Consider the following 72,089-nt stretch of genomic DNA (forward strand, 5'->3'; position numbering starts at 1 on the left):
TAAGAAATCATCAGCAGGATGCTCTCAGAAAAATCTGCAAAGATTTACATGAATTGATGCTGAGTGAAGCGAGTAGAACCAGGAGAACATTGTACACGGTAACAGCAACAATGTGAGAAGGTCAACTTTGAAAGACTTAGCTCTTCTCAGCAAAACAATACAATGCTCTAAGACAATTCCAAGACTCATGATGGAAAATGCTATCCATATCCAGAGAAAGAACTGTGGAGTCTGGATGCAGATCAAAGCATAATATTTTCACTTTTTTGTATTTTTTTCTTTCTCATGATTTTTCCCTTTTGTTCTGGTTCTTCTTTCCCAGCATTACTAATATGGAAATATGTTTAATATGATTGAATATATATAGCCTCTTTCAGATTGCTTGAGGTCTTGGGCAGGGGAGAAGAAAGGGAGAAATGGAGAAAAAAATTTTGGGACTCAAAATCTTATGAAAGTGAATGTTGAAAGCTATCTTTACATATAATTTGAAAAAATAAAATGCTATTAAGTGCAAACAAAATTTTAAAATTAAAAAAAAAAAAGGAAAACAATCAGGAAAACCAGCCAATGCACTGAAAAAAAAAGTTTTAAAGCATAGGCAATATTGCAACACCTTGCACCACCTACCTTACTTTGTAAAGGATAGAGGAGAGGGGAGTATGTTCTCCCATCTCCTCATTGGGTCATGCTTGCTCTTAAAGTGTGCAAAATTATCTGCAGCAAGCTTCAGAGATTAAAGAAAAATACCTGCAGGATAGGTCAGTAAGATTTCCATTCTTTGCCTGTATGTTGGGCATTGGCTCCTGTGTGTTTCTTAGGATGTTTACCCTTTACAAAGTTAATAGCCTAAACGCTTCTAAAATGATGACTTTTCTTACTTGGACTGTGCTCCTTGGATTTGATTCCAATTGAATGTTGCACCTTCATTGTTTCTGCCTTGGAACAGTTGTTGAATAAATAACTATTGTCTCCTTCAGAAATCTTTCCTGTCAGGAAAAAAATACTTCATCAGAATATATAGTTCAGTGTAGTCTCAGCTTACTAATTTCACAAGTTTGGTTTTAATTTTTTTTTACAAATATATTGCTTTCTTCCTAAAAATGTTTCTTTTCCACAGGAAAAGAAGGAAACTTCAAAAGAACAAAACATGACTGAGAATGAAAACATAATTTATGATGCTCCAACTCTAGCATATTTCCGGAGAATCAGGTATACTTATGCCCTTCTTGTGGGATTTCAGAATAGTAGAATCTCTTTGGAAATAATGTGGCAGTGTCCTGGTCAAGTTTAAAAAAGGAAAGTATAACCAACCAACCTCTCATCCTTTGGTTGGGAATATGCCAAATGGAGTGCATTATTCATACAGTAAAAAGGAAAGGTTATATTCATAGAACATCTCTAGTAGTATTCTTTTGGGACTCCAAAAAGCTGGAGATGCCTGAAATGCCTGACAAATTGAGACTGAGTGAAGTCTGAGGTACCACCTCACACTTATCAGATCTAGATGATCAATTAAAAAAGAATAATACTGGGAATTAAAATTGATCGGTAGAAAAAAAAAGAAAATTCTAGAAACATCTATATGAATTAATGTATGCATAAAAAATAAACCAGAATAAAAAAATACACAGTAATGTAGTAACCACCCACAAAGGCTCAAGTGTGCTTTAAATTAAAAGAGAAATAAATGTCATACAAATAGTGAGAAATGGACAAAATGTTAAAGAGGCCACACAAGACAATATCTGATAAGAAGTTGCCAACATTAAGAAAAAAAGTTGTCGCTATTACATAGATTTCAATGAATAGAATATGTTATACCTAATTCGCTCAACTATATAAGTGGAAGAATTGGGATAGAAGCCAAAATTCTTGATACCCAAGTCGATAACTCTCCTCACTTAAAACACATACACTGTGCTGTTGGTTTTGTATTTCCAGAGAAAATGCATTCAAAAAACTAGAGTTGGAAAGAAATACAGCCTGGGAAGAAAAAGCCCTGAAATTGATCAGTGAATTGAAAGAGATGTGTGCCATGGTGAGAGAGTCTAATTCATTAGTCCCTTTTCCATTTGTATTCCACAAGGATTGTGTGCAATGTCCAGAAAATTGGGGGATATAGTGAGGAGGATGTTGGAAAGGCATCAAAGCAATGCCTCCAGCTTTGGGGATTCTGGCAGTTTTGGTGGGCATCCTAAAACATAAAAACGAATGTTTTTGCACAAGAGCAATGCCTTTCCCCTATTTCTAGGGATTCTGAATTAGGGAAGAATTTTTTCAGCATTGTAATGTGATTCTTTGCAAGTTGCAATAGTAATTTATATTCACTGTTATTCCAAAATTACTGTTGTTTGAAAGAAATCACTCTTCTTAGCCTCATCACTTTGAAACACAATAAAAATCATGAAAGTCACTACACCAATCCTTTGAGGGGGGAATGGCTTATAAAGTTTTTTGATATATTATGTATTTATAACTTGGTCATTCCCAGATTCATGCCCACGCTTTCACCACTGAGGAGTTACCTGTAATACAAAGATATATACATACATGCAAACATATAATACATACATATGTTAGTGTGTGTATGTGTGTGTACATAATAGATATACTTTATAAATCAACTGTTCAGCAAAACCTGACAACATAACTGCATCTGACAGAATATATAGCATTTTGCATCTATTGCCCAAAGCCTTACTAACAAGTGGAGGGCTAGGATTTTTCAATATGATTAATAGGAGAATGGTGATCTTTCATGGTTGCTTTCATTTACATTAATTTTAGTTATAACTAATATCCCCCTTATCTCATTCTGCATCAGTTCATAAAGGATTACCTAGGTTGCTCTGCATTCTTTGAATTTGTCATTTCAGACACCACTGAAGTTTACTCTACTAAGTTACCAAGGATGACTTCTGCTGCTAATCTAAAGGCTTTATCTCAAATCTTCTCTGTCTTGACCTCTCCACAACTTGACACCATTGATCATCCTGTTCTCTTGGATAGTCTTTCCTCTCTGTTTTTGTGACAGTGCTCCCACCTGGGGCTTCTCCTTTTTGTTTTGTCGGTCCATCAGTCTCCTTTTGTAGGGTCTACATCCAAGACATGCCACTTAGCATGGCTGTGTAGTTCTCTTGCTTCTTAACTTCTCCCTCGATATTGTCTTGCTTGGCAGTCATATGAGCTCCCATGAGTTAAATGGATCATCACTCCATGTAAATGGTCTTTTACCATGCCCTGTCATTTCTACCCTCGCAACATTTCTCTTATAGAATTCCCTCTTCTCTGCCCCCTCGGTCATAGCATTGATTCAAGCCCTCTTCACCTAGTCCCCGGGTGATTGTGAGAGACTCTCCCTTCTTTATTCTCCCTCCACTCCAATCCATTCTACTCTCACCTACCAAGGTAATATTCTGATAACATAGATCTGACAATATTTCTTCCCTAATCAATAAAATTCAGAGGATCCTGGATCACATATCCAATTCTGTCTTTGGCTTTAAATGTCCTTTACCATCTTTTCCAACCTGTCCAGTCTTCTTCTGTTTTCTCTCCTCCAAGTACTCTTAAAATCCAAAGACCCAGGATCTTTTTCCTCTTCATCAGACACCACGCTCCATGTCCCAATTCAATGCTTTCTCAATGTCTTGTACCCTCTGTCTGGAATGTTCTCTTCACCTCCACTTCGTGGCTTTCACATCCTCCAAGACTCTAATTCTACTTTATGAAAGAACCTTTTGGTACTGACCCTTCCCCCTTCATACCCCACCCCCCTAACCTCTGGGTGATGCTTTTCTTTTGAGATTATTTTCCATTTATGTTTAATACATATATATAATTTTTGATGTGGTGTTTTCCAATTGAATATGAGTTACTTGAAGGCTGAGAATGATGTTGTTACCTTCCTTTGTATCCCCAGAGTTTAATACATTAGCTGATAATTTCTTCATAAATGCTTCTTGAGTGTCTCAACATAGTATCAACTTACATCCTCATCCCACTATTTGTTCATCTCATGTCTAAACTATGGGCATCCATTATGTTTCCCCTCCAGGAAAAAATGGATGTATATAAGGAAAATTTCTCTTGTCTTTCATGTCCTTAGAGTATATATTCTCTGTAGGAGGATCAATGATTCAAAAAGCATGGTCTTTTTGTTGGCTTTTCTTTTGTAATTCCAAAGTTTTCTCCACAACTGTAAGATGCTTTTTAGCTCCTCCAATAACATATAAATAGTTAGCCTATCTTCCCACAACTCCCTCGGAATGTCTGTTTGCATATATTATCGTTTATGTCAATTTGGTCTAGATGAAGTAAAAATCCAGTTCCCTGCCGATTTATGATGTAGTATACTTTTTCATAGGGATGTTGGTGATCTTCAGTTTTTCTTTGGAAAACCATGTGTTAATATTATAATTGGACAATTATCTACTAAAGGCAAAAAGGATGACATCAAAGACCAAAGTCTTACCAGTCCATAATAATTTTTTATGTATCTTCACTACTAAAATTGGCAATTGAGAGAATGAGTACAAAGGCTTCCCATCTGAGAATTTTTCCTCTTGTAATCTATATTGTTTCTGTTTACATCATCGTAATGTAATGTAGTTAAAATGTTAAAATTATCTTTTTTCTCTTGTGGTAGCCCAGTACTTTTGTATAGTTTATGAATTTCCTCAAAAACTATATCATGGAAACATCCTTGTATTTTACATGATGTTTGATTATTCCTTTCTTACATGAAGTCTACTTAAAATGCCAGAATTTATTCTGTTAAATTATGTATTATGCTATTTGAAACCTGCTTTGTGTCTAACTGCTTTGCGGTTTTTCCTGTAGTTTATAGCTAGGACAAGAAATCCTCCTCTCATCCTTTTCTGTTCTTATGTTGTTTGAATAATTTCTGGGTTCACTTGCTTCTAAGGTCTTGTTTATCCAACCTGTTCCTCCCATCTGCCTTTTTCTTTATCCTTGTTTAAATAGAACCAAAGAGTTTTCTTGAGGACTGCTTTATACTACAGTTTTCCATGTAGTAATAATGAGCCCTTTTCCCCTGTTTTCCAACATTTTCTAATCTTTTAAACTGTCTAATCTTACGGATTTTTTTTTCAGTCTTTGTAGTTCTTTGCCTCTCTACCACTTTTGACACAGGGGAGTTCCCCTTCTCCTTATAGATTCTCTCCTCCACTACCCTTCATGATAATGCTCTCTCCTAGTGCCCCTCCTACCCAGTTGTACACTCTTCATTTCTTTATGTTGGATCACCTTCCATCCTCCTACTCAATAAGATTGGGTATCCTCTTGCCTTCTGCCCCCTGTAATCTCTTTCTACTCCCCCTTTCTTCCTGATCTCATCAGTTCCCTCTGGGTGAATGATTATGTCTCTGCAGGAGACTCCTAAATGTGTATCTCCAAGCACAATCTGTCTCTTGAGTTCCAGACCTAATTAATCAATCAGTCAACATGCATCTCATGCTCAACACATCTAAATTATTTTCCTTTGAAACCTGTCACTCCAGTGAACTTTGCCTCTTCTATTAAGGACACTGCCTTCTGTTCAGTCACCTAGATCTTTGTGCTCAGCATCATCTCTGATTCTTCACTTTCCCCTACGTATACCTTTAAATCACCATTTCTTTTGTTGAATGATTTTTTAAGTGGTGTCCAAGTCTTCTGGACACCATTTGGGTTTTCTTGGCAAGATCCTGGAGTGGTTTGCCATTTCCTTCTCCAGCTCATTTAACAGGTGAGGAAACTGAGGCAAACAGAGTTAAGTGACTTGCCCCAGGGTCCCACAACCAGTAAATGTCTGAAGCTGAATTTGGACTCAGGAAGATGAGTCTTCCTGGCACAGTTATTAACCCTTGTCACCTCTAGCTGTGTAACATCTCTTACATTTACTCCTTTTTCTCTACTGAGGGGAACACTAGTTTCTCGGGTTTAGGGCCCCATCAGCTCTTGCCTGGACTATGGTAATATTGTTTTATAAGAAATGAAAAATGCTATTGATAGTTTTTTTAATTGACCAATTTTTTTTTAAATTGCCACACTTGGTCTTGCTGCAGCCTCCCTCCCAGAGCTGCCCACACACTTCATTTTAACACAATAAAAGGAAGAGGCAGGAAAGGGAATCAATGAGCAAAATCAGTCAATGCATTGAGAATAAGTATTAAAATACAGGTCATATGGCACCCCCTTGTACCTCCCACCTCTGCAAAGGACTGAGAGCTTGGAGTCTCATCTCACATCCCTTCTTTGGGTCATGTTTGCTATTCAGTTAGCTCTGCATTGAGCTGCAAAGATTAAAAACAAATTCCTGCAAATGTGTCAATTTCCTTTCTGAGCTTGTATATTTGGAATGTTGAGCATTGGTTCCTGTGTGTTTCTTACGATGTTTTCTCCCTATAAATCTGGTAACCTGAATGCTTTGGAACTGATGACTCTTTCTCTCTTGGATTCAAAGTTCATATTGCACTTTCAGAGGTTCTGCTTTGGAAGAGGTGTTGAGGAAATGACTGTAAGCTCTGTTAGAGATCTTTAGTACCTGAAAAAAAATCATCATAAGAACATCAGTTCAAAGTAGTCTCAGCTCAAAAATTTGACTTTGAATTGCTTTAGAAAAGTATTTTATTTCTATTTCTAATAATATTTCTTTTCTACAGAAAGAAATTGAAGCTAGGGAAGATGAAAAGGTCATTGAAAAGGACAATCTTTTTTATGATGATTTGACTCTGGCATCTCACTTGAGAACCAGGTACACTCACATACTGCTAGTGGAATTTCAGAATGGTTGAATCTCTTTAGGAACCAATGTGACAGTACCTTGATGAAGTTATAAAAATAACAGTATCACTATCCCAGCCCCCACCTATGTCCCTGTCATCCATTTACTGGGACTACACCTAATGGGGTATATCTTGCAAATTGGTAAAAAGAGAGGTTATGTTCAAATAAAAATTCTAATAATATTCCTTTATTACTCCAAAACCTGGAGATACCTGAAGTGCCTGACAAGCTGAGACTGTCTGAAGAAATTCTAGATTATCAACATAGGAAAATAATACCACGAATTGAAACTGATCAGTGGGAGGAAAAGGAAAATTCTAGAACCTTCCCCATGAACTAGCTTGAACACAAAAATAAGAATAAAAGTGTATGCCTTTATTTAGTAACCACCCACAAGGGAACATTCATGTTTAGAATTAAAAGAGAAATGTTATATGGATAGTGATGAATGGACAAAATGTTAAAGGTGACATGCAAGCAAATGACTGATAAGATGTTGTCAATATTAGAGAGATATCAATGAATGGAATCCAATATACCTAATTTACTCAACTACATGTGAAGGAAAATTTGGATAGAAGCCAAGCAGTCTTGATACCCAAGTCACAACTCTCCCCATTTAAAGTATAACTCTGTTGGTTTTGTTTTCCAGAGAAATTGAATTCGAAAAACAGAAACTGGTAATAAAGACCATCTTTGAAGAGAAAACACAGACATTTCTCAAGGAAATCAAAGAGATATGTGCTATGGTGAGAGAGTCCAATTCATGGGTACTTTTCCCATTTGAATTCGACAAGGATTTCTTCAGGGCCTGTTTGTGTGCACTCTCCTGAAAATTGGAGATATAGTGATGTCAAGACTGAAATTAAAAAGAAGAATAAACTGAAGCATTCCATGAACATAATCAAATCAATTATATTAACAGAGGCATGCTGTCTGTCAGCAAAGGAGCTGATGGCTTGCCTCCATTTTATGCCAAAAACTGTGAGCAGATAGACAGCTCTCCTTATGTAGGTTTTGGGGAGTACAGAATCCTGTCTTTGCCTTTTAGAGTCCTTTACCACCTGGACTCTGTCCAACCTGTCCAGTGTTCTTAGGCTTTACTTTTCCCCAAGTAAAATAAGATCCAGCAGCCCAGGGCTTCTTGCTCTTCTTCAAACACCACCCTCACGTGAGAACCAGGTACACTCACATACTATTAGTGGAATTTCAGAATGGTTGAATCTCTTTAGCAACCAATGTGACAGTACCTTGAGGAAGTTACAAAAATAACAGTGTCACTATCCCAGCCTCCAACTATGTTCCTGCCATCCTTCAACACTTTATGGAAAGACAATGCTGAGTACTGAGGTTGATGGTGGCCAGGAGGCTTGGCCCCTAAGTCAGAACCATAAAGTTCACCCCACTCCATGCTATCTCTGTCCTCTCTGTCTGAAATGTTCTCTCTCTTCACCTCCATCTCCTGGCTTTCACATTCTACAAGATTTAAATTCTACCTTCTGAAAGAGCCCTTTGTTGGTAACCATCCATACTCAAACCCTGGCTGATGCCTTTCTTCTGAGATTATTTTCAATTTGGGCTCTATATGTACATCTACTATGTATAATATCCAGTGTGGTGGTGTTTTCCAATTGAAAGTAAACTGCTTGAGGGCAGGTAAGTATGGTTTTGCCTTTCCATGTATCCCCAGACTGCAGCACAGTGACTGACATATGATAAATGTTGAATAAATGCTTCTTGACTCTCAACATAACATCACATTATATTCACATTCCACCATTTGTTCAGCCAGTCGCTGATCAATAGGCATCTACTTTGTTTCCCACCAGGAAAATGTGGCTGTATATAGGAAATATTTCTCTTGTCTATGATGTACTTGTAAGATCTGTGCCCAGTAGTGGAATCAGTCATTCAAAGGGCATAGTTATTTTAATAGACTTGCTTACATAATTCGAAAGATTTCCTTTGCAACTATTGGACATTTTTGGCTCCTCCAATAGCATATAAAGAGTTAGCCTATCATTCCACAGCCTTTCCAATATGCTTGTTCCCATATATCATAATTTTTACCAGTTTTGATTTGGATGAAATGAAAAGTCAATTGGTTTGACTGACATTTCCCTTCCTATTCATGATTTAGGGCATTTTTTCATAGGGCTGTCGATGATCTTTAATTCTTCTTTAGAAAACCATTGGGTAATAATGTTATTGGATGATTGCCTACTGAAGGTGAGAAGGATGATATTAAAGACCAAATTTTTATCAATTTGTATTAATTCTTTAGATGTCTACAACAATGAATTTTTCCACCTGAAAGTTTTTCCTCTTTTAAGCTGTATTGATTTTGTTCACACAACGTTTGTGGATGTAATCCAGTAAAATTATCAATTTTTTCTTTTATACTGTCCTCTAACCTTTGTTTGGTTATGAATCTCCCGAAAAAACATCACATAATCACATATCACAATCAAATAAAGGAACCTCCTTCTCTTTTACACAAAGTTTGAATATTCCTTTCTTATATTAAGGCTAGGTATCCCTCCAGAGCTTATCCTATTAAATTGTGTGTGATGCTATTCAAAACCTACTTTATGCCTAATTGCTTTGCAGTTTTTCTTTCAGTTGTCTAAAACAAGGAATCCTACTCCCATTCATTTGGGTTCTTAGGTTGCTTGAAGAATGGACTTCTGGGTTCCCTTGCTTCTATGGTCTTGGTTATATATCCTGTTCCCCTCATCTACCTTGCTTTTTTTCTTTTCTCTTTATTTTTTACCAATGACCAAAGAGTTTTGATAAGAACTGCTGTACTTTGTCATGAAATGGTGAGCCCTTTTGATCCCTATTTTTTTTTCAAATTTCCCCCATGAAAATCCTCAACAATCTTTTAACTGTCTAATCTTATGGCTTTTCTCAGCCATATTTGTATTCCCTTGCCTCTCTACCACTTTTGACACAGTTCCCTTCCATATACAAAATCTATCCCTTCCCCCCTACTTTCTTCCTGCTACCCCTCCTACCCAGTTGTACACTTCTCATTTCTCTAAGTGTCCTCTAGCCTTCTGCCTTCTGTAATCTTCTCTCTCTGCACCTTCTTTGCAGCTGACTTCTGCAGACCCTTTGAGTCAATGATTATCTCTCTACACAAGGCTCCCAAATCTGTAGATCCAAGCACAATCTTTCTCTTGAGTTCCAGACATGGTCAATCAACATGTATGTCATACTCAACGCATCCTAATTATCTGTACACAAAAGCTGTCTTTTTTTCAACTTTAAATTTAAATTTTTTAATACAAATTTAAACTTCAAATTTTTTAAACTTTCAAGTTTAAAATTTGCTTCTTCTATTGAGGACACAGCCTTCTATCCAGTCACCTAACTCTCTTCCTTCAAAATCATCTTTGACTCTTCACTGTCCCTTGCTTACACCCATATATCATCATATCACTTATCAAATCTTGTCACTTCTACTTCTATAACATCTCTGGCATTTATTCATTTCTCTCTATTGATAGAAACACTACTTTATACAGTTTGGAAGGGTCTTATCACTTTGTACCTGAACTATTAAAAAATATATTTTTTTTAAAAATTGAGATTTTATGGATAGCTTTTCTAATTGCCAGAATTAGTACTAGTGTCCTACCTCCCGGAGATCTCTATATACATCACAAGAAATAATATTTTACAACAAAACAGATATGAAAAAGAAAAGCACAATTAGCAAAACCAGTGAATGCACTGAAAAATAATAGGCAATATTGCACTCTTGGTACCTTCTACCTTGCAAAGGACTGAGTAGAGTGAGTCTCTTCTTGCATCCCCTTTTTAAAGTATGCTTGCTCTTTAAAGTTTGTAAAATTATCAGCATTGAGCTCGAGAGATTAAAGAAAAATTCCTGCAGATGTGTTGGTAGGATTTCCTTTCTATGCTTGTTAATTTGTACTGTTAGACATTGGCTCCTGTGCTTTTCTTAAGATGTTTACCCTCTATAATGTTGGTAACCTGAAAGCTTTTGACCTGATGACTCTTTCTTGCTTGGACTGAATTTTTTGGAACTTGATTCAAAGTCTATATTGCGTTTTTACAGGTTCATCCTTGGAAGGAGTGTTGAGGAAAGGATTATCTGCTACAGAAATCTTTCCTGCCTGAAAAATAACATCATCAGAACATAAGTTCAGAGTAGTCTCAGCTCATAAATTTGACTTTGAATTTTTTTAAAGTATATTTTATTTTGCTCTTTCTAAAAATCTTTTTTCTCCCTACAGGAAGTAAATTATGTTACAGAAATGGAGAACTTGAATAGGAAGGAAAACACAACCAAAAAGGAGAAGATTATTTATCGTTCTTCCATCCTGGCATCTCTCTGGAAAATCGGGTGCATACATATACTACTAGTGGGATTTCAGAAGAATATAATTTACTTAGGGGAAAAAGTGGCAATATCCTGGTGAAGTTACAAAAATAACAGTGTACCCCACCTATGTCACTGTCAGCCCTTTATAGGGAATATACCAAATAGAGTGCATATGCAGAATAGGCAAAAAGTGAGGTTATGTTCAAATGACATTTCTAATAATATTCTTTTGTTATTCCAAAACCTTGAGATGCTTGAAAGGTCTGACCAGTTGAGACTATCTGAAGAAATTGTAGATTATCAACATAGAAGAATACCAGGAGTTGAAATCAATCAGTATAAGTAACAGACAAATTCTGGAAATATCTTTGTGAATTCTTATGAGCATAGAAAATAAAACCAGAATAAAAGAGTATACATTAATTTAGGAATCACCCACAAGGAAACATTTATGTTTAGAATTACAAGAGAAATGTCATACAGATGGTGATGAATGGATAAGATGTTAAAGGGGACACACAAGTGATTGACTGTTAAGTTGGCAATATTATATAGATGTCAATGAATGGAATCCAGTATACCTAATTCACTCAGTTGTATCAGTGGAAGAATTGGGATAGAAGCCAAGACTCTTGATACCCAAATTAGCATTTTGCCCACTTAAAACACACATGTTTATTTTGTTTTTCTAGAGAAACTGATTTCAAAAAACAAGAACTGGCTAAAACAGCAATTTTAGAAGAACAAACACAAACGTTCCTCATGGATATTAAAGAGATATGTGCCACGGTGAGAGAGTCCTATTAGTGGATACTTTTCCCATTTAAATTCCACAAGGATTTATTCAGGGCCTGTTTGTGTGCACTCTCCTGCAAACTGTGTGATAGAGTGAGGAGGATATAGAAAGGAAGTAAAAGCAATGTCCCCAACTTGGAGTTGCTAGCAGTTTGGGTGGGCATCTCAAAACATAAAAACCAATGCTTTTGCAGAGAGAAAATGTCAAACCCTTATTCCTATGAATTCTGAATTAGGGGAAATTTTTTTTTAAATCATTATAATATTCTTTTCAAGTAGCAGTAGTAATATATAAATTCACTATTGTTTCCAAAAGAACTATTACTTAAAACAAATCCCTCTTCCTAGTTTCAACAATTTAAAATACTAGCAAACTTTGTGAAACTCATCACATCAATTATATTGTGGGAAAGGGGTTTATAAAGTTTATTTCTATATTATGTATTTATAAGGTAGTAATTCTGAGATTCATACATACTTTCACCATTGAACAGTTCTCTGTAAACAAACATACGTGAATGAACATACACACATACATACACATATACATACATAAATACTTCATGAACAAACAGTTCAGTAAAACTTACAAACATAACTGAATCTGAAAGAATATATATTTTGGATTTGGAGCCTACAGCCTCTCACCAATTGGAGAGAACCATATTTGATTTTCTGTTTTCTAGGCTTAGGCTAGAATTTTTCAATACAATTAATAAAAGAATGGAAAACTTTCAGTGTTGTTCTCAATTTTATTAATTTTAGTTATGCCAAATATTTTCCTTAACTCGTTATACATCAGTTCATAAATATTTACCTACACTGCTCTGAATTCTTCAAATTTGTTTTTTCCTCCTGCACTAAAATCCTGAAAAGTTAGATAGGTTGGAAAGGGGCAAGGTGGTGAAGATCTTTAAAAGCCAAAGACAGGATTGTACACTTGATCCAGGAGACTCAAGATTTCAATGAATAGGAAGAAATAGGGTCAGACCAGTGTTTTTAGAAGATCACTATGGTAGGTGAGGGTAGGATGAATTTGAGTAAAGAAAGATGTGAGGAATGGAGAGGCTCTTGCAATCATCTGGGGATGAGGTGAAGAGTACCTACATCAACTGATTGGAGTGGGTAGAGAAAAGGGGATATAAAAGACAAATGTTATATAGCTAGAAATGTCAAGGCTTGACAAAAAATTGTTTATGCAGAGTGAGGATTTATTGAAGTCATGGGAGATGATATGATTACCAAGCAAGATACTATGGAGGGAAAAGTTAAGAAGGAAGAGGACAAAATTTTGGAAGACATACCCACTTTGAGTGGTATTGCCTGAATATGTATATAAAAATTATAAATTCATACTTATATACATGCATACAGACATGCATACATACATACAAATGTATGTGTATATATGTATGTGTGTGTATATATGTGTGTGTATATACATGCACACACAAAAGGAAACTCAAATAGACTGAAAAAACAAATGGGAGAAGCTCCAAGTGGGGGACAAAAACTTAGAGAGGAAAGCCTGTCCAAGAGAATAAGACCATCTTCATTGTTGTCAAAATTTGCAGAGAGGTCAAGAAAGATAAGAACTGAGAAAAAGTCTTTAGATTTGGAACAACACTGAGAGTTTTCCATTCTCTTATTAATTGTATTGAAAAATTCTAGCCTAAGCCTAGAAAACAAATTCAAATATGGTTCTCTCCAAGTGGTGAGAGGCTGTAGGCTCCAAATCCAAAATATATATTCTGGTATGTATGTATGTATGCATGCCTGAGATTATTTCCCATTTATGCTCTACCCATCCACTATGTGTCAGTTTTGATGTGTAGTTTTTCAACTGATTGGGAGTTCCTTGAGGACAGGGTATTATGTTTTTGCCTTTCTTTTGTTGAACCCCAATAAATTGCAGAGTCTGTTCTAAGAAAGAGATAAACACAATTAGGGTGCGTGTGTCCACAGTTTAATTTCTCTCAAGGTAGCTTGACATGCATTTCATGAGAGTTCAGTCCAAAACTGGGCCCCCATAAGGGGGCCAGTTTTTGTCCCCCACTTGGAGTTTCTCCCATTTGTTTTTTCAGTCTATTTGAGTTTCCTTTTGTGTGTGCATGTATATACACACACATATATACACACACATACATATATACACATACATTTGTATGCATGTCTGTATGCATGTATATAAGTATGAATTTATAATTTTTATATACATATTCAGGCAATACTGGCTTGATTTGGGGGGACAGGGTTATATGTAGGTGTTCCCAGGGGTGCCAATCAACTCTGATTGGTCACAACACTGGGAGGTGGGTTATATTAAAATGAGGTCTTAAACACCTGACTTAGGTCACTTAATCTTGGTCAACAGGGCTGTTATCACCTGCCATCCTGACAGAGGAAATATTACCCCCAGTCTTGGGAATCTGTCTCCACCCAAACCTGAGTAGGATAAAATCAATTCAGGGCTGGGTCAGATTTGACCATGATAAGAAGATTCAAAGCAATTTCATTATCAGCAATGTCCTCCTGAAAAACTTTGGAACAGAAGGCTGAGGGGGCTGGCGCCCTGAGTCTCCGAGACATAGAGAAACCATTTTTCACAGTTTGTATCCCCAGAATTGAGCACAGTTACTTACACATGATAAATGCTTAGTAACTGCTTCTTGACTGCTTGAATATAATACCACCTTATATCCATGTCCCAGTATTTGTTCAACCAATCTTGGATCAATAGGCATCCATTTTATTTCTCTCCAGGAGTATGTGGGTGTCTGTATGAAACCTTTCTCTTGTCTTTGATATCCTTTGAGTATAGGTGCCTAGGAGTGGGATCAAATGATTCAAAGGGCATGGTCATTTGAATGACCTTGCTTACTTAATTCCAAATGTTTTCTCCACAGCTCCTCCATTTTAGCTCCTCTAGTAACATAAAAAGCTATTAACTTATCTCCCCACAGTTCCCTCAGTATCTATATTTCCATATAGTATCATTTCTACCAATTTTGATCTAGATGAGAGAGAGAGAGAAAGGAAAGAAAGAGAGAGAAAGAAAAGAAAGAAAGAAAAAGAAAGAAAGAAAGAAAGAAAGAAAGAAAGAAAGAAAGAAAGAAAGAAAGAAAGAGAAAGAAAGAAAGAAAGGAAAGTGTTGTCCAACTTGGTCCCTAGTGGGCAGCTCCTTCTCAACTCACAGAAGTAGCCATAAAGAGAATGAATGCAAAGACTTTTTCCAGCTACATTTTTTGTCTTATAAGCTGGATTTATTCTGTTCGTGCAAAAGTTTGTTGATGTAATATAGTTAAAATTATCTATTTTTTCTTTACATTGACCTATACCCTTCTTTGTTTGTGAATTTACCCTGAAACTATGTCACAGAAAGGAACTTCCTTCTATTTTACCTGATATTTCAATATTCCTTTCTTATATTAAGGCTAGGTATCCCTCCAGAGCTTCTCCTGTTCAATTGTGCATGATACTATTCAAAACCTACTTTGTGCCTAACCGCTTTGCAGTTTTTCTTGCAGTTTGTCTAGGACAAGCCATCCTTCTCCCACTCATTTGTATTCTTAAGCTTTTTACATAATGGACCTCTGGGTTCACTTTCTTCTAAGTACTTGGTTATCAGACCTGTTAACCTCCTCTTCCTTTCTTTTTCTTTTCCATTTTTAACTTTGACCAAAGAATTTTGATGAGGACTGCTTTGTGATATAGTTTGCTATGTAGTAATAGTGGGCCCTTTGTATCCCTATTTTTTCTTCAAATTTTTCCATCAAAAATACCCAACAATCTTTCAGTTGTAGAATCTTATGGCTTTTTTTCAGTCTTTTTAGCTCTTTACCACTCTACCATTTTGGATACAGTGGAATTTCTTTCCATGTACAGATTCTCTCCTCCCCCACATTTCATGAATACTGATTTCTCTAGGTGGGATTATCCTCCTTCTCCCACTCAATAAGATTGGTTGTCCTCTAACCTTGTGCTCTTGTAATCTCTTTCTGTACCCTCTTTACTGCTGATCTTATCAGCTCCCTTTGTGTGAATGATCATATCTCTACAGAAGACTCCCAAATCTATAGATCCAAGCACAACATTTCTTCCGAGTTCCAGGTCCAATCAATCAGTCAATCAACATGCATCTCATCCTCAACACATCCAAAATGACTTCCCCAAAACTTATCACTCCACCAAACTTTGCTTAATTTTTTGGGGAACATTACCTTCTGTCCAGTTCTCTGCACTCAGAATGATCTCTGACTCATCACCCTTCCTCAATTATATCTATATATCATTATAATAGGTTTTCAAATCTTGGCACTTCTACTTCTATCATATCTCTGGCATTTATTCCCTTCTCTCTACTCACAGGAACACTACTTACCCTGCAGTATTCAGAGTAGTTTCACCTCTTGCTTGGACTACTGAAATAACACTTTTTAAAATTAAAAAATTTTATTAATAGCTTTTGTTTTTAAGATCTCCACAATTTCTCCTAGTGTCCCTTCTCTCTGTCAGAGACCCCCATACACTTTACAAAAAAATATTTTTAAACAATTAAAAGAGGAGAAGAAGAAAAGGAAAGCAATGAACCGGACCAGTCAATGCATTGAACAAAGTAGGAAAATATAGGCAATATTGCTTTGCCAATCCTGGAGGACATCTCTTCTCATTTGTCCTCATTGGATCATGCTTCCTCTTTAAAGGGGGAAATACCTGTATTGAACTGAAGAAATTAAAGAAAAATTGCTTCGGATACATCAGTAGGATTTTCTTTCTGTGTCTGTATGTTGGGCACTGGCTCCTGTGTGTTTCTTAGAATGTTTACGCTTTATAAAGTTGGTAGCCTGAATGCTTTGGAACTGATGACTCTTTCTGGCTTGGACTAGGCTCTTTGAAAGTCAGTTCAAAGTCCATATTTCACTTTTACACATTCCATGATGAAAGGAGTATTAAGGAAAAGACTGTCACTTCCTTCATAAATCATTTTGGCAAAAAAAAAATTCATCTGAACATAAGTTCAGAATAGGCTTAGCTTATTATAGATTTCCCAAATTTGTTTTTTATTTTTTTAGACACATATTTTACTTCTCTCTTTCTAAAAATTGTTTCTTTTCCACAGGAAAACAATGAAGTTCCTACAGTGGACAGCATCATTGAAATGGAAGCCATCACAAAAAAAGAATATGTTAATTTTGATGTTTCAACTCTGGCATCTACCTGGAAAACCAGGTAAACTCATGTACAACTAGTGGGGGTTTAAGAATGATAGAATCTCAAGAAAACAATATTGCAGCATCCTGGTAAAGTTAAAAAAATAACTGTATCCTATGTCTGTCCCTGTCGTCCCTTTACTTGGAATATACCTAATGGAGACTATTATACAAATGGGTAAAAAGAGGGGTGATTTTCAAATAATTTCCTCCAATAACCTGGAGATTCCTGAAAAGCCTGACAACTTAAGACTATCTGAATAAATTTTAGATAATAACTATAAAAGTATAATAGCAGGAATTTAAAATTGATTAGTATAAGGGACAAGAAAATTCTGGAAAAACTGTGAATTAATGGAGTCTACAATACTTTAATAGTCACCCACAAGGAAACATATATGCTTTGAAGTAAGAGGAATGTTTTACAGAGAGTGATGAATAGATAAAATGATAAAGGGGACACATAAGAGAGTAACTGATAGGTAAAATTCAATGAATGGAATCAAATATACCTAAATTCACCCAACTAGATCAGTGGAAGAATTGGGAGAGAAACCAAGAATCTTAATATACAAGTCCACACTCTCCCCATTTAAAACACATAAAATGTTTATTTTATTTTTCAGAGAAATTGAATTGAAAAAACAGGAGTTGATCATAAGAACAGCCTGTCAAGAGAGAGCACAGAAATTTTACAATGAAGTAAAAAAGATACGGGCCATGGTGAGAGAGTTCAATTCATTAGTACTTTTCCCATTTGAATTCCATTAGGATTTACTCAGAGTCTATTTGTGTGCAGCGTCCTGAAAATTTTGACATGTAACGAGGAGGCTGTAGGAAAAGCATTAAAGGAATACCCCCAACTTGGGTGGTGCTGGTAGTTGGAATCCCAAAAAAAGAAAACAAAGGTTTCTACATAGAGGAAATGCTACTCCCTTGTTTCCATAGAATTCTGAATTAGGCAAAAATTTTATTTTTCACCTTTGTAATTTTATTCTTTTCAAGTGGCAATAGTTTTTTAATTAATTAATTTTTAATTTTCAGCATTCACTTCCATAAACTTTTTTCTTTTTTTAAAAAAGTAGTTATTTTATTCTGAACTTAAGAAATAAAACAAGCATTTCTGTGATGTAGTAGAATAAAAAAAAGATGATTATACCTGAAACTGCAAATCTATTATCTAGAACTTGCTGTTCCTGTTAAATATATATATGAAGTTATCATGTAACTTTTTTCTTTTTTTATTCCCTCCCCCTCACCCCCACAGAACTTCCCTCTTTTTATTTTTTAAAAATTAATTTATTTATTTTTAGTTTTCAACACTCACTTCCACAAGCTTTTGAGTTTTAAATTTTCTCTCCTTCTCCTCTCCCCCCTCCTCAAGACAGCATGCAGTCTAATATAAGCTCTACATATACATTCTTATTAAACATATTTTCACATTAGTCATGTTGTAAAGAAGCATTAGAACAAATGTGAGGAACTACAGAAAGAAGAAATGAAACAAAATTTTTAAAAAATAGAAAAAGCAAATAGTATGCTTCGATCTGCATCCAGACTCCATGGTTCTTTCTCAGGATATGGATAGCATTTTCCATCATGAGTTTCTTGGAGTTGTCTTACATCCTTTTATTGCTGAGAAGAGCTAAGTCTATCAGACTCAATCATCACACAATGTGGCTGTTACTGTGTACAACGTTCTCCTGGTTCTGCTCATTTCGCTCAGCATCAGTTCATATAAGTCTTTCCAAGTTTTTCTGAAGTCCATCTGCTCACAACTTCTTTAAGCACAATAGTATTCCATAACATTCATATACCACAACTTGTTCAGCCATTCCCCAATTGATGGGCATCCCCTCAATTGCCAGTTTTTGGCCACCACAAAAAAAAGCTGCTATAAATATTTTTGCACATGTGGGTCCTTTTCCTATTTTTATGATCTCTTTGGGATACAGCCCTAGAAGTGCTGTTGCTGGGTCAAAGAGTATGCACATTTTTGTAGCTCTTTGGGCATAGTTCCAAATTGCTCTACAGAATCATTGGATCAGTTCACAACTCCACCAACAATGCATCAGTGTTCCAGTTTTCCCACATCTTCTCCAGTATTTATTATGTTCCTGTTTTGTCATGTTAGCCAATCTGATAGGTGTGATGCAGCACCTAAGAGTTGTTTTGATTTGCATTTCTCTAATCAATAGTGATTTAGAGCATTTTTTCATATGATTATAGGTAGCTTTAATTTCTTCATCTGAAAAATGCTTGTTCCTATCCTTTGACCATTTATCAATTGGTAAACCATAGATTGAAACCCCAAAGGGCTGTTCTAGTTTGTCTAGAACAACGATCCCCACTTTTTTGTGTTCTAAGGTTCCTTGCACAATGGGTCTCTGGGTTCACTTGCTTCTATCCAGCCTATTCTCCTCAATCTGTCTTACTTTTTTCTTTTCCTTGTTTAACCAAGACCAAAGAGTTTAGATAAGGACTGCTTTAGGATAGAGTTTGCCATGTTGTAATAGTGGCCCCTGCGTGTTTGTTTGTGGCCCCTCCCTATGTTTGTTTGTTTTTTTCAAAGTTTTCCACTGAAAATCTCCAACAATCTTTTAATTGTCTAATCTTACACTTTTTCTCAACTTTTGGAGTTTCTTACCTTTCCACCACTTTTGACACAGTGGAGTTTTTCTTCCATGTACAGATACTCTCCTCCCCCTCCTTTCATGATACTGCCTTCTCCTGTTACCCCTCCTACCCAATTGTATACTTTTCATTTCTCTATGTTGACTCACCTTTTATCTCCCACTCAATAAAATAAGACTGAGTGTTCTCTTGCCTTCTCTCCCCTGTAATCTCTCTCTGCCTCTTTCTTCCTGATCTCATCAGTTTCCTCTGGGTGAATGATTATCTCTCTACAGAAAGCTCCCAAATGTATATATGCAAGCGCAATCTGTTTCTTGAGTACCAGTCCTTGTCTGATCCTCTCCTGACTCTGGGCCTTGTACGAAACCAGGGGGATCCCTGGTCTGGCCTGAGAATGTGGGGCCCGGTGTTCTTCCCTGCTTGTACAGCATCCCTCCAAGACAGTCAGTGTTACCTGCCTCAATCTCTTGCATGTGATGGAAGCCAGGTAGATATACCCTTGCCTCTCCTTCCACCTAGGCTCTTTGCACTGATCCCCCTCTGGCAGGGATGGGGGATGTGGGGGCCCTCACTGTCCCGAGGCCCCTGAAGAATATTATAAATTATGGAAACCCCAGTGTCTCTACCTACCCCACCCATGCCCTTCAACCTCTTATTTATACTAAAAGCTGCTTGATTTTACTGAAAAAAGATCAATCCACATGCCTCTCATGCTCAACACATCCATATTATCTTCCCACAAAACCTGACACTTCCTCTATGGAGGGTACTGCCTTCTGTTCAGTCTTAGCTCACTGTGCTCAGAATCATCTTTAACTCTTCACACTCCCTCACTTAGGCCTATGTATCATCCTATCAGTTTTTAGTTCTTGTCACTTCTGCCTCTGTAACCTCTCTTGTATTTATTCCTTCCTCTCTACTCACAGGAAAACTACTTTTCCTGATTGAGGTTCCTATCATCTCTTGCCTGGACTTATTTATCATTGTATTTTAAGAAATTAAAATTTTTATTGATAGCTTTTTTAAAAAAAATGACACAATTTCTCCTAGTGTTCTACCACTTTCTCAGAGATTCTCACACACTTTATTTTAAAAACAATAAAATAGAAGAGGAAGAAAAAGAATACAATTGCAGAGGCGGCCAATACATTGAAAAACGTTTTCGACTATATATAATATTGCACCCCCTTGTATTTAGCACTTCTGTAAAAGAGTGAGGGTTAGGAGTCTCTTCTCATATCTTCTCTTTGGGTCGGGCTTGCTCTTTAAAGTTTGCAACATTATCGGCGTTGTTGTACAGAGAATAATTAAAAATTCCTGCGAATGTGTCATTAGGATTTACTCTGTTCTTGTGAATTTGGACTGTTAAGCATTGACTTCTGTGGGTTTCTGAGGATGTTTACAAAGTTGGTATTCTGAATGCCTTAGAAATGATAATTTTCTTGCTTGGACTACACTTTTTGGAAGTTTGTTCAAAATCCATATTGTGCTTTCACATGTTTTGCCTTGGAAGGGGTATTGAGAAAATGGTTCTAATCTCCTTCAGACATCTTTGCTGCCTAAAAAATTATCAGAACAAAAGTTCAAAGTAGTCTCAGTTTAAAAATTTGACTTTGAATTTCTTTAAAAATTTTTTTCTTTCTCTCTAACAATGTTTCTTTTCTACAGGAAAAAATTGAAGTGGAAAATGGAACTGAGGAGGAAAATGGTTTTGATGATTATTCAATTCTATTATCTCTCTGGAGAACCAGGTACACTCAAGTACTACTAGTCAGTTTTCAGAATGGTAGAATCTCTTTAGGAAAAAAAATGCGGCAGTATTTTTAGACAAGTTAAAAAAATAAGTGTATCCCACCTCTGTCTCTGTCATTCTTTTATTGGGAATATACCAAATGGAGTATATTATGTGAACAGGTAAAAGGACGTTATGTTCAAATAACATTTCTAGTAGTATTCTTTAGTTACTCCAAAAACCTGGTGGTGTCTGAAATGTCTGGCAGGTGGAGACTGAAGAAATTCTAGATGACCAACAGAGAAGAATAATGCCAGGAACTGAAATCGATCAGTTTAAGGAAAAGGAAAATTGTAGAAACATCTGTATAATTTAGTGTGAGCACAAAAAATAAAACCAGAATAAAAGGGCATGCATTAATTTAACAACCACTCCTAAGTGATCTATAAGCTTTGAATTTAAAAAGCAATGTTATACAGAGAGGGAGGAATGAACAAAATGGTAAAGAAGACATACAAAAAATCACTGATAAGAAGTTGTCAATATTATATAGGTTTCAATGAATGCAATCCAATAGGCCTAATTCACTCCACTATCAGTAAAAGCATTGGGATAAATGCCAATATCTTTATACCCAAGTTAGAACTCCTCCCCACTTAAAACACATACACTGTTTTGTTTTCCAGAGAAACTATATATAAGAAACAAAGACTGCAATTCCAAATGGTTTTAGAAGAAAGAAGTCAAGCATTCTTCAAAGAAGTCAAAGAGTTATGTGCTACTATGAGAGAATTCAATTCTTGGGTACTTTTTCTTTGCCAATAACTAGGTCATGTGGTAAAAACTAGCTCAAACTGTATGACTTCTCATAAGAACATTAAATTAACTCCTATACTAGAGAATTCACATTTTTCCACACTCCTTGTTGCTCCTGTCTTTATCTAAACCAGATACTTGATTTAGACCCTACTACAAACAACAGGATAAAGGGAGAACCTCAAAGAATCTATGAGGATCTGACTTATAAATTGAGTCCTTAGGGTTAAAAAGTTGATATTTACCAATGTAGATGTAAGCTAAGGTTAAGAGCACTTCTTAAGTTGGCATTAACACCATCATTTAACTTCTTTGTTACTGTTCAGTCACTTTCAGTTGTGTTCAACTCTTTGTGACCTGTTTGGGGTTTTCTTGGCAAAGGTACTGGAGTAGTTTGCCATTTCCTTCTCCAGCTCATTTTACAGATGAGGAAACTTGGGCAAACAAGGTTAAGTGACTTGCCAAAAGTCACACAGCTGGTCAGTATGTGAAGCCAGATTGCAACTCAGGAAGATGAGTCTTTCTGACACCAGGCCTGCCATTGTGTCCACTGTGCCTCCTAGTGACCCCATTTGAATTCTGGGATTCTTCACCTTGGATTTCATTCTTCACCTTGGATTCAAGCTCCCCAAAGGGATGAAGCATCGGTTTTATTACCTATAACTGTCTTGTGATGTGAAGATAGCAGATTGTTATGTATATATATTTAGGCAGGCTTTTTAAATATTTGACATATATAATCATCTTCTCATCTTGTTATTTTCTCAAAAAAAATTCCAAAATTTTCAATCTAGCTATTTACTTTAGTTATTTACTCTAGTTATTCACTCTAGTTGTACATTCCCTGCTCAGCATTAGATGCTGCTAAGGATCTAATCCTATACATAAGTGTGTGGATAACGACACTTTTTTTTTAAAGTAGTGTTTTTCCCCAGTTACATGTCATGAAAATTTTTAGTATTCATTTTTACAAGATTTTGAGTTCCAATTTTGTCTCCCTCCCCTCTCCTCTTCTGAAAATGATAGGCAATTTGATTAGTTTATACATGTGCTGTCATGTAAAAATATTTCTGTTACTAGTCACAGTTATGAAAGAAGGAACAGATCAAAAGGGAAAAAAAATGAGAAAAAATCAAGTAAGGGAAAAAATATGTTTTCTTCAGTGGATTTTTTTATCTCCTTTTCCATTTGGTCAATTCTGCTTTTTAAGCTATTGTCCAAGCTATTAACTCTTTTTTCATAATTCTCTTGCATCAATCTCATTTTTTCCCCATTTTTTCTTCTACTTCTCTTACATTATTTTTAAACTCCGTTTTGAGCTCTTCCATGAGTTCTTTCTAGGCTTGAGGTGACTTCCCATTTTCCTTTGGGGCTTTGCCCATAGGTATTTTGACATTGTTGTCTTTTGAGTTTGTGTCTTGGTCTTTGCTGTAACCATAATAACTTTCTACGGCTAGATTCTTTTTTGTTGTTTTTTGCTCATCTTTTTTGGGGGGGGCGGGGGAACAGCGGCTTTTTACTATCTTGTAAACTTGAGCTCTGCATCCTGGGTAGAAGGGGCACTATCTCAGGCTTCTTATGCCAGTGACTGCAGGTCCTTACTTTTTATCTGCCGCTGTGCCAATGATATTCTAAGGCTCCCAGGGGACCCTCCTATCTGGTACTGTGCTGAGGGAGTGAGGTGTTGATTGGATAGCACTGCTGGAGGCCATAGGGGTCTGGCAGCTTATTTGGTGTTTGTCTGTGTTGTAGTGGTGGTTTCTGATGTGTGCTGAGGCCTGGTGGGGGTATTTCTGCATTTCCCCAGGCCTGCACTGGAGCATGCGGAGGTCTGGTCCCTGGAGGATGCCTGTTTACCCTGGGCTGTGCTGAAGCACATGGAGGTCTGGCTGCTGCAGGGTGCCTTTTTGCCCTGGACTGTGCTGAAGCTTGTGGAGGGCTGGCTTCTAGAGTATGCCTGTTTGCTTGGGGTTATGCTGAAGCACCCGTGGTAGTTCTTGGGGCTGAAGTCTGCTAGTTCTCCTGGGTCTGCTAAGGCACATGGGGGGGTGTCCTGGTATTGACCTTTGCCTGCTCTACCATAATGGGGTTCAGGATCTCCCACTGCCTTGCTGAGGTAGGGCTTGTTTCAGGCTTGCTGGGATGCTTCATGTCCTAGAATACACTCCCCTTTTAACATGAGAGAGATGGATCTTTCTTGCTGATCTTACAAGCGTCTTGGGCTAAAAGACTGGTTCACCCCTCCTATTTGCTGGTTCTACTCTTCCATGATTTGTTTGGGGCACTGTTTTATGGTTGTTTGAGGTGAATATGAGAGAGTTACAGCAATTTACTGCTTACTTCACCATCTAACCACACTTTTTATAAGTAGACTTCTATGCCTCAATTTGATGGCCACACAAATGAATTTACCCAAGAGATGCTTATTTTCCTCTAATTGTAAATCAATGGAGGACCACTGGGGATTCTATTTTCTAAGTGGAGCAATGCACAAACTCCTTCATAGAGGTGACCCTGCTACTCAGACAACCCACCTTACTGGTTTACAAATAAGGAGATAGATACAAGTTCTGTCTGCTTTCACATTCTCTTATTGATAAAGTAAGCAAGGCTTATTCTTCCCTTTGAAAATAGACAGGATTTGGAATTCAAAACTTTACAAAGAAGATTTCAAACTGTTTTAACATGTAATTGAGGAAAATATCCTTAAAATATATGTATATATTAACATCACACAAACTTTTAAAGTTTTGTTCTCTTGTATGGGTCCCAAGCTTGCTTGTTAATTAGAGAAATACCAATAGCATTTCATATAATACAGTGTGGGTAGGAATATTATCCTCAACTCCCAAACCAGTGACAAAATATTGGGGAACACCGTTGGCCACAAAAAAAAAATTATGTTTACATTCCAGTGAGAAAATGGAATTTTCCTCAATTTACCTAGTTAATAAGAAGTCCTTGCTCTGTTGCAAGTTTAAAAATTAGTAACTTTCACCTTCTTATACTATTCTCAAGAGTCTTCTCCAATGGAAGATTATCTCCACAAAGTCCACTCATAAGGAGTGAATTTAAATTTTATTTATCTCTCCCTATTTAGTTCCAGATTCAAAAGTTGCAGCTTATTTCATGTCATTATTTTTGCTCAGGGAAAGTTTTTTCTCTGCTCTTGGTCTCCAGAAAAAAACTAATTTGACTTTAACATAGATAATATAACAAAAGAGAACACAGATTACTGATCAATTTCCAGTCAGGAAAATGTGGCTGTATATATGGAGCCTTTCTCTTGACTTTGAAGTCCTTGAAGTATATGTGCCTAGTAGTGTGATCAATAGGCATGGTCATTTTATTGACCTTTCTTATGGAATTTCAAATGTTTTCTCCATAACTATTAGACCCTTTTTAGCTCCTCCAAAAACATATGAACAATTAGCCTGTCACCCACAGAATCCCTTGCATGGGTGTTCCCCTCTATTATCATTATTGCCAATTTGATCTTGATGAAGGGAAACCCATTTGGCATTTGGCATTCATTGGCATTTCCCTTCCTTGATGTAGGGCTGTTTTTCATACGGCTGTTGATGGCCTGCAATTCTTCTTTGCAAAACCATTTGTTAATAATGGTATTGGACAATTACCTATAAAAGGGGAGAAGGATGTGTGTGTGTATGTCTATGTGTATATATATGTATATATACACACACATGTATATATATACATATTACATACACACATTTGTACATATAACCCAAGTCTTATTAGTTTGTATTAATTCTTACGGTAACTGAGAATGAATACAAAGACTTTTCCTATCTGAGGGCTTTTCCTCTTGTAACCTATATTGATTCTGGTCATACAAAAGGTTGCTGATATAATGTCACTAAGATAATCTATATTTTTCTTTTGTGATAGCCTGTATGATGGCCTACATTGCTTATTTGGTTGTGCATTTCCCCACAATCATATCACATAAAGGAACTTCCTTCTATTTTACATGATGTTTGAATATTCCTTTTTCATATTAAGGCTAGTGAGGCCTCTAGAGCTTTTCGTGTTAAGTTCTGTCTGATATTATTAGAACCTAATTGCTTTGCAGTTTTTCTTGCACTTTGTCTAGAACGAAGAATCTTCCTCTCACTGATTTATATTTTTAGGTTGCTTTCATGGTGGACTTCTAGGTTCACTTGCTTCTAAGGTCTTGGTTATACAGCTAGTTCACCTCATCTGACTTTTCCCCCCTTTCGTAACAACAGCCAAAGAGTTTTGATGAGGACTGACTACTTTCTGATATAAATTGCCATGTAGTAATGGTGCACCCTATTGTTCCATAATTTATTTTCAATTTTTTTCCATTAAAAATCTTAAAGTTGTCATCCTGTCCTTTCAGTCATGTGTGACTCTTTGTGAACCCATTTTGGCTTTTTTTTTGGCAAAAATACTGTAGTGGTTTGCCATTTCCTTCTCCAGCTGTTTTGACAAATGAGGAAACTGAGAAGCAAACAGAGTTAAGTGAATTGCCCAGGATCACACAGCTAGGATGTACAGTGGATATGCACTGAGCCTGGAGTCAGGAAGACCTGCCTTCAGATCTGACCCCAGATATTTACTAGCTGTGTGAAGCCTGGGCAAGTCACTGAACCCTCTTTGCCTCAGTTTCCTCATCTGTGAAATGAACTGTAGAAGGAAATGACAAGCCACCGTAGTATCTTTGCCAAGAAAACCACAAATGAGGTCACAAACAATTGGACATGACTGAGATGACTGAACAACAAGAACAATAGTGACCCTTTTTCATCTCTATTATTTTTTCAAATTTTTCCAGCAAAAACCTCAACAATCTTTTAACTGTTAAATCTTATGGCTTCTCAATTTTTGTAGTTCTTTGCCTCTCTACCACTTTTGAAGCAGAGGAGTTGCCCCTTCTCTTTACAGATTCTCTCCTCAACTACCCTTCATGAAACTACTCTCTCCTGGTGCCTCTCCTATCCTTTACTTCTCATTTCTCTATGTTGGATCACTGTCCATTTGCCACTCAATAAGATTTATGTGTCCTCTAGCATTCTGTCTCATGTAATCTCTGTCTCTTCCCTTTTTCTTCTTGATCTCATGAACTCTGTTTGGATGAATGATTATCTCTCTACAAAAGACTCCCAGATCTGTAGATCTAAGTCCAACATTTCTCTTGAGTCCCAGACACAATCAATCAATCAGTCATTCAGTCAATCAATTAGCATGCATCTCATGCTAACACATTCAAATTATCTTTCTCCAAAACCTGTTACTCCACAAAACTTTGCTGCTTCTATTAAGGCCATTGTGTCTTCTATCCAATCACCCAGCTCTTCTCTGCACTCGGAGTCATCTCTGTCTCTTAAGTCTTCCATATATACATTATATATGTGTGTATGTGTGTGCATGTGTGTGGTCTGTGTGTGTATATATACATACATATATACATATATATAAAAATCAGTCAATGCATTGAAAAAAGTTTTAAAATATCAGCAATATTGCACCCCCTTTTACTTCCCACCACTACGAAGGAGTGAGGGTTGGGATTCTCATCTCATATCTCTTCTTTGGGTCATGTTTGCTCTTTAAAGTTTGGAAAATTGTTTTAATTGAGCTGCAGAGGCTAAAGAAAAAATCCTGTAGATGTATCAGTAGGATATCCTTTCTGTGCTTGTAAATTTGACTTGTGTTTCTTAGGATCTTAGCCTGACTGCTTTGGAACTGATGACTCTTTCTTGATTGTACTACACTCTTTCAGAGTTGGCCCACAATCCCTGTTACATGTTGACAGGTTCTTCCTTAGAACGGGTGCTGAGAAAAGAACGGTTTTTTCCTCAGAAATCTTTCCTGCTTGAAAAAACATTATCGTCAAAGCATAAGTTAGAGTAGTCTCAGCTCAAATATTTGGATGTGAATTTCTTTAGAATTACATTTTATATCTCTCTAAAAATGTTTCTTTTTGAAAGGAAAACATTAATGAGGAGGAAAATATCGCCATAAAGGAAAACATGACTAAAAAGGAAAATATTTATGATGCTTCAACTCTGCTATCTTCCTGGACAAACAGGTACATTCATGTACTGCTGGTGGAATTTCAGAATGGGTGAATGTTCTAGGAAACAATGTGATGGTATCCTGGTGAAGTTACAAAAATAACAGTAGACCCTGCCTTCGTCACCCATCCCTTTATTGGAAAAATCCTAAATGGAGTGTATTTCACAAACAAGTAAAAAGAGAGGTTATGTTCAAAGAACATTTCTTGTACTATTCTTTTTTACTCCCAAAACCTGGAGATTCCTGAAAGGCATGACAAGTTGAAGAAATTCTGTCAATTCTTCTGTTTGAAGATCTAGATCATTAACATAAATGAATAATAAGAGGAATTAAATTGATCCATAGAAGGAGAAGGAAAATTCTAGAAACATCTCTATGAATTAGTGTGAGCACAAAAATTTAGAGTAAAAGAGTATAGATTAATTTATATACTTTGAATTAAAAGGGAAATGCTACACAGATGGTGATTAACGGACAAAATATTAAAGGGGAAGCACAAGAGAATAAGTGGTAAGAAGTTGTCACTGTTTGAAGAGGTCAATGAAGGGAATCCAATATACCTAATTCACTCAACTAGACCATTGGAAGAATTGGGATAGAAGCCAAGACTCTTGATACCCAAGTCAGCACTCTCCCAACTTAAAACACACATACACATACTTTGTTTTTGTTTTCCAGAGAAACTGAATTCAGAAAACAAGAACTGACAAGAAAAATAATTTTGAAAGAGCAAACGCAAGCATTCCTCACAGACATCAAAGAGATGTGTGCCATGGTGAGAGAGTCTAATTCGTGGGTACTTTTCCCATTTGTATTCCATAAGTATTTCTTCAGGGACTGTTTGTATGTACTCTCCTGAAAATTGTGAGTGAGAAGAATGTAGAAAAGGAATAAAAGTGATGCCTCAAAATGCAGGTTACTGGTAATTTTGGGGAAAACCCAAAACATAAAAATAAATGTTTCTGCAGAGAGGCAATGCCACTCCCCTGTTCCTAGGAATTCTGAATTAGGGAAGATTTTTTTCAGCATTGTCATATTTTTTCTTTCAAGGGGCAATAATAATATGTATTGACTGTTGTTTCCAAAATGACTATTACTTAAAACAAATAACTCTTCCAAGCTTCCACAATTAGAAACACATATATCATGAAACTCATCACATCAATTATTTGGTGGGTGAGATGGAGTGGTTTATTAAGTTTATGGATTTATTATGATTCTGTTAACTAGTCATTCTCAAATTCCTCCCCATACTTTCACCATTGAGCAGTTCCCTGTAATACAAAGATACATGCATACATATACACATACATACATATGAACAAATCATATATATATAGTTCATAAATAAATAGTTCAGCAAAACCTGCCACCATAACTGCATTTGACAGAATATACAACATTCTGCATCTGTAGCCCAGAGTGTCCTTACCAAATAGAGGGAACTGTATTACATTTTCTGTTTTCTAGGCTAGGGATAGGATTTTCCGATATAGTTAATAAGAGAATAGCAAACTTTCAATGTTGTGCTGATTTGCAGTTATTTTAGTTATAGCTAATATTCTCCTTACCTCATTCTGTATCAGTTTTTAAATGTTTACCTAGGCTATTCTAAATTCTTTGAATTGGTCATTTCCTATAGCACTAAATTGTACTCTCCAAAGTTACTTTTATTCTACATCCAAAGGTATTCTCTCAGTACTCATCTTTCTTGATCTCTCTACAGCCTTGGACACCATTCATCAACCTATTCTCTTGGATAGGCTTTCCTCTCTAGGTTTTTTGTGACACTGCTCCCACGTGGGGCTTCTGCTATGTGTTTTGTCTGTCCACTTGAGTCTCCTTTTGTAGAATCGACATCCCTGGTCACAAATCATAGGTTTGTCTCCCACGGCTTTGTGCTCTTCCCTCTTCACTTCTCCTGTAACATCTTGCTTGGCTTGCTGAGATCCTGTGAGATCAATGAATCATTCTAAGTAATCAGTCTCCCACCAAGCTTTGTCATTTCTTCCTTCACAACATTTCTTTTCTATATCCCATTTTCTCTACCCGCTCAACCATCACATAGATACAGGCCCTGTTTACCTCATGCCCAGATGATTGCAAGAGCCTCTTCCTTCCCCAAGTCTCCATCCACTCCAATCTATTCTACCCTTACCTACCAAGGTGAAATTCTGAAAACATCAGTGTGATCATATTTCTTCCTTATTTGATAAAATCCAGAGTCTTTTGGATCAAGTATACAATCCTGCCTTTGGCTTTTAAAGTCTTCCACCACCTGGCCTCTTTCCAACCCTTCCAATCTGCTTTTACTTTACTCTCTTCTAATTATTATTATTTAGATCCAGAGACCCAGGGAGTTTCTTGTTCTTCAGACATCACTCTCCATATCCCAACCCATGTTTTTTTCGATATCTGTTCCTTCTGTCTAGAACGTTCTCTCTTTTCACCTCCACAGAATGGCTTTCACATCCTCCAAGATTCAAATTCAACCTTAGAGCTTGGTTAGATATCATGGATGCCTAGGTCTTCTACTGTATCCCAAGCCATTCTCAGTCATCTTGACTTTGTCTTGCTCCAATGACTCTGGAAGAGAAAGGCTGACAACTTTGTGCAACTCTGCCTCACATATCCAATTTATACGTGAATCAAAAAACATCACCCATGCCATTTTATCATTTTTATCTACCTCAAAGTCTGTGCAGATAAGGAAGTGATGAAGCAGCAGGTGTGGATACATTGGGAGTTCTAGTCACAATCCTGCACACAGGTACCATAGCATCACCTTTTCATTAGACTGAGGCAGCAGTGAAATTCGTCAGTCTCCTTGGTGTCTGAGCAGCCTTTGTTAAGGAACCCACTGCTCCCCTCCTGGCATGAGAAAAGGGCTAGAAAAGGTACCCTAAAAATTGTCTGTTTCATGATAGGTAGGGATTCCACCCTGTGGTCAAAACACACACACAAAAAAATGACCTTTCTCAAACATAGAGAACTGAGACAAATTTACAAAAATAAGAGCCATTCCCCAATTGATAAATGATCAAAGGATATAATCAGTTTTCAGTTGAAGTAATCAAAGTTATCTATAGCCATATGAAAAAATTCTAATTCCCTATTGATTGGAGAAATGCAAAATGAAACAATTCTGAGGTACTACCTCATACCTATTAGATTGGCTCATAGGACAGAAAAGGTAAATGACAAATGTTGGAGGGCTTGTGTGAAAAATGAAACATTAATGCACTGTTGGTGGTGTTGTGAATTGATTCAGCCATTCTGTTGAGCAATTTGGAACTATGAACAAAGGGCTATAAAACCACACATATCCTTTGACCTAGCAATACTGCTACTAGGTCAGTATCCCAAAAGACATTAAAAAAACAAAAAGGAAAGGACCTATGTGTACAAAAATATTTATAGTAGCTCTTTTCTGGGGGTAAAGAATTAGAAATCAAAGGGATGCCCATCAACTGGTAAATGGCTGAACAAGTTGTGGTATGTGATTTTGATGGAATACTAAAGTACTATAAGAAATGATGAACAAGCAGATTTCAGAAGAACCTGGAAAGACACAAATGAACTGATACCGAGTGAAGTGAGCAGAACCAAGAGAACATTGTACACAGTAACAGCATCATTGCATGATGACTAACTTTCATAGACTTGGCTTTTCTCAGCAATGCAAACATCTAATATAACTCCCAAGGACTCATGATAGAAAATGCTGTCCACATCCAGAAAAAGAACTATAGAGTCTGACTGCCGATTGAAGCATACATTTGATCTCTTTTTTTCTTTTGTTATTTTGTTTTGTTTCTTCTTTCTCATGGTTCCTCCCATTGGATCTAATACTTCTTTACAACATAACTAATGTGAAAATGTGTTTAATATGAATGTATATCTAGAGTCTATATCAGATTGCATGCCATCTTTGGGGGGGGCGCAGAAAACTGAAAACACAAAAGCTCATGGAAGTGAACACTGAAAACTAAAAATAATTAAATACAAGAAATGAAAAGTGGATAAATAGCAGAGAACATATCAAGATGTCTACATCCTGATTTCTTACTGGATGGAAAACTTTTATAAAAAGAAATACTGATTATAGGTTGAAAAATAATTGCAAGTAGGTATATCAGCAAAAACAAAATATTTTGAGAAATTTTGCATCAAAAATATGAACTAACCCATCATATTAATATTCTTTCTTATTCTTATTTATTGGTTATAAGTGTAATATTATAAAGGACTTTATCAACAGATATTTGTGTATGATAAGTTACATTATTTTATTGTACATTTATGATGTTTCTGTGTTGTTATCCACAATACCATCCACAAAAATTCTTAGTATTATAAAATAAAATAAAATAAAATGAAGAATTGGATGAAAAAGGAAAAAAAAAGAAATGATGAGCAGGATACTGTCACAAAAACCTGGAAATACTTGAATGGGCTGAAGCAAAGTGAAATGTACTGTGTACAAAGTAACAGCAATATTGTAAAATGATCAGCTGTGAATGACCTAGCTATTCTCAGCAATACAACAATCCAAAACAACTCTGAAGGACTTATGATGAAAAATGCTATCCATCTCCAAAGAAAGAACTGATGGTATCTGAATACAGATTGAAGCATACTTTTTTTAACCTCATTTTTCTTTTCTTTATTTTTTTTTCGCTATATTTTCTCTATCTTTTCTTTTACAACATGACTATTGTGGATGTTTTGCATGACTACATGATTATGGATGTTTTGCAACCAATAAGACCTATATCGAATTGCTTGCATTCTCAATGAAGGGGGGTGGGGAGGAAGGAAGGGAGAGAATTTGGAACTCAATGTTTTAAAAACGAATGTTAAAAATTCCCCTGTAACTGAGGAAAAATAAACTAGTAAAAAACATAAATAAATAAAAAATAAAATTTGCAGAATTATCTGCATTGAGCAGCAGAGAGTAAAGAAAAACTGCAGATATCTCGGTAGGATTTCCCTTTTGTGCTTGTGAATTTAGACTGTTGGATATTACCTCCTGTGTGTTTCTTTGGTTTTTTACCCTATACAAAGTTGATAACCTGAATGCTTTTGAATGGATAACTCTTTCTTGCTTGAGCTACACTCTTTGGAAGTTGGTCCAAAGTCCACATTGCATTTTCCAAAGTTCTTTCTTAGAAGTGATGGTTGGGAAATGACTCTTACCCGCTTCAGAAATGTTTCCTGACTGAAAAAAAATCATCATCACAAGTTCAGAATGATCTTAGCTCAAAAATTGGGATTTAAATTTATTTAGAAATATATTTTGTGTCTTTCTAAAAATTTTACTTTGCTTCAGGAAAGTGATGAACATTCGGAAGAGGAAAACAGCCTTGAAATGGAAAGAATGATTGAAAATGAAACCACTCTTAATGAGGAAAACATCATAGAAACAAAAAATACCACTGGGAAGAAATCCATTCGTTATACTGGTTGGACTCTGGCACGTCTCTGGACAATCAGGTACACTCATGTACAACTAGTGGAATTTCAGAATGGTAGAATTTCTTTAGGAAACAATATGGCAGTATCCAGGTGAAGTTACAGTGTATAACAGTGTACCCCACCTGTGTCCCTATCATCCCTTTCTTGGGAATATACCAGGTGGAGTATAATATGCAAAGAAGTAAAAGGAGCGATTATGTTCAAATAAAATTTCTACTAGTATTCTTTTGTTAATCCAAAAATCTGGAGATGCCTGAAATGCCTGACAAGTTGAGACTATCTGAAGAAATTCTAAATCATATAGCAGGAATTAAAATTGATCAACATAAAGAAAAGGGAAAGTCTATAGAAATATCTCTGTGCATTGGTGCGAGCATAAAAAAGAAACCAGAATAAGAGATTATTGATTAATTTAGAAACCACCCACAAGGGATGTATAAAAGAGAAATATAATACAGATCATCATCAGTGGACAAAATGTCAAAAGGGACACACAAAAGAATAACTGATAAGAAGTGGTCGATATTATATAGACTTCAATGAATGTAATGCAATAGACCTTATTTGTTCAACTATTATTAGTAGAATACTTGAGATAAAAGCCAAAATTCTTGGTACCCAAGTCAGAACTATCACCATTTAAAAGACATGCTTTTGTTTTTGTTATCCAGACAAAATGAAGTAAAAAAACAAGAAATGGCAAGAAAAGCAGTTCTGGAAGAGAAAGTTGAGAATTACATCAAAGTAATCAAAGAGATATATGCAATGGTGAGAGGGTTCAACTTATGAGTTCTTTCCTTTTTTATGAATATTTATTCTTCCCAATTAAATGTGAAAATAATTTTTAACATTCATATGTTATTTTTTAATTTTGAGTTTCAAATTCTCTCCCTCCCTTTCTCACCTCCCCCCCTCCCTGAGACACTAGGCAATTTGATATTGGTTATACATATGCAGCCATGCAAAACATAATTCCATATTATTCATATTGTGAAAGAAAACATGTACCCAAAAAAATCAACCATGAAAAAATAAAGAGAAAAATGGTATGCTTTGATCTGCATTCAGAGTCCATCAGTTCTTTCTCTGGAAGTGGATAGTATTTTTCATTCTGAATCCTTTGGAATTGTCTTGAGTCACTGTATTGCTGAGAATTCCTAAGTTATTCACAGCTGATCATCATATAATATTGCTACCACTGGATACAATGGTCTCCTGGTTTTGCTCACTTCACTTTGCATCAGTTCATGTAACTCTTTCCAGGTTTTTTTGAAATCATTTCTTAAAGCACAATAGTAATCCATTACAATTTTATACCACAACTTGTTCAGCTATTCCCCAGTTGATGGTCAATTCCTCAATTTCCAAATCTATGCCTCTACAAGAAGATCAGCTATAAATATTTTTGTGCAAATATCCTTTTACCTTTTTTTAAAAAATCTCTTGAGGATATATACCTAGTAGTGGTATTGCTGGAACAAAAGATAGGTATAGTTTTATATAGCTTTGGGCATTGTTCCAAATTGACCTCCAGCATGGTTGGATCAGTTCATACCTCTACCAACAGTGTGTTAATGTCACAGTTTTCCCACATCCCCTCCACAGTTTATCAGAATTGTTTCATCATTGGTGATTTAAAACATTTTTCACATTGAATTCTTCATCTGAAAACTGCCTGTTCATATCCTTTGACTATTTATCAATTGGAGAATAATTTGCATTCCTATAAATCTGACTCAGTTCTCTGTATATTTGAGAAATGAGGCCTTTATCAGAGACACTTTGAGAAAAAAATTCAAAGCTTTCTACTTTCTGATTTTGGTTGCATTGGTTTTGTTTGTGCAAACCCTTTTGAATTTGTTATAATCAAAATTATCCATTTTACATCTTGTAATGCTTTCGTTCCCTTGTTTGGTCATAAATTTTTCCCTTATCCATACAGCTGACTAATAAACTATTCTTTGCTCCTCTATGTTGTTTAAAGCATCACTCCAACTATCCAACTATGTCTCCAACTATTCATTTCGACCTTATCTTGGTATATGGTGTGAGATGTTGGTCTATACCTGATTTCTGCTACCCTTTTTTCAGTTTTACTACCAGTTCTCATTAAAGACTGAGTTCTTGTCCAAAAAGCTTGGCTCATTGAGTTTATCAAACACTAGATTACTGTGGCCATTTACTGCTGTGAATTATGTTCCTAATCTATTCCAGTGATCCACGAGTCTATTTCTTAGCCAGTACCAGATTGTTTTGATGATTACCACTTTAAAAGAGAGTATGAGATCTGGTACATCTAGGCCACCTTCCTTCAAATTTTATTTTCATTAATTCCCTTGATCTTCTTGAACTTTTGTTCTTCCAGATGAATTTTGTTATTATTTTTTCTAGCTGTATAAAATAAAATTTTGGCAGTTTGATTCTTATGCTACTGAACAAGTAAATCAGTTGAAGTAGAATTGTCATTTTTATTCTGTTAGCTCAGCCTACCCATGACCAATCAATCTTTTTCCTGTTGTTTAGATCTGACTTTATTTGTTTGAAAAATGTTTTGTAATTGTGTTCATATAGTTCCTGGGTTTGTCTTAGCAGATAGACTCTAAAGTATTTTATGTTGTCTACAGTTATTTTAAATGGATTTTCTCTATCCCTTGCTGCAGAGCTTTGATGATTCTATATAGAAATGCTGATGATTGATGTGGGTTTGTTTTATATCCTTGACTTTGCAGAAGCTGTTAATTATGTCAACTGGTTTTTTAGTTGATTTTCTAGGATTTTTTATACCATCCTATCTGCAGAGTGATAGTTTGTTTCCTCATTGCCTATTCTAATTCCTTCAATTTCGTGTTCTTCTCTTATTACTATAGCTACCATTTCTAGTACAATATTGAATAATAGTGGTGATAATGGGCATCCTTTCTTCACCCCTGACCATACTGGGAAAGCTTCTAGCTAATTCCCATTACAGATAATGCTTAATGATGGTTTTAGATAGACACTACTTATCATTTTAAGGAAAGCTCTACTGACTCCTATGTTCTCTAGTTTTAAATAGGAATACATGTGGTATTTTTTCAAAAGTTTTTTCTGTATCTGTTAAAATACAGATGCTTTTGTCATGTATATGGTCAATTATGCTGATAGGCTTCCTCATATTGAACAAGCCCTGCATTTCTGGTATAAGTCATAGTCATAGATCCTTGGGATATATTGCTATAATCTCCTTGCTAGTATTTTATTTTATTTAGAAATTTTGTATCAATAGCCATTAGGGAAACTTTTATCATTTTCTTTCTCTGTTTTCAGTCTTTTTGGTTTAGATATCATTACCATATTTTTGTCATAAGAGAGATTTGGTAGGGCTCTTTCTTTGCCTATTTTTCCGAATACTTTATATAGACTTGTTCTTTAAATCCTAGGTAGAATTTACTTGTGAATCCTTCTGGTGCTGAGGGGTTTTTCCTCAGGCAGTTCATTGAGGCCTTTTTAGATTTCTTTTTTAAATATGGTGTTCCCATCTATTTCCTTTTCTCTTAATCTGGGAAAGTTATATTTTTGTAAATGTTCATGCATTTCACTTAGATTATCAAATTGCCTTCTCCCGGTGCTTCTCCTACTGAGCTGTACACTTCTCATTTCCCTGTGGTGGATCACCTTCCATCTCCCACTGAATAAGATTGAGTCTCCTTTAGCCATCTGACCTCTATAATCTTCCCTCTCTCCACCTTCTTTCCTGCTGATCTTCTCAGCTCCCTTTGGATGAATGAATATCTCTCTCCAGAAGACTCCCAAGTCAAAACATCCAACCAAAAGAGGTCTCTTGAGCTCCAGACCCAAGCAATCAATTACTCAACATGCATCTCATCCTCAACATATCCAAATTCTCTTCCCTTAAAATGTCTCTCTCCATTCAACTTTGCTACTTCAATTGAAGGCACTACCTTCAGTTCAGTCACCCAGTTCTCTGAGCTCAGTCATTTCTGACCCTTCTTTGTCCCTCATTTTATATATCATCATATCACTTATGAAATCTTGTCACTTCTATCTCTGTAACATTTCTGGCATTTACCCCTTTCTTTCCCCTCACAGGAACTCTTCTTATCCTGATTCACGGTCCTGTCACCTTTTGCTTGGACTATTGAAATAGCATTGCTTTTTCTCAAAATTAAAGATTCTCATTGATGGATTTCTTAAATTGTCACTCTTTCTCCTAGTGTCCCTCCTCCCTCGCAGAGATACACACACACTTTATAAGAAATAATATTTTGAAACACTGAAAAAAGAAGAAAAAGAATTATTACATAATTATATATACAATTCTTTCGCCAAAACAGTCAATCATTGGGAAAAAGTTTGAAATTATAGGCAATACTCCAACTCCTTGTACATCACTCATCTGCAAAGGAGTCAGGGAAGGGAGTCTCTTCTCACATCTCCGCCTTGGGTCATTCTTGCTCTTGAAAGTTTGCTACATCATCCACATTGAATTGCAGAGGTTGAAGAAAAATTCCTGCTCATGTGTCATTTGTGCTTGTCAACTTGGACTAGCTGGCACTGACACCTGTGTTCCTTTCAATGTTTACCCTCTACAAAGTAGGCAGCCTGAAAACTTTTATACCAATGACTCTTGCTGGGACTGCATTCTTTGGAAGTTGGTTCAAAGTCCATATTGCACTTTCACAGGTTCTGCTTTGGAAGGGGTATTAAGGTCAACACTATTATCTCTTCAGAAATCTTTCCCTCAAGAAAATTTTTTAAAAAATCATCAGAACAAAAATTTAGAGTAGTCTTAGCTTACTGATGTCAGCAATTTGGCTTTAATTTTCCTTAGAAATGTATTTCATTTCTCTCTTTCAAAAATGTTTCTTTTCTACAGGAAATCAATGATGACAAGGAGAAGAACGAATTGAGTGCAAGGGAATACACAAACACTTCTGAAAAGGTAAACATTCCTGAGAAGGAAAACATTATTTATGTTTTAATATCATTATTTATTCTTTTCAAGTGGCTTTAGAAATAGGTATTCACTTTTGATTCTAAGATGTGCTGCCAAAAAATCAAGGTCCAGGTAAACTGACTCCCATCTATTAAGTAAGTATATCTAGCTTTGTCAAGGTCATAATTGCATGGGAGATGTCTGGTGCCCAGTGCTTTTCAACCACTAAACTTAAGGACAAAGAATTTCCTTCACTCTTTGGTACTACTACTACTTTGTTTACTAGGGCTGCTTTCCTAGGTCATGAAATGACCTGACCACATAGAACTGAAAATTTCAGAGGTGGAAATCACCTTAGAAATCATCTATTCCAATTCCCAGGACTAAGGTATCTACTTTTCTAGACATGGATTCCTATTGTGACTCAGAGTATTGCATACCAAAGGCCACATAGCTAATTTATGTAGTATTCATTTTGAATTCCTCATTGGAGATAAAAAAATTAGATGATAACTATCAAGATAATTCATCCTGTAAAGCTTTTGTTGTTTTTTAACTCATGTATGGTTTTGACAGAGTTGAGGAATTCATATTGGTAGAGAAACTGGGAGAAAAAGCATTTCAGATGGGAGAAAGGCAATGGGTGGAGGTATAGAGGTGGACTTTCAGAGGTATGCCATGTACAAAAATGGATGAATGTAGTTGAATGAACTGGGAGTCCTTTTGTTGCAAGAACTTGACCTAATAAAATCAGAGGAGGCAAGATATGAAGAGCATGAAGACATTGACAACCATGAAAGTTTGCACCAGGGAGTTAATGGTATAAATGAAAGTATTAAGGAAGGAGAAAAAGTGGTAACTATATGAGGTTAGGAATGATGATTTTGAGGTTTTGGATATGATATGTTCAGAGAACTCATGTTGGTTCTTGGTGATCATGGCTTTCCTTCTAGCCATCCATTTCATGATATTTTTCAAAAATTTATGATGTTTTCAATTTTTAGAACTGAAAATAACATGACTCCTTTGGCAAGTGGGAACACCTATTTGTCCAGGGAAATAAAATAACAATTCTGGGCCTGCCACAGACTGTCCCCAAAAGGTACTTACCATAATGCTACTCTGCATACCAAATACTGCCATCACTCTCCCTTACTTGCTTTTTCTAAAGATCCCCTTTCACTGTCTCACTATCACATCTACACATACAGTTCTCCCCCTGGAATGCCAGAACTCTCTTTTCTCCTTCTGCAAATCTCATCCTTCCTTCAAGGGTAATTTCAATCTCTCCGTGAAGGCTCCCTGGTAGATCCTCCTAGCTAGAAGCCATATAGTTATGTTCATTCCTATTTGTAAATGTACACAATTCTAAGACAATTAAAATGTTTTCTTCTAATTGTTTGTATTCATCTCTTCTACTTCATGATTGGGTTATATGTTCCTGAAAGGCAGAGTTACCATGTCTTTGCAGTTTTCTCAAGCTCATAGCAGCTACAGAGACAACATGCAAGTAAATGGATCTTGACTGACTGAATTGTAATATGGTAGTCATTGAGGAGCAGAGTACAGAGATGAGTGGTAAATTGCAGACTCAAGAATCTAAGTTCTAAAAGTGAATAGAAAAAGATAAATTGGAATAATTGGAAAAGGAAGGAACAAACTGGTTTTTTGTTTGTTTTTTTTTTAAAAATTTTAGGTACCAGAAGTGGAACAAAAAATAAGAGAAAAGGAAAAAAACAAAGAAATATCAGGACTCCTGCTGAACAAAAACCTAGAAGATCCACCCATAATAATTTTAGAAACAGAAGACTCCAATAATTCTGGTAAGACTAGATGATCATGGACTCAGCTAATATGGAAATTCAGGAATACGTGGGTTCCTCAAGAACAGCTTAAGAGTATAAAACAGAGACGTCAGAGACGTTAGAACTGATGACAGAGTCAATTTAGAGTTAACATTTATGTGGGTAGTGTCTAGCAATGGGTAAATATACATTCACCAACAATTTTAATGACCAACTGTTGAAAATAGAATAACTGATATGAAATTTATTGAAGGAAATACTTTTTTTTAGTTACTCCCTTCAGATCCCACAGTGATTTTCAAACTAACAAATAAATAAAGGTCTTCTTTAAGGAAGATTTTTTTGTTATTAATCTCTTATAAGTGCATTCTATTAATTTCTTACTTTCTTTTCTTCTCCTTTCACTTTTCCTTTCTCCTCCTCCTTTCTTCTTTCATGTTCCTCTTGCCATTTCTCTTTCTTCATCTATCTTTTTTTTCTTTTTTTATCTGCTGAAACAACGCAGGAGAAACGAATAGGTCCATAGAAGAGTCGAATATTAAGATGAAAGGTAAAATTTAGTCAAGGATTTAATAAGATATTAAGAATATGGAACTGTACTTCCACCCATATAAGACCATCAGAACGTAGGGGATCATTTGAAAGAAGTTAGGAAGTTGGAGCCAGAACATGCTTTTTTTAATTATGTAAATTTACATATACATATATATGTGTGTATGTGTATATACATATATATATATATATATACACACACACATATGTGTTTATGTATATGGTCCATGCTGCTTTCTCCTCTTTCCATGATGACATGAGACTCATTGCTTATCACACTTTTCTATAGTTTTCCTGTCCTTGGTCATTGGCTACATCAAATCTTAGCATTGGAGAGACCTTCAAAGCATGATCGCCTCCTGACAAATACAAAAATCTCTTTCCCAATGCCTCTAAGAGAGTGTTCTTCAATGGACAATCATATCGAGGACCCCATTGCCTCATAAAATCACCCATTCTATTACTGAAAGGCTCTAAATTTTAGGCCAATTTCTGTTCAAAATGAGAAAAATAGAACAATATGTTCTCCATACCATTTACTCATATCTCCTAGTTTCATCCTCTGGAGAGATACAGAAAAAACACCTTATCTCTTGTCCCCCAAGATACTTTCCAGATATTTCCAAACAGCTGGTTACCCATCTTATACTTTCTTTCATCATAGTCATAATCTTCTCCATCCTGGCCTTGCACTTTTAATCACTTTCATTCCAGGTTGTTAGGATGTTCTTGCCTCATAGTTCTGTTACTCATTGTGTTTAGTGGTCTCTGTTTTAGGTCACTTACTCTGAGGTGCATTCTTTCTATCTCCATTCAAAATATTAATTAAAAATGTGGGAGAGGTCTTGTCCAAGGACAGAGTCAGGCAGTTTCAAACCAAATATAAAGGAGCAACTTGTAAAATGACTCTAAAATTTCTAAAGTTCTTGCAGAAAGGACTTTTCAGTAAACATGATTCAATTTGCAAAGCCTAAACAAAAATAACCTGGGTTATTCAGGCTACAAGCTTCTATATGTAAATTGCTATGCAGTTTTTCACAGAGTAAAACAGTCTCTACAGGACAGAACAGTGTTGGGCACCTAAGAAAATTAAATGTAGTAAGTTTCACTGATAAAGGTATATACTGTGATTTTTTAAAAAATCCAGTAACAGAAATGTAGGAATTCTCCCAATTTTCCATCATTGAGAGAATTCATTTTTTATTTTACCCTGATTTTCAATGTATAGTTCTTTGTATAAGTTTAGCCTCCTCAGTTGAGAGAAAACTAACAAATTTAGACTTGGCTTTCTCCTTAAATTAGCATTTATCAATTGTTTGAATATCCTCTCTGCTCTTTGAAAAGGTCAGTGGGGATTAGCTTAACTAAGGTTGGACTCCTGGAGCTGCAAGGTGGCACCGTGGATAGAGCTCCAGCCTTGGAGTCAGGAGGACCTGAGTTCAAATATGACCTCAAACATATGATATTCACTAGCTGTGTGACCCTAAGCAAGTCACTTAACCCTAATTGCCTCGCCAAAAAAAAAAAAAAAAAAAAGTTTGGTCTCCTGAAGGATGTTGTCTTCATAAAATGTGTATGTGTAAATTCATTTTTCAAAGAAAGGAACCCATGGAAATGTTTGCACATTTGTCATTGATTTCTATGGGATGAGCTTTGTGGATACTATAAATGTTTTAGAGGCTAGAGAAGAGGGCCTAGCTCAAAGATGTTTCTAACATTGTAAAAAATGTGTTTATGAATTGTGGGACTAAGGTTTTTTTTTTAACATTATTCATCTTGATGATTTGTAATTTCTTAATTATAAGGCATGGCTGTAAACAGCTGAGGTGTGGTAGGACAGAGAGAAGACAGATCTCCATTTCCAGTAAATAAATATAGACCACACATACCTGTGTCTATATGTATGTATGCATATGTGTGTGTGTATTAGTAGAAATGCAAATCTGTGTTCTCTTTGTCCCACCACATCCCAGCTACTTACTGGAGCTACTTGCAACTATATTTACATCCAAGACAAATCTCCATTTCGATTAAATAAATATACACACCCATAAACATACATACACACACATATATGTGTGTTTATTTAATGGAAATGGAAATCTGTCAACACCACATCCTTCCTTAATTCTGTTGATACAGAAAGAAAAACCAAATCCCTGTTACAAACATGTATTGTCAATCTAAACAAATTCCTCCTTACACCATGACCAAAGAAAATTATGTCTCAATCTATATCAATCTCAGTCTATACCGATCAACTCTTCTTATCCTGAGTATGTTTAATCATGAGACCTCTAAAATTATGGCTGATCATTGTGTTGATCAAAGTTGCTAAGTCATTCAAAATTTTTTGGCTTCATTCCAAATTACTTCCCAGAATGGCATACCAGTTCAAGCTCTACCACCTGTGCTTTAGGATACATGTTTTTCCATATGTCCTCCAGTATTTGGCAGCTATTTCTTGTCAGCTTTGCCAATCTGATGGATATGATATGGAACTTTAGATGTTTTTTTATTTACTTTTCTCTGATTATTGATGTAGACCATTTTTGCTTATTACTTTTCATGTTTACTTTTTTATCTATCTCTTGACTCTCCTAAATTTGCACTTAAGAATTTCTTTGTACTCCTGGTCTTTTCATTGGGTATGATGGGAAGTCCTCTGTCTCATTAAAAATCCATGTTTTCCCTTTTTGGGACTCAGTTATACTCAGTTTTGCTGAATAAGTTATTCTTCACTATAAGCCTATTACTTTATCTTCTATACTAGAGCATTCTAAGCACTTTACTCTTTTATAGAGCAAGCTGCTAAATCACATGTGAGCCTGATTGCTGCATTTTCATATTTGAATCTATCCTTGGAGGCTGTTTACAGCATTATTTGATTTTAACCTATGGGTTCTGAGTATTGGCTAAAATGTTCCTAAGAATTTCCATGTTTTTGGTGACTTTCAAGGTGTTGACAAGTGAATTCTTTCTATTTCCACTTTCCCCACCTGTTCTGAGAGACCTAGGCAATTGTTTAATTGCTTGAAATGTCAAGGCTCTTTTTCTTGTTGTTGTTCATGGCTTTCTGGTAGTCCAGTGATTCTTAAATTATCTCTCCTCAATCTGTTTTTCAGGTCGGTGGTTTTTACTCTTTGGAGATACATCATATTTTCTTCTATATCTTTAAACTATGTTTTTTAATTGTCTTATGGACCCAGGTACTTCACTTTAGGCCATTCTAATTTTCATGACATTAGTTTCTTGCATAGCATTGTATACCTTTTGATCCAAGCTTTTTAATTCTTTTTCTCAATCTTTCTTTCATAGCTCTCCTTTCTTTTCTCATTTTTTCCTCCCACACACTGACAATTTTTAAAGTAATTCTGTATTTTCAAAAAGAAAAAAAACTCTAGTGTCATTTATTCCAGAAAGTTATATTTTTCTTTGAATCTTTATAGACATTTTGCAGTCCTTTTTTTCTACATTTGTTTCTTAAGCATTCCTGTCACTACAATAGACCTTTAGAGTGGCATTCATCCAGACTTATATTCTTCTATCCTGATTTCAGATAATACGTTGGGGCCATACTGTGTATACTTTTGGGTGCAATGTCTGGCCCAAACTTTTGGTCTCTTGAATCTTTTTTTCTACTTTCTTGCAGGTATTAAGTTTTGTGATATTCATAGATCTCAGGAATAGCACAGGCTAGAAAGCTGTAAACTTTCAGGGCTCCCAAGTGTTCTGACTCAGGACAAGGTATGAACACTGAACTTCTGGTCTGAATTCTACAAGTTCCTGACCTGAGTTTGGGTATGTGCCACATACCTGCATGCTTGCCCCTCTTTAGTGTTCCAGTAGACTATTGCTGAACTTGCCACTTAGAACACTCTATATGCGTTCTAACCCCTTGGTCTGGTCATTCTATTACCAACCTCAGGCTGTATTGGAGGCAGAAACCAAGACCCCATTAAACTCCTAGGGCCAGAGCCCAAAAGCTACTGCTTGCTTCTGAACTTCCTGCTTGGTCAGTATGCAGCTAAAAGTCTGCAACCAAAAAACCCCTAGGAATGCCACATGTGGCATCAGGTGACATCAGTCACCTCTACCTCTGTGACCTTGAACTTGAGTCAGTGAGGGAGCTCCCAGCTGGCACCTGTTATTGCCCAGATTCACAGCCTCATTCACCTTTTAGCTCCTTTGACCTTGAATGCATTCAATGTGGCATGTTCCCCTGGCTATGCCCCACACTCAGCTGTCTGTTGAGCATAAATTAACTGTCTCCCTGTACTAACTTGGGCTTGGATTTTCTGACTAAGCTTAAGTCTATGGTGTTTTCTGCAGCTTTCTGAGGAGTTAGGTTAGAAGCTCCCAGCTATTCCACCATCTTGGTTCTGCCCTAGCAGCTGTCTTCTGAAGATATACCTGTTCTATTTTAGGACTCAATCTTTCCAGGAATAGCTCTAGAGAAGAATATTTTTTAATGTGAATGGTATTAAGCCAACTTCATTTGAGATACATAATTGTTAGTATATCAAATGAAGGAAGAGATGTAGAATACCTATCCTAGCTATTTGACAGACAATTTTCCCACAGGATTAACACTAAAATGAAGTTTCTATCCTGTGTGATCCTGTTTACCTGCACCCTTGCTTTTTATCAGGAAGCCTAAGACTTTGCTAGTTAGTATAGGCTTGTTAGGCTAAACCTAGAAGAAAGAATGAATGTGGATAAGGAATTACCTAAATATCAATAATTACCCCCTTTGTTTGGCCTTGATTCATGCTGCTTGTGGAAAGTACCACAAGCAGGATCTTACTAAGTTAGGTGGGGTTGGGCTGATAGAATTACTTTTATGGACTAATCAGTGTTTAGTTTTCCTCAATCCTCTATTATTGGGAAGAAGAGGTGGCAAATATTTCTTTTTTTAAAACTTAATTTATTTATTTTTAGTTTTCAACAATCACTTCCATAAGATTTTGAGTTTTAATTTTTCTCCCTCTCCCACTCCTTTCCCCTCCACCCCTGAGAGGGTGTACAATATAATACAGGCTCTACGTGTACATTCACGTTAAGCATATTTTCCCATTAGTCATGATATAAAGAACAATTAGAACTGATAGGAGGAACCACAAGAATGAAGCTATAAAACAAAACAACAAAGGAAAAGGAGAGCAAATAGTATGCTTCCATCTGCATTCAGACCCCATATTTCTTTCTCTGGGTGTGGATAGCAGTTTCCATCATGAATCTTTTGGACTTGTCTTAGATTCTTACATGACTGTGAAGAGCCAAGTCTATCAAAGTTAGTCATCCCATCATGTGGCTGTTACTGTGTAAGATGTTCTCCTGGTTCTGCTCATTTCACTCTGCATCAATTCACATAAGTCTTTCAAAGGTTTTTTTTAAGTCTACCTACTCATCATTTCTTATAGCACAATGTTATTCCATTATATTCATACACCACAACTTGTTCAGCCATTCCCCAACTGATGGGCAGCCCTACAATTTCCAATTCTTTGCCACCACAGAAAGAGCTGCTATAAACATTTTAGTATATGTGGGTCCTGTTCCTGTTTTTATGATGTCTTTGGGATACAGACCTAGAAGTGGGATTGCTGGGTCAAAGAGTATGCACAATTTTATGGCCCTTTGGGCATAGTTCCAAATTGCTCTCCAGAATGGTAGGATCAGTTCACGACTCCACCAACAATGCATTAGTATTCCAATTTTCCCACATCTTCTCCAACATTTATCATGTTCCTGTTTTGTCATATTAGCCAATCTGATAGGTGTGATGTGGTACCTCGGAGTTGTTTTGATTTACATTTCTCTAATCAATAGTGATTTAGAACATCTTTTCATATGACTATAGATAGCTTTAGTTTCTTCCTCTGAGAACTGCCTGCTCATATCCTTTGACCATTTATCAATTGGGGAATGACTTATATTTTTATAAATGTGACTCTATATATTTTAGAAATGAGTCCTTTATCAGAGACATTGGTTGTAAAAATTCTTCTCCAGTTTTCTGCTTCCCTCCTAATCTTGTTGCATTGGCTTTATTTGTGCAAAAACTTTTCAATTTAATGTAATCAAAATTGTCCATTTTGCATTTCATAATGTTGTCTATCTTGTTTGGTTATAAATTCTTCCCCTTTCCATAGATCTGAAAGGTAAACTATTCCTTGCTTTTCTAGTTTATTTATAGTATCAGTCTTTATATCTAAATCGTGTATGCATTTTCACTTTATCTTGGTATGGCAAATATTTCCTTGAAAGTGATCAGAGGGTTAGTACTAGAAGGAACTTGGGAGATCATCTTTCTCAAACCTGCTGTCATTTTGGAAGTGGAATGAATGATATGCAGAAAGATTAATTACACAGCTAGCTAGGCATGGAGTGGAGACTCCAGGGCTCCGGGGGCTCCTAATTCAGTGCTCTTGATACTACGCTCTACATACTGCTACTATAAACATGAGTTTATACTATTGACGACTCAAGGGTAGGTTGCTGTGGTCCTTTGCTAATAAATGGGGTAATTTTCAGAGTCTTACTCACTGAATTCTTCTTATTTCTAGACAATGGGAGCAAGAACATGGAAACTTTGGAAACCTCTCCAGGGACGAGGTCTGCATCATGGATTCCCAGGTGTTTTCAGTAAGACCTGTTTTGCATACTGATAACAAAAAAAAAGAACTGAATAAACTGGTTTGTCCCTGCTTGGTTTTAACTGTTCAGCTATCATCTTTTCTTCTCTCTTTTTCTTAGAGCCCTTTTAGCATGTCCAAAGATTCTGTTGTACTCAGATTATCCTCAGCTAGGTCACAGAGTAGTAGAAAGAGTTCTGCATATGGGCAGAGGACCTGGGTTCAAATCCTTATTCTCTCACTTTTACCAGTTTGCCCATAGTCAAGGGGATTTGATCCTCTCCTGGACTCAATTTCCACATCCCAAATATCAGGCAATAGGTCTAGAATAACATTCAATGTCTCAAACTATGGTCTTACTATCTTCTGGCAAGTCATAGAGTAAGGGCAAGTAGACACACTCCTGAGGTGGTGTTTGGACTGAATCATCAAAAAAGGATTGGGACATTTTAGAGTGCTATCCAACTGTAGGATCAATATCTAAGAATTCACTATGGGGGAGAAGGAATCTTCTACTAATGTCCAAAAAGTAAAAGAACTTCTTAACAATTACTCACACATGCACGCATGCACATACACACACCCACACACACACACATTTTTAATGTACAGGATTCCCTGTCTTGTGGGACATACAGGACTTACAGCAGGTAAAGTTATTTGGTTCAATGATATAATCTGTCTCAATTTTTACCCTGTGTCCTTAACTGTTTATTAAAGTGGGTCCTCTTTCTTCAACTTGGATTTCAGAACCCTCCGGAAAAAATTCAGAAAGGGATCAAAAGAGAGAAAAAATCAACAGAAGGTAAACTTTTATCTTGGTGACTTTGTCTTGTAGCTTTAAGTATGTCTGTTTTCCCATTCTAATCACCATATGTTGAGTCTCTTTGTAACCTGGATTGGGAGGAAGCAAAATAGACACACAAGGTTATCTGGTGGGTTGGTGGGTTGACTTATGTGTCCTAATTACCAATGAGTGGGAGCAGGACAGCAGTGAAATAATTCAATTACTTAAAAAGTGAAGAGGAGAGTACTAGAGAGACTACAAATTGACCAAATTTGAATTCCCATCCCTGCCTCATAAAGATCCTCAGGACCCTTTCTTGGTAAAAATAAAATAAAATAAAATAAAATGAGAGAGAGAGAGAGAGAGAGAGAGAGAGATCGAGACCTTTGACAGCTTTTTGGATTGTGTAACTTTTCTTACTCTTTTTCTTTTTTTATTAATTTATTTTGATTTATCAACAATCACTTCCATAAGCTTTTGAGTTTTAAATTTTTCTCCCTCTCCCTTCACCCCTTCCCTCCCCAAGACGGCTCCCAATCTGATGTAGACTATACATATACATATTTTCACATTAGTGATGTTGTAAGGAAGAATTAGAACCAATAGGAGGAACCATCAGAAAGAGGAAATAAAACAAAACAGAAGAAAAAAATAGCAAATAGTATGCTTCGATCCACATTCAAACTCCATAGTTCTTTCTTTGGATGTGGATAGCATTTTCCATCATGAGACTTTTGGAGATGTCTTAAATCTTTGTATTGCTGAGAAGGTTAAGTCTATCAATATTAGGCATCGCACAACATGGCTGTTACTGTGTACAACATAATCCTGGTTCTGCTCACTTTACTCAGCATCAGTCCATACAAGTCTTTCCAGGTTTTTCTGAAGTCCACTGCTCATCATTTCTTATAGCACAATAGTATTCCATTACATTCATATACCACAACTTGTTCAGTCATTCCCCAATTGATGGGCATTCCCTCAATTTCCAATTCTTTGCCACCACAAAAAGAGCTGTACTCTTTTTCGTTCCAAGATTGAGGCAACAGCCCAGTTATTCAACTACATCCTTTGAAAAACCATTACATCCAGTCAATAGGCTAGCTGGATTTCAGTTCCCCAAGAGGAGGGCAGAACATGCCCTGCTTTATCCGTGAAGGATGTTGAAATGCTCCTATGATTCTTCCATGATAGCAGAAGTTAGTGTTCCTCATACAAGACACAGAAAGAAGCATTTTTTTTTGGTAAGAAGTAATAGGAAGTGAAGACTGTAAGAAGTATAATGAGAAATGCCTCTGTCTTTCAAGTATTTTCAGATTCCCCTTTTGCAGCCCATACACACATGTGTGTTTGTGTGTGTATATAGAAGTGTCTCTAGACTTGTCTTGGAGAACAAGAGAACACATGTTTCTGTTGAGAGATATATTTCAAATGTATGCATGTATGCATATATGTGTGTATATATGTTTTATATATATATAGATATGTTTTCATATATTCTCACATCTGAGGTTTACTTAGGCAAGAAGGATGACTTTGGAAAGTCAAAAGAGTATAGGCTTGAAGCACACACTGTGAGCCAACAGGCCTGCATTTCTCTGACTCCTTGATACAGTAATGTTTAACATTCTGAAGAGGCCTCTAGTGTACCTTGGGAAGAGAGCCTCTTGTTTGCTTCCAAAGACAACCCATTGGGTGCAGGCATTTCCTTTATGGACCAGGATTGAGCCAAATTATAGTATAACAGGGTTGGAGCCCATTATAGCAAATTGAGCATTTTGGAGGAACTGAATGTGATGCATGTCTGATTTCAGTTCTTATATTTAATCCCATTGACCTTCAAAGAAAAAGCAGAGGATTTCTGGACAAAAGGATGCTATGGTTTTTCATTTTGGAGAAAGACTCCACGCTTTGGAGGAAACACTCCACAACTGACTTCATTTCCTACATTTAGACACAGGGTCCTTTAAATTTGGGACCATTGCTTGGTGACAGACAATGTTGCCCTCACTCTGTCTTGCTTTCCACCCAGGCACAAGTTCTGATCTGTACTGTTCATGAAGTCACTAACAAAGTCTGTCCTCTCTAGGGGAAAACACACAGACACAAACACACACATAAAGTATCTGCTGCTTCTAAGGTTGCTAGAAAGTTTCTTTTTGTTTGGGTTTTTTTTTTTCTTTGTCTCTCAAAGCATCCAAAAAGTCCTGTTTCCACCACCACTGGACAATAACCTTTCTCTCTCAGAATTCTCACTCTTCTTCATGTCACAGTAATTACTTACTGTAAGGTTTAGAGCTCAGGGGGTGAAGAATGAACTAAGTGAGTGACTTAGGAAGTAAAAACTATAAAACCCAAGTGGAAGGTCAAATGTGGGAGTTGCAGCAAATGATTTCCCAGGTCCCTGCTAGTTCTAACAAACATTTTAGGCTTCTAGGATACTATGTGGCATGCCAAGCTCATTCTAAGACAGTATGATATTATTCAACCCTTTGAGGTATAATTGTCTTTTCCTAAGTTTTTCAATGGTTCTTGGTGCTTTTGCAACAGTGACATTCCTCACTGGATGAAGGAGGATTAAGTGAGTTGGATAAGTAACACCAGAAAATTTTAAGTGTAGTATGAGGCCACTCCCAGCTCTGACATTCTAAGGTTTGTAATGTCCACTTCTTGCAAGTGGGGACTCAGTCTTTGTACTTGTCTCTCCAGCAGCCTACATAGTACCTGACCCATTGCAGGTACTTCATTAATGCTTGTTCATTGATTGAATGATTGATTGATTGATTGACTTTCCAGACTTTTAAGTACTGTCTCTCTTTCTTGACTTTGCAGTCTCCATTTTATTACAATTTGTGGTGTTGTTTGTCTAAAGCACAAATATCAGAGGAGATGGAGGACAAAGATGATCTGAGCTGGAATAAGCAATCTTAGAAAACAAAAGTTGACTGTTCAATGCAAGCCTTAGAGTAACTGTCCTATAAGATATTTTCCAAATATGACCTCCTATAGTTCCTAGATTGCATGGCATTCTAGGCTTTAATTAGAATCTACCCTTCTTGACTTGACAGCTTGGGGCCAATTCCTGGGTAATACTAAGAGACACCTGGGCATCTCATCAGAAATAAGAAAGAATTGAGATTGCCAAGCAAAACCACAGAATGAAAGAGTACTCTGAAATGTGGGACTTGAAGCAAAACTATGGTCTGTCAAAAATATGGTCTAAAAATTTCATGGTCTATTCTGTCCCTGATGTTCTAGAATTTCCAGATTGTATAACATTCTAGGATTATATTCTCACCTTCTTGTATTGGCAGGAACAAGGAAATTTTCCATCAATTCCAGGGGAAATATCACGCCGCACTATGGAAAGAGTAAGTTTGACAATTCAAATGACAAAACAGAAGTAAATTCTTAGAGGCTCCTAGACTGAAAATTAAAATGAATGAGTGAATAAATATGAAGGAATTCATGAAAAAAAATTTAAAGTCCTTAATATGTTCTCATAAGGATCACATCCAGCTATATTATAGGGTTCTAAGATTTTATACCATGATGATCATCTAAGTACACAGTCTCCCTCTCTTGACTTGGCAGTTTCCAGAAACCTACCATCACAGGAATCCAACCATCTCAGATTGGACAGAGGAGGACGTAAGTAATTGGCTCTGCTTCACTGGGATGGATTATTATTCCAGTCGTGTCCACTTCGATGGCTGGCTCCTGCTTACACATACAAAGAGAATACTAAAGGTAAGCTTCTATAAGGGCTTTCCAGTTCATACCATCTAAGTACAAGAGGCTTCTAATAATTTCTGTTACAAAAGTGGTAAATGGAAAATAAAAAATATAACCCCAGTATAGCAATGCCCAACTTCCCCCAGCCTCTTAACCTCCTACGTTCCTAAACCCCTCCAAACTCAGTGGGACTTTTCCAACAAGTTAATCATGGAAAATCCCGTAATTCCATTTCTTTTGAAGTTTTCAAAATTTAAGGAGTTCTTCTGTGATCTGCAAAATGAGCTATCAATGTCTAATCCTAGTTTTTACCTCATTGATGAGAGTTGTTGGTTCATGATGCTATCTTTTTTACCACACTAAAACAAAGCAGAAAAAAAAAACAAAAAAAAAACCCCAGTACTCAGAGCTTCAGTGTGACTGAAACCAGCAATTTTCAGAACTTGAGTATAGATATTCTGACTGAATGCTTCCAGAACTGTCCTTTCTTAGACTAGATAGCCTCTAAAGTCCTAGGCAGTCCTCAATCTCAGACATATGTTGATCTCACTGATTAAAGTCAAATGTTACTATTTTCAGACTAAAAATTGAAATTGCTTTTAGATTTTTTTCAAAAGCAATTAGCATTGAGTTCCTGCTTTTAGAAAACATAATTCATGAATGAGAAACTATATTTACAAGTTTAAATGACTATATAAGGAGCCCTCACCATCTTTTTGTAATTTGGAGAGTTCTTCATTTAGCTATTTAGAGAATTGTAGAAATAGAAAACTTCTTCTATCTTCCCTTTTCAGACCTATACATAGCTAATCCTCTACCTGCCCTATTCCTGACAAATGGAGTCCAGTGAAATTGGTGGGTGGGAAATGATCAAGTGAGGAGTTCTTATCCCTTTAAAGACCAGTTGGAGGGACAATCTGAGTATATTGTTATTCTTCTTTCAAATTTGGCACATTTGGGGCGGGTATCAACAAAACTGAAAATATTAGCTAGAAGGACAACAAAGCCGTGCTTCCTTTTCCTATGATTTCCAAAGCTGCCATAGTTTGGTTTGTGAGATGGATTTTCTCAAAATGGAAAGGGTATACTTAAGGAATTCCAGAGAAAATGTCATTCCTCCTTGCTACTGAAACTGCCCCTCCAAAAAGAGTTGCTTATTTGGGAAATTTTCTTTTGAGCCATTTGTTTAGCATGTGATTGAACATACAGAAAGGACAAGCTGGTTGTTACATGGGGCTTCATGACTAAGTCGTATGACTTTGCCTTTGTATACGGCAGGTAAACTCTTTCAACCTATTATTACTTAACTCTTAGGAAAGACAGGAGCACATCCCAATTCTTTCCCCTCCACCTCGAATTTTAACAGCACTTACTTAACATGGAAGGCAAGTAGGTCTTTTCGAAAATCTGACTTCCTTCTTACTAATGGTTAATTGTAGAAACCAATTCTTTCAAAGAGAAGGAATTAGTGCTTTCCTTAATCGTTTTAATCCTGTTGCTTTCTAAACATGAGACTCTTCCCATGCCATAAATGAATAAGTCTATCTCCATGTACACATTCTCTTCTCTTGGTAATTAATCTTTCCAATAAATTATCATTATTGCTGCACATCATTTTTTTCTCAACAGTTCCCAGATTGGTTCCTATCTAGAATATTTTTTCCTGATGGAAAAGCCGACATCATCCAAATATGATGCTAAGGAAGTTTCATTTTTATATTTGATGTGTGAAATTGGAGAGACTATATCTGAATCAAATTGAAAATAACTCAATTTTCTTTCCAGAGCTTTAACAACCAAAATCAAAAGGAGAAAAAGATTCTCCTTAAGGAGATAAAAAAACTCCAACATCTCGAGGCAGAACTGGAAAGAAGAAATGCAAAAAGAGTCCTAGAGAGGACGGGCATAAGAGAGAAGCCCATCTATTAGAACTATTCCCATTACATCACATGAAGTGGCACAAAGACCTATTACAGAAGAGGGAAAGAAGGGAGGGAGATGAGCATTGTTTGAACCTTACTCTCATCAGATTTGACTCAAGGAGGGAATAACATAGGTATAGAAATCTAACTTGCCTTATATGCAGTAGGAGGGGAAAGGGGAAAGAAAAGGGAGGGGCTGATTGAGGGGAGGGCAGATTGAGGGAGGTGATGGTCAAAAGCAAAACTCTAGTGAAGAGGGAAAGGGAGAAACAAGAAAGAAAAACATAAAGGGACAGGGAATAGGATGGACAGAAAGACACTGATAGTAATCATAACTGTGAATGGGGTGAACTCTTCCATAAATGCAAGGGGATAGCAAAAGACCAAATTAGAAATACTGAAAACTAAAGGAGAGATTAATAAAGTTGAAATTAAGAAAACTATTGAACTAATAAAACTATGAGCTGGTTGTATGAAAAAAATAGATAAACCTTTGGTTAATTTAATTTAAAAAAAAAAAGAAGAAAACCCAATTACCAGTATCAAAAATGAAAAGGGTGAATTCACCACCAATGAAGAGGAAATTAAAATACTTAGGAACACCTCATGACCCCTTAACAAAAAACAAGGGAATAAAGATGTTCAGAATAAAGAGGGGAAAAGGAACATGAAACACATCTTTCCCATGCAATAACAGAAAAAAAGTTATAATATTGGGAACACAAGCAAACCTACAGACCTAAATGGAGCCTTGATAGGACATGCTAAATCATGAGTGGTTCAATGACATAGAGAGCACAGGAATAAATATTCAAAAGAAGATGCGCTAACCACATCCTTTGCACACAATAGTCATGATGTAATCATAACGTTGAGTAATGAGGGGGTCGAAGAATAAATCACCAAAACAATTCAATCTGGGAAAGAGGGTGAAAAAGTTGAGCCATCTTGAGCCTTCAGAGGACAGAGGAAACCTGTCTCAGATAATCTACCTTCAGAACAGACCAAAAAGCCAGGACTCAGGAACTGATGATGCAACTGAAAAAAGTCACCTCCCGGTCGCGCAAGCCGGAGGGGCCAGAGTCTGGAGTAGCGCCCGGCCCCTGCTCGCAGCAAGTCAGTCAGGCTCCCCGCAGCTGCTCCAGCCCTTGCAGGCTCCCCCGCCTAAAGGGGGGCCGCCTCCGGTGGCAGAGGTGAAGGCAGCAGCGCCAGCCGGTCCTGCGCCTTTGCCCCTTGCTGTGCAGGAGGCTGAGGCAGAAGGGATTCCATCTCCCTGCAGACCTCCACCACCAACCTGCTCTAAGCCCAGGGCCTCCCAGGTGGCTCGTGCACTGACCCACACAGAGCATCTTGGTCCCAAGCAGCAAGTGAGCCCAGCAGGCTGAGAACCTAAAGCCGCAGCTCCAGAGACTGACATGAATGATGGGATTGCTTTTCTGGGAAATGTCGAACACAACTCCACGCTGTGGGTCTTTGTGGTTTGCGGGGGATTGCCTGGCAAACCGAGGCCTCCTGGGGCTGAGCATGAGAAACCCTTGGGACTAACTTCAGTGGAAGTGTGAAGAAAGACCTGGAGTAAAGCCTGCGGAGTGGGGGGAGGGCTTTAAAGCAGATTGCCTGCAGACTTCCTGCTTCTGCCCTTCCTTTGCAATAGCCCAAAGTTTCTAAGGCTAAGTGGGAAATACTAGCGGATCCGGGCAGGGAATGAGAAGGGCCAGGGAGTAAGATGCCCTGGATCCCGTCAGAGCACCGCAGCTCTTGCTTTCTTTCTAGGCCATGCATCCTTCCTTGATTATCCTTTCAGACCATTAGTAGGGGAGCAGGCAGCTCAGGAAAGAGGCGCATTTGATTATGTTGGTCTCTGAGGCTATTTGTGCTACTTATGAAGCTCACCTGATCCAAAAGGAGTTTGTTTCCTCCTCTCTCCATCCCATCCCTCCCTCATTTTCTTGGGAGTATTTAACATTCAGAAAATGTGACCCTCTGCATCTTAGAACTGCAAGCATTTTACACAGCCATGTGGATGGAGTATGGGTCTGGAATCAGGAGCACCTGAGTTCAAGTCTGACCTTACTTAGACATTTACTAACTATGCCTCTCTGGACAAGTCAATTAAACCTGTTTGCCTCAATTTCCTCATCTATGAAATGAGCTGGAGAAGGAATTGGCAAACCACTACAGTATCTTTGCCAAGAAAACCCTAAATTAGCTCACAGAGAAGTAGGACACAACTGAAACTGAACAACAACATACACATATGTGTATAGATGTATACATACATACATATATACATGTGCACACCTATATTCTCCATCCCTAAGCTTCAGTTCCAGGTCATCACTTGCCAGTGAAGTATTTAAAACCCAATATCCCAGAGACATCTTAAATTCCACATGTCCAAAATTGAACCCATGGTATTTTCCTTCTTCCAGACTTTCCCATTTCTATTCCCATTCTTTTCCCATTCCCATTCAGACAAGGCATTGGCAGTGTCTTACAATCATAATCTCAGCATTATCTCTGACTTCTCACTCTTCCTCACCTCATACACCCTTATCACTTGTCAAATCTTGTTGATTTACCTTCACAGTCTCTCAAATTCAACCCCAACACACACACACACACCTTTTCAGTCTTCCTTCTGTTGATTACATTCTGTTTATTCCGTGTATTGCTGTCAACCTGAAATAAAGAGGATTACCAAAGTAGCAATAACAAGGCTCTTTAATCAAGGTAAGGAAATTGCAATTCCAGACATCAAGAAGCCCCCTGGAGGGGCAGAAGGCGCAGGGTTTAAAGACACTTCAGTAGGAAGGCAGTCTCATGCAAGGCGCAGACTCTTGAAGCTATTACATAAGATGTTTTGCAAAATAGACAAAGGTCCATAGAGAAGGCTGGGGTGGGGGGAGTAGGGGGGGCACTTAGGGAGTTATGATGCGCAGTCAGAACATCACACTCTAGGTGCTGTGTAGCAATGGAGAGTTTCCAGAGAAATCACAAAACCAACTCCAACTGGTTCAAATCCTGCTTCAACCTTGGGGTCAGGGTCAGGTGGCCCCTCTGATGGCTGCATTCAACATGGCTAATTTGTGTATAATTATACGTTGTCTTCCCCATCAGAATGTGAGCTCCTTGGAAGCAGTGACTATCTTTTGTTTTACTTTGTATCTCAGTGCTTAGCACAGTGCCTGACACATAGTAGGCACTTAATAAATGCACACTGACTTTCTCACCTACTTACATACTTACTACACCTTACATGCTCCCTACATACACAAGTATTCTTAGATCCATGGTCAGTTTTGTCATGTAGCCTTCTTGCTGTTCCCCAAACAAGATACTCCAACTCTCTGCTCCTGAAATTTTCACTGACTGTTCTTGATGGCAGCAGGTCAAGACAAGCACAACTTTCTGCTTTTGCATTCTGAGCTCACTGACCAGTGCTCATTTGATTTATAGAGAAACGGACAAAGAAAGCAACATACCAACCATAAACTGGTAAATTTTCATTAATTTTGGTTATATCAGCATAGAGCAGGCTCAGTGTGGTATTTATAAGCTAAACTCAAATGTTTATATTATCTATGGTTACATAATGATGTGCAAGCTCAGTATGACTGTTTATGGGAACTTGTATCAAACTGGATCCATGCCACCTTACAAACACTCCTACATTAAATTGTGAACTCCCTGAGAGCAAGGATTGTCTTCTGCCTTTCTTGTATAGTATAGTACCTTGCATATGGTAGGTGCTTAATAAATGCATGTTGTCTGACTGATATATCAAGTCCCAGGAATCCTTGAGTGAGTATTACTTCTCATCCACGAGCTAAGTAGATAAGCGTGAATTCATTGTGCTGCATAATTATCTGCTTCCTTTATTAATATTCACTGGGCATGTACTAATTATAATAGCAGTTACTAAAAATATTAATAATTTATTAATAATTAATTGAATGATTAAACAAGCATTTATTAGATGTATACTATGTGCTAAGCACTGTGCTAGATGTTGGGGGAGACAAAGTCAGAAATGAAAATAGTCCTTAAGGTACTTATTATAAGGGGGATCCCAGAATAACATGTACACAGATGAATAATTTAAAAATATAAACAAAGTAATGGGGGAGGTGGGCCAGCTTATAATGGAAAGAATCAGCAAAAGCAAAATATAGGATCTGGTACTTGAGGTAAGCCTTGAATTCAGCTTTTAAAACAATAAAGCTCTTGATATTTATCTTGTGTATGTGTTCTTTAATAACTTTAGTATTACTTTTGGAGGCTTCTTCCTGAGGTTCTTTTGCTGTTTTGCAATACAGGTCTCACCCAGGATTCATTTCACATGTTAATAATTAATCGCTGTGTTGCAGAGAGGAGCTGATTTTAAGATATCTGAATCAATATGGATCCTTTGTCCTTTGAAATGATAATCATTAGACTCCACTTCAGCTACCTGGAATGCAATTTAACACAAGCACACCTGAAAGTATTTTCCTCTCCTCCATACAGTCAGCAGAACATCCTGTAAATGTCTCTGAAGAATAAATACTTCAGATTATCTGCTATAATCATTTATTTGGAATGTGCCATCTGAAAAGATTTAAGCTTTTACCAAAGATTTAGCTTTGAACCCAATTAGGTAACTCAAAATCCCACCCAGGAATAGAATTTTTTGGTAGGTCACTTACCCTCTCTGAGACTCAGTTTCTTTGTCTGTAAAATGAGGGGGTGGTTGGATGAGAGGGCCCCCGAGATTCCTTCCAGTTCTAAATCTATGACTCCATGCTCTATGAATCTAGCTTTATTCTACTGCCCTTACTTGGTTTATAGGGCTTTTTGGAAAGGCAGAGCAATATGATGGGGAGAATACCGAACTCAGAGCCTGTAGACATTTGTGCTGTGTCTCTATAATTAAAGGAGCCTACATTGCATAGGGGAGAACAGATTTTTTTTTTTGGAACAGATATTTATTTAGCACCTATAATATACCTGGCAGCTAGGTGATACAGTTGATAAAGTGCTGGGCCTGGAGTCAGGAAGTTTCATCTTTCTGAGTTCAAATTTAACCTTAGATGTTTATTAGCCATGTGATCCTGGGCAAGTCATTTAACCCTACTTGCCTCAGTTTCCTCATCTTTAAAATGCGCTGGAGAAGGAAATAGCAAACCACTCCAGAATCTTTGCCAAGAAAACCTCAAATGGGGTCATGAAGAGTTGGACACTAAAGAACAAACCTTAAAGTGCTATGTAAAAGCTTATTATTATTATTACTAGCCTTTAGTCTGGTGATGACTGCATTCCCTGAGCTTCCTTCTGCGCTCCTGAGCTCAAGCAATGTTTAGAGAGCAATACAGGAGTGTTCAAGTAAACATTTAACAACCAGGATTTAAAAAGAGATAGGCACACACTTTTAAGTTCAATCTGAATTATTAACATTTTCTTAAGTCTAGACAACCAACAAGACAAGAAGTCAAGTCCCGATTTGTAGCAACTGGAGATTTCTGAGGGGTAAATGCTTATACTAAAAATTTAACAATCCTACAAGACTGGTTAGAGCTGGCTCCAGCACTCCTGAGAGACATCACTAACAAGGGTGAATTGGCCACTAATGAACTAGCTTGGGAAGAACTCATAAGGTTCTAAGGAGAGAGATGGTAAACCTGAGAGATCAGCAGGTATGATACATGAAGATGGCTAGTCATAGAGGTTATTCGCAATTCACAGCAGGACAACATGTTGTCCTTTCAAGCGGTGTGATATAATATGATGGATAATGCACTAGACTTGGTATTAGGAGATGCTGATTCAAATTTTGCCTCATATTAATTATATGTTTATCAGCAAATCATAGTCTCAGGGACTCAATTTCTTCTTCTGTAAAATAGAGATAATGTTTTTATCACCTACCTTACAAGAGTACCTTATAAGTTTTGGACCCAAGGCTGGAGCACATGAGTAAAGAACTAGCAATGTGGTGCAAACTAGAACTTCTAATAGCTGGTGCTTACCCTGTCTTGTCTTTCTCATTGGAGGTAGAGACCACTGACCTCTTGCAGCCTGATTATTTCAACATCAAGCAGCATAAGTGGACTCAGGAATCCAGTCCCAGAAAGAGCTATGAAAGCCAGTGTCTCAGTCTCTAAGCCAGCCCCCTTTCAACCACAGCTATTTCTTTCCTCACTTCTTGTCACAAATAGGATTCCATAGCTGAAGAAGGGAGGGAGGGACAGACAGGTTGAAAAGAAAGCCATCGAAAAATATTATTTTGAAATTAGTTTCCACTATCCCCCTGCATATGTTACCAATGTCCTTCCTTATAGATTCAAAGCTGTTGGTTCCCCAACTCTATTAAAGACACACACTATAGGCAGAGTTCATTGTCTTTTATAGTGGAAAAGGAAACATAGAATGGACAAAACAATCAGTTCCCTATCTGGAGCAATTTATAAATCCCAGACCAACCAATTGTTTCTTTTTGCTGGGGCTCTTTAAAGCCCCTTCTCAACCAAATATGTATCTGGGTAAGACCTCCTCTAGCAGAAATTCTCATTTATAGCTTTCATTATTCTGATGTCAGTCATAAAATAGAACATTGAGAAACATGGGAGTTTGTCCCCATGAATTTTGTACCAGTATTGCCTCCCCCCTTATTTTTGTCTAGAATGAAACCTGATTATTATTGATTTGAAAAGACCTGTATTAAAGCTAAACAGCTATAAGGCAGGGCAGAACCAGACCATTTTATGGAGGGCAAAATTATCTCTAATGCTTACCCTCTGTTTGACATTGGGCAAGACACTTAATTTTCCAGGTCCCCAGTTTCCTCATATGTAAAATGAGGGAGTTAGATTAGATGACCCTTGAGGTCCCTCCCAGTTCTGTATCTACAATTCCATGATTATGAATCTAGCCTCATTCTGCTCACTCTATAATTGGTTTATAGGGATTTTTTACAAAAGGCAAACTAGTTATATTAGAATTGAAAGCATATTGTTTTATATTTCTTCACTGGCTCACAGAGGGCACAGCCAAGAGAAATTAAACAAATTCATGCCTTGAGGCACACACATTCAAACTGTCCTGATCTCCCATACCCAACTCCCACCTACATCCGAGGTCATTTCAGAGTTTGGGAGATGCTGCATAGATATTTTACATACTTATTATGCTTCAGTCTCTAATTATTCTACAGTGTTCATTTGTACTGGTAGCTTATAGCAGTGGAAGAAGTCTGACTTTGGAACCAGGACGACTGGGCCCAAGTCCCTTCTCAAACAAGTGAGCCTGGGCAAGTCACTAAATGCCTTTTGCTGCTAGTAACTCTCTAACACTGTAAATTGCAGAGAAGGTACCAACTTACATTAGTTTCTCCAATGCCAAAAATTCCCTCCACAAGGAAATCGCAGGTCCAGTCCCTTTGCTTATTGATTCTACACCAAAAGTCAATGTTATAAGCAGTATCCATGAGCATTGTATGTACCCTTTTGCAGATAATCAATGCTGTTATGCATAAACACAAGTTCAAGAAAGGAGGCTTTGCCAGCGGATGAGTGGGACAACTAAGACCAAATTTCAGTTGGGTGGATCCATAAATCCATATGTAAGGTATACTGCCCCTTTGCTTTATGGACATTTTGGTTGTCAGAAAGAGCAGGGGGAAAAAAATTGCATATGAAACACTGATAAAAACCAGGTTGAATCAGATAAAAATGCTTGAAAACATCCAAGTGGATCTGAGGAAAAACAGCCTCTCTCAGAAGCAAAAGCCTTGACTAATGGCAAAGATGGCTGCAGTGCATTATCAGCTCATTTACATATGACTTGTTTCGGAGTTTTGAAGCACAGTGTTAATTATTAAGCAAAAAATTATTTGGAGACTGTGAAAAATTGTATATTGTTTGTGTTATACGTGATTGAACTGTAGTTTTGGGGCATTTTTCAATATTCATGAGTAGGCCTTGATTTGAAAAAAATGAGAAGACAAAAGAAGAATATACAGCAACTACCTGAAGAGAAAAACTGATGGCCAAGACTGCCCTCTGCTGCTTCAAAGAAGCAGGGCAGTGGACAAACAGGATAAGGAAGATCAGAGGCTTCGCACAGCCACCTCAGATGCCTGACTGAAGGGAGCCAGATAGATTCAGTAGCTCCTTAGAGCTCATTAGAAGAAAACAGAATACGTATGTACTGCCTTTTAATGCTGTCTACAGCCTGAGAGAGGCCATGTTGCCTGTTAGCCAGTCAGTCAATCAGTCAATAAATATTTATTAAACACCTACTATGTGGCAGGCACTGTGCTAAGTGCTGGGAATACAAATACAAAAAAAGAAAGACAGTCCCTGTCCTCAAAAACCTTTCATCTAATGAGGAAGATAAAGTAAGGCAAAAACTGGTCCCTGTTCTCTGGGAGCTTAACGTCTCATGGGATAGACAATATGTAAACAACAAACGTAACAACAAGATATATACAGGGAAAACTGGAGAATCAAGACACTAAGATCAAAGAGGACAAGGAGAGGCTTCTAGCAGAAGGTAGGACTTCAGATGAGACTTAAAGGAAATCTGGGAAGCCAAAAGGTAGAAACAGAGAGAGACAGACAGACAGACAGAGGCAGACAGAGACAGACAGGCAGACAGACAGAGAATTTGTTCCAGGCATGGGGGACGGCCAGTGAAAATCCTCAGAGTCTGGAGATGGTATTTTGTGGGAGGAAGAACAAAGAAGTCAGTGTCACCGGATCAAAGAATACATGAAGGCAAGTAAGATGTAGGAAGACTGGAAAAGGTTGGAAGGAACCAAGTTATAAAGGGTTTTAAAATCCAAACAGAGGACTTTATTTTACTTCCTCCTCTAGCTGGAGAAGAATCAGAGGAAGAAAGATTTTTTTTCTGCTTTGCTATGTGCTCTGCTGATCAGAAAAGAGGTATTGCTTTTCTTGGAGCTATTCGGAGATAAAAAGAATCTTCTGCTATTTTAAGAAACAGCTTGGGGAATTGCCTTAATTCTGTCTACAGCTTGGGAGAGGGAAAAGCTTACCTGTATTACCCTTTATTAACCAATATGGCTTGACAGTTCAAAGGTACCATTTAACTATCATTAGTACTTTGCAGTATTGAGAGTTTTTTCTTCAACAGTTAAAATGAAAACTCCAACATAATATTTTTTTTTCAACTATCTACATCTTGAAAGAAGGAAAACTCTTTGTGGGCCTGCCTGGATTGCCCTTTACTGTCCTCTATGGCTTAAGAAAGGGAAAACCCTCATGGCCCATAGAGAACAGATGTGATTAGCTTGGCAGAATCCAGAAATAAAGAAACTGCTGATTCACAAAAGAGCTTACTTAACATGCTTCAGTAACTGGAGAGTACTAGAGAAAGGGCTTTGTCTAGCAAGAGAGTGGAGAAGTTCAAAAGAGCTTGGTTTTGCATAGTATACACTATACTCTAAAAAAAAAATTAGTGCCATCCAGGTCTATAGTTCAGAATTGTGAGATGTCCTAAGCAAATAGTTTCCTCCATTCATGTATCTCACTGATAATTTCCTATAAATGTGTGCCCACTTTCCCCTAGACACTGCTTACATTGGTACAAAAGTGTAATCCAGGTTTATAAATGAGCTGTGATACTTTGATTATTCTTGCTTTTGTCCTCTCGTTTGGTTAATGTTTTGTGTTTAAGAGTCAATGGTGTCATTGACTAATTTTGTATAAATAGGAAGCGTATCAATGGAGTCTTAGAAGCTCAGAAACAGCAAAGAGTAGGAATATATTTCTTCCACACTAGGGTTATTCCTAGTATTCTTAAAGTGAGTACTAGTTTTGTGGTCACCCTTCTGAGGAACCACCACAACTTATTAAAGTGGGTATAGGTAGAGAGAGCCAACCCTAGTTAAGGAGAAACAGAGCCCAGGGATGAGGTCACTGACATGCCTGGGTTATACACATATCTCTGGACAATGAGGCAATAATACTCCTTCCAGAAAAGGAAGAACTGAGTTACATATGTTACAGGAAACCAAGCAATTACTCAGAAATTTAGTCCCATTGGAATACACAAGCCACATGTGACAATCCCAGCTCTTGACATTCTCAGTTACTCAGATAGATGGTGGCTATCAGTGACACCAAGTAATGTTTTGGGTTTTTTGTTTTATTTTGTTTTTGTTTTGGTTTTTTTTTACTATAAAAAGTTATTTTCTTTGTTTTAGTTTTTGGTTTTTGGTTTGGGTCTTTTTGGGGTTTTTTTTTGGCAGTTGGGGTTAAGTGACTTGCCCAGGGTCACATAGCTAGTAAGTGTCCTGGCTGCACCTATTTTCTTTGTTTTTAAAACCAAATTGACATTTCCAGGTATAAGTCCTTATGAGCATGCACAGAGTCCCACTGATGCAATTCTCCACGTGTACAAGGCTGGGGAGCCTGCTTCAGGGAACATCATGATGATGTGAGATAAAAGTGCCTTAGAGAGACTTTCAAGCATGTAGAGGGACATTCTGTTTCAGAAGTCATTTAATCTAACCCATATGTAAAAGGAATCCTCATTATCACATACCCAACAAATAGTTGTCCAGCTTATGGTTGAAGACTTCCAAGGAGAAAGAACTCATCACCCCTTGAGGCAGCCCATTCCACTTTTGTACAGCTTAAATTGTTAAGGTTTTTGTTTTTTGGTTTTGGTTTTTTGCTTTTCTGACATTGAACCTAAATTAGCTTCTTTGCAGCTCTCACCCACTACAACTGGTTCTGCTCTCTGGAACCAAATAGAACAAGTTCAATCCAACCTAATCAACATTTATTAAGCACTTACTAAGTGACTGGCACTGGGGATACAATTAATAAAAAGAAAGACAGTCTGCCCTCTGGGATCTTACAGTTTAACGGGGGAGATAATACATGAAAGGAAGGAAGAAAGGGAGAAGGAACACCAAGAGATCTCTTGTTCTGTGGAGCTGAAACCAGGCAGGGCAGCAGATGCAAAGTGGAGGGAGGAGAAAAACTGGTTTTTGTTCTCTATAAAAGAAGGCATTTGGAGGAGTTCGGTGCTCCACCCTCCAGACTTCCAATCAGAGAAGAGATGAGGCTGAGGAAGGTGGTGTAAATCAAGGCTTAAGTGAGTAACCCGATGGGGAGATTAGAGGTGAAGAGTTAGACCTGGGAGGGGCATCTTGTTTCTCGGAGCTGACCCAGGCAAAGCAGCAGACCAAAGTGGTGTGAATCTAGTTCTTCTTCCACTTGGCAGCCCTTCAGATACTTGAAGACAGAGATTGTCTTCCATGAGTCTTCTGTTCTCCAGGATAAACATGATAATTTCCATCAATGATCCTTGTATGACTTGTACTGGAGACTTTTCACCATCCTGGTTGCTCTCCTCTGGACAAAGTCCAACTTATCAAGGTCCTGCTTAAACCTTAGCGCCCATTACTAAGTATTTAGTACACAGTACTTCAGATAAGGTCTGGTGAGAGCAGAGTATAAAAGGACTATCATTTCTCTATTCCTGGAAGCTGTATCTTTCTGAATGCCACTCAAAATACATTAGTTTCTTTAACTGCAATATCATTCTACTGGCTCATTTTCATTCATTAATTTAATGACCATTTATTAAATGCTTACTTTGTACCGGGCACTGTGCTAAGCTCTAGAGATACAAAAAGAGGCAAAATAAAGTGTCTACCCTCAAGGATCTTACAATCTAATTAGGGAGACAACATGCAAACAAATATATACAAAGCAAGCTATATAGGGCATAAATAGGAAACTAATTAACAGAGGGACGGCATTGAAATTAAGAGGAATTGGGAAAGGCTTCCTGTAGAAGGTGGGGTTTTAGCTGAGATTTAAAGGAAGCCATAAAAGCCAGTGGCTGGAGATAAGGAAGGAAAACATTTCAGGCTAGGGGGACAGACAGAGAAAATGCTTGGAGCTAAGAAATAAAGTGCCTTGTTTGTGGAACAGCAACAAAACCAGTGTCACAGGATTGAAGAGTATGTGGTGAGAAGTAGGATTATTGAGCTGAGCTGGCGGTCCATTATACTCCTGATCTTTTTCAAAACAACTACTATCTATGCTATCCCCATCATATACATGTGAGGTTGATTTTTTTTTGTATCCAAGTATTAGACTCGACTCTATCAACATTTTGGATCTTGTGTCTGTCTTCCAAGACTTTGGCACATGCCCCAACAGCCCTTTTTCTCCACTCCTATGGCCCCCTTTTTACCATTGATGACTTCTTCCCAGAACCTCCATTTTGAGGAATGACCCAGATCAGCCATCCTTCATTCTCCAGACTTAGCCACTGTGCCTCATCTTCTTTCTCTCTCTACCCCCATGGTACCATTGGCAAGTTATTCCTGGAATCTCCCTTTTGAATAAAGGCCTAGACCTTAGACCAACCATTCCTCATTCTCTAGACTTTCACAACCATGTTTTCTCCTCTACCTCCTTCCCTTTTCAGCTCCTTTTAATATGTTGTCTTCTACCATTAGAATGAAGCTCTTTGAAGGTAGGGACTGTCTTTTTGTTTTTATATGTAGCTATTTTTATTATGTGCCTAACACATAATAAGCACTTAATAAAATGGTTATCTACTTCACTTGTTAGCTATCTCTCCCATCTTTGTGTCATTTTCATATTTGATGAGTTTACTATCTATGCCTTTCTCCAAGTCATTGATAAAAATGTCAAATGCAGAATCAAGTACAGATCCCAGGGCTACTCTACTGGGACCTGCAGCCATGTTGACATGTAACCATTAACAACTATTTTTTTTTTATTTTTAAATAATAGTTTATTTTCCCCCAATTACATTAAAAACAATTTTAACATTTGTTTCATTTTTGTAAAATTGTGAGTTTCGAATTCTCTCCCTCCCTCTATGGTAATCTGATATAGATTATGCATGTGCGATCATGTAAAACACATTTCCATATTAGTCGTTTTGTGGAAGAAAACAAGAAAACGAAAGAAAGAAAGAAAGAAAGAAAGAAAGAAAGAAAGAAAGAAAGAAAGGAAGGAAGGAAGGAAGGAAGAGAAAGAGAGAGAAAGAAAGAGAGAAAGAGAGAAAGAAACAGAGAAAGAAAGAAGGAAAGAGAGAGAAAAAAAATTAAGAATAGTATGCTTTGGTCCGTATTCAGATTCCATCAGTTCTTTCCCAGAGGTGAATAGCATTTTTCATCATGAATGTTTTGGGATTGTCTTAGAGCACTGTATTGCTGAGAATAGCCAAGTCATTCACAGTTGTTTATTGTACAATATTGCTGTTACTGTGTTCAGTGTTCTCCTGGTTCTTCTTACTTCACTCTGTCTTCGTTCATCAAGTCTTTCCAGGTTTTTCTGAAAACAACCTGCTCATAATTTCTTACAGCACAGTAGTATTACATTATAACCTTATACTACAATTTGTTCAGCCATTCTCCAATTGGTGGATATCCCCTCAATTTCCAATTCTTAACTACCACAAAAAGAGCTGTTATTAATACCCTTGTACAAATAAGTCTTTTTCCTTTAAAAAATTTTTTTCTTTGGGATACAGACCTAGCAGTTGTATTGCTGGATCAAAGAGTATCCAGTTTTATAGCTCTTGGGCATAGTTCCAAATTCCTCTCCAGACTGATAGGATCAGTTCACAACTCCACCAACAGTGTATTAGTATCCCAGCTTTCCCATATCCCCTCCAATATTTATCATTTTCCCTTTCTGTCATATTAGTCAATCTGATGGGTGTGAGGTAGTACCTCAGAGTTGTTATAATTTGCATTTCTCTAATCAATAGTGATTTAGAGTATTTTTTTCATTTGACTATAGGTAGCATTGATTTCTTTGTATGAAAACTTCCTGTTTATATCCTTTGACCATTTATCAATTGAGGAATGACTTGTATTCTTATAAATTTCACTCAGTTCTCTATATATTTGAAAAATGAGGCCTTTATCAGAAATACTTGCTGTAAGTTTTTTTTCCCCAATTTTCAGCTTTCCTTTTAATTTTGGTTGGATTGTTTTTGTTTGTGCAAAACCTTTTAAAGAAAAAATATAAAAGAAGGAGGTTTAGCAGCACTAGAACTTAAATTATATTATGAGGCAGTGATTATCAAAACTATCTGGTACTGGCTAAGAAATAGAAAGGTGGATCAGTGGAAAAGAGTATATATTGTATACACTATACACTAGTATACATACAATATACACTAGTAAATGAGAATAGTAACCTTGTGTTTGACAAATGTAAATATTTTAACTTTTGGGATAAGAACACACTAACTGGTAAAAATTGAAAGCAGTGTGGCAGAAATTGGGTAAACATTGTCAACTAAGTGAAACCCACCCCTCAAAATGCAAAGGAGTCCAAGCTGGATTGAATGAGAAAAGTTTTATTAGGAGGAAAATCAGACACTAGTGCCAACAGCTGCCTCACCCCATACAAGGCATAAAGGAGCCCACAGCCCAGGAGAGACAGGGGAGATTTATGCTTGAAAACCACAAAGCGAAGGTTCAGGAAGGAGTTGGGAAAAAGAATGGACAGTCTTTCCCAGGAACAGGTAAACATAGAAGCAGGATGTTTTGCAGGAACAGTTGACTACAAGGCTGGTTTGGGTCAGTTGGGGGAGGGGGGGCAAGACTTTGACTCACTGTAAGTTCCTGATTGGTTCCTTTCAGGAAACAGGCTTACTCTATGTCCAGCGCATCTGCCTGATAAGGTAACTCATAGAAAACAAACATATTAATCTCAGGGGCACTTCCATGACATTAATATCTTACACCATTTACCAAGACAAGGCCAAAAGGGACACATGACCTATATATAAAGGGAGCTATCATAAGAAAAACTAGAAGAACATGGAACAAATTATGATATCACCCTTTATGTCTAAATCATGTACCCATTTTGACTTTATCTTGGTATCTTGTGTGAGATGTTGGTCTATACCTAGTTTCTGCCATGTTGCTTTTCATTTTTCCCAGCAGTCTTTAACAACTACTATTTAAATCCAACCATCCAACTTGATCTAAATCCATCTGATCATAATATAATTATCTGACACATATCTCTCCATCTTCTCCATTATTATAGTCTGAGAAACTTTATCAAAAACTTTGCTAAAATCTTGGTAAGCTTTATCCACAGTATAACCCTCATTTACTAGTTTAGCAATTCTGTCAAAAAAAAAAAAAAGGAAATGAAGTTAATCTGGCAAGACCAGAACCATGCTGGCTTCTGTAATCACCCCCTTCTCTTTCTACATATTCACCAACCATGTCTTTTATGATCCATTCCATAACTTCCCCAGAAATCAAAGTCAAGTTCACTGACCTGAAATTTGAAGACTCTGCTCTCTTTCCTTTATTAAATACTGGAGCATTGACCCTTCTCCAGTCTTGTAGTACTTTTCTCATTTTCCGTGAGTCTTAGTTCACATGTTAACAGTGACTCAGGAATCATATATAGTTCTTTCAAGCCCTGCGGATATAGTTCATCTGGGCAAGGTGACTTGAATTCATCAAGGGCAGTTAACAGATCATACTATCTCCTTACTTATCTTGAGTTATTCCCTGTTAGTCATTGTGTCCTGAAATCTCCAGTGTAAAGGCCATTCTCCCCTGCAAAGAAAACAGAAATGAAATAAAAATTGAGCAACTCCGCTTTTTCTCTGTTTTCAGTTAGTAGACATCTAGGTGGCACAGTGGATTAAGTGTGGAGCTCTGACTTCAGGAGGACCTGAGGCCTACTCCTACCTCAGACATTTACTAGCTATGTGATCTCAGTAAGGATAGCTTACTGTGTTTGATATCCACTCTTCCTGGATACTTAGTCTTTAACCCCTGTTGATGATTAAGTTCAGTAATACGGCTAGTAACCGCTATCTGCCTCAGTTTCCTCATCTGTAAAATAGGGACAATAATAGCACCTACCTCACAGAGTTGTGAGAATCAAATGAGTTAACATGGAAAGTAATTTACAAACCTTCAAGAGCTATATAAATGCTATCTATTATTGTCTTTCTATCCATTCCAAACAAAGGTTCTGTCCTTTTGATCTTCCTTTTTTTATTTCCGATATAGCTTAAAAAAAAAAACCCTTCCCTCTCCCCACCCCTCCAAAATATAAGAAATCAGCCAGAAGATATTCCTTTTACAAAGCCTTACTAAAAGTACATCCTTTTCTAAAACTCCAGCCTGTGCTGAAAAGGTTTGAGGCATATAAGTCCTATTTTGCTGTTCACGTTCTTTCCTACTTCCAACCCTTCCAAACCCTTCTTCTCTCACAATGGGGAGATCCAGTTTACTCTCAATAGGTTAAAATGTCACTTAAAAATTAGTCATAAAAAGATACTATACTAATTTCTTTACTATCCTAATGCAGATTTTCTGAATCCTTCTGTGTCATAAATGAGATATTAGGTTCCCATGGTAAAATTTTAATAACGGCTAACATTATATATCGCTTTCTAGGGTTTTAAAAGACTCTACAAATATTATCTCATTTTATCTTTATAACAACCTGGGGAAGGAGGGTATTGTTGTTCAGTTGTGCTTGACCCTTCATGACCCCATGGACCATACTTGTCCTTGGTCTTTTATTTTTTGGCAAAGTGTAGCTTGCCATTTCCTTCTCTAGTGGAGCAAGGCAGACAGAGGTTTAGTGATTTTCCTGGGGTCACTCAGCTAGTAAGCTAGATTTGAACTCAGGTCTTCTAGACTCCAGGTCCAGCACTCTATGCACTGAGACATCTAGGTGCCTCTAGGAAGGAGGTAGGTGATGTTATTATCCTCATTTTGCAGATAAGGAAACTGAGGCAGACAGCAGTTAAGTGGCTTGCCCAGTATGAATAAGGCCTTCCCATTTTTATCTGTGGAGTTAAGACAAGTTCACTTGTTTTTATTCCCATTTTTCAGATGAACTAAGACTCACGGAGGTACCTTGCCAAGATCACACAGCTAACCAGAAAGCCACTAAGGAACTCACTGTCAAAAAGTCTAAGGGATAATCTAATTTTATCTTAGCAAAATTTCAGATACAAATTTGGTCAAGGCTGCAAACAATCCTTCTAGGAAATCCTTAGCTCCATGGTATGGTGGAAGAATGATACATCAGAGAAAAGGTAAGGAAGAGGACTAGCTCTGGGTAGGTAGAATAGGTAGTTATTAAAAGATAGGGTTGGAGGGTTACATAAGGTCACATCTATCCCCAAAGGCTCCTAATATATTATACTATAATGAGCTTCTCAAAAGAGGCATTATTAAAATGAAATTAGCTTATCCTCTTGGTAGAGTACTGGGGGTAAGAAAGGGTGTCTCTAAACTTCATTCTCTCGCTAATGCATTACAGCAGATCAGTTCACCATGTCAAGTCAAACTGATGGTCACTCAAAGGGATACATTTTAGTATGGATTGAGAAAAAGAGCTTGGAAGTGATAATCCATGGGAGAGGCTCACGGGCTTATGGGGAGCACAGAGCCAGCGATGAACTTTGCCAACCTATCCATTGTACCTAGGTTCAGACTTGGCAGGGAATCAAAAGAAAGTAAACAGGATTATTTTCTTATTACAGTATGATTTTGTTTATACAGAAGTAACAATAAAGCCAGAGCACAGTATTGTTAGCTTAGTATCTAGGAAGCATTTTAGTGACTGAGTTAAGTCTTCACCCTATTGATCATTTATTTACTCAACTACCTTCAACAAACATTTTTTAAGCCTCTATCTGCTAGGTCAGCCTCCTGAAAAAGAATATACAAATTAATAAAATACTATGTCTGTCCCCAAGAAGTTTACAGTCTGGTAGATGTGATAAGTAAATGCATATTCACTTTGCCAGAATCCATAACTTCAGCATTGTGAGTA

At 37.1% G+C, this 72,089-nt stretch overlaps 1 protein-coding gene across 1 annotated transcript; it reads left to right on the top strand.

Annotated features, from left to right (window-relative positions):
- Positions 1–11,565: 11,565 nt before the first annotated feature.
- On the top strand, positions 11,566–48,594 carry LOC114022834. Its single transcript, XM_027835266.1, has 14 exons — positions 11,566–11,932; positions 17,058–17,167; positions 17,775–17,871; positions 21,451–21,533; positions 22,201–22,318; positions 28,309–28,409; positions 29,075–29,171; positions 33,729–33,892; positions 34,546–34,642; positions 38,751–38,816; positions 39,815–39,912; positions 40,507–40,633; positions 47,737–47,815; positions 48,556–48,594. Exons 1-11 carry the CDS (start codon positions 11,906–11,908, stop codon positions 39,818–39,820), a joined length of 966 nt encoding a protein of 321 aa, XP_027691067.1. The 5' UTR covers positions 11,566–11,905; the 3' UTR covers positions 39,821–39,912; positions 40,507–40,633; positions 47,737–47,815; positions 48,556–48,594.
- Positions 48,595–72,089: the final 23,495 nt, after the last annotated feature.

Source organism: Vombatus ursinus, unplaced genomic scaffold (assembly GCF_900497805.2).
Source record: "Vombatus ursinus unplaced genomic scaffold, bare-nosed wombat genome assembly UNPS02014813.1, whole genome shotgun sequence".
NCBI lineage: Eukaryota > Metazoa > Chordata > Mammalia > Diprotodontia > Vombatidae > Vombatus > Vombatus ursinus.

What these genes read in the sequence shown, in the direction of transcription:
- LOC114022834 (XM_027835266.1), top strand. Translation starts at nt 11,906, where the DNA reads ATGGATATTAAAGAGATATGTGCCACG. An exon ending in TAAAAAAGATACGGGCCATG is followed by an intron (nt 17,872 to 21,450) that starts GTGAGAGAGTTC and finishes TCTTTTCTACAG; the next exon opens with GAAAAAATTGAAGTGGAAAA. An exon ending in TTATCTCTCTGGAGAACCAG is followed by an intron (nt 21,534 to 22,200) that starts GTACACTCAAGT and finishes TTTGTTTTCCAG; the next exon opens with AGAAACTATATATAAGAAAC.